The 72,089-nt window shown below is 38.1% G+C and overlaps 1 long non-coding RNA gene across 2 annotated transcripts; it reads right to left on the minus strand.

Moving 5' to 3' along the window:
• Window positions 1–3,342: 3,342 nt before the first annotated feature.
• On the minus strand, window positions 3,343–37,844 carry LOC129643445 (uncharacterized). Of its 2 annotated transcripts, none has more exons than XR_008710310.1 (4): window positions 37,830–37,844; window positions 35,983–36,234; window positions 15,454–15,538; window positions 3,343–4,186 (listed from the first exon to the last, which is right to left on the minus strand). It is a non-coding gene; the product is annotated as an uncharacterized LOC129643445 (long non-coding RNA). The 2 variants fall into 2 exon arrangements; XR_008710309.1 differs by lacking the exon at window positions 3,343–4,186 and adding an exon at window positions 14,018–14,856.
• Window positions 37,845–72,089: the final 34,245 nt, after the last annotated feature.

The following is a 72,089-nucleotide window of genomic DNA, read 5'->3' on the forward strand; positions in this document are numbered from 1 at the left end:
CCTACCCACATGTCACACAATCAACAGTTCAAAAGTTGAACGAATTGGACTACGAAGTTTTGCCTCATCTGCCATATTGACCTGACCTCTAGCCAACTGACTACCATTTCTTTCAAGCATCAAGACAAATTTTTGCAGGGAAAAATGCTTCCACAACCAGTTGGAGGCAGGAAATGCTTTCCAAGCTATCATGGAATCATGAAGCATGGGTTTTTATGCTACAGGAATAAACAAACTTATTTCTTATTGGCAAAAATGTGTTGATTGGAATTGTTCCTATTTTGATTAATAAAGACATGCCTGAGCTTGGCTATAATGATTTAAAATTCACAGTCTGAAACCACGACTACTTTTCAGAACCTAATATTTATACTTGAATCCTTGCCTTAAAGTAATTTTCTTCAAATTGAACACTTGGTTTCTTCTGTGAATCTTGTAATTATCACAATGATGGATCTAATAACTCACATCCATAAAGGTAAGTGAAATTTAAGCTTTTAGATAGCAATCTTCAAAGGAGGTTATAAATATACTCATGTTCTTGATGACAGTGAAAGAGGAAAGGGAAAAAGTTGGCTTAAAGCTCAACATTCAAAAAACTAAGATCATGGCATCCAGTCCCATCACTTCAGGGCAAATAAATGGGGAAAGAGTGGAAAAAGTGGCAGATTTAATTTTCTTGGGCTCCAAAATCACTGCAGATGGTAACTGCAGCCATGGAATTAAAAGATGCTTGCTCCTTGGAAGAAAAGCTATGACCAACTTAGACAGCATATTAAACGGCAGGGACATCTCTTTGCCAACAAAGGTCCATATAGTCAAAGCTATGGTGTTGCTAGAAGTCAGGTAATATGTGAGAGTTCGACCATAAAGAAGGCTGAGTGCTTAAGAATTGATGATTTTGAATTGCAGTGCTGGAGAAGACTCTTGAGAGTCCCTTGGACTGCAAGGAGATCTAACCAGTCAATTCTAAAGGAAATCAGTCCTGATTATTAGCTGGACATTCTGATGCTAAAGCTGAAACTCCAATACTTTGGCCACCGGATTCAAAGAGTTGACACATTAGAAAAGATCCTGATGCTGGGAAAGATTGAGGGCAGGAGAAATGGGCAACAGAGGTTGAGATGGTTGGATGACATCACTGACTCAATAAACGTGAGTTTAATCAAATTTTGGGAGATAGTGAAAGACAGAGAAGCCTGGCATGCTGCAGTTCATGGGGTCACAAATAGTCAGACATGACTTAGCCACTGAACAACAATAACAACGCTGAACATTGAACCTGTGCTGATTATTGGGCCTCATTTCTTGGAGCATACTATGGATAAATATTTATAATAACTTCTAGAATTTTCTTATGAGTGTTACAACCCTATTTCATAGTGTTTTTGCATTAAAAGATGAATTTATTAAATATTTGTACAAAGTCCACAATTTTGAGAATACTGCTTTGGCCTATCAAATTTTTTCATATATTAGAAGTCTCAGAAAACAATAGTATCCTGGGATATTTGATGTCTGGCAGTCTGCAAATGGAACATGATAAATTCTTAAATGTAATGCAGCATGCTGCTTTTCCTTGCTCTCCTTTGCCAGTTTGAATAAAGCAAACGGGGATAAAATTGGTAGAAAGGAAACAGAGTAAATAAGAGCTTTTGCTGAATATGTACACACTTTCAATATTCTTTCAAGAGCTAAGGTAATCTCTTATGAAGACTTTCCTGTTTTTTTCAGTCAAAAGCTATATGAAATCCTCAGCATTTTCTTGACATCTCTAAGCTCGTCCTTCTTGTATTGAATTATAATTTTAGGTGAATATATTATTATTACTTCCCCACTTTATTATGCACCATCCCATCCCCCCTCACTGCCCACATCAAAAACTACACTCTTCAAGGCAAAAATTGTATCATTCTTGTTTTTATCTCAGCTCCTACCCCAACCATAATGCCTGGCATGGGGTAAGTACCCTAGACATCTTTTATGAATAAAAAAAAGAATGAAGAGGGCTTTTCCTTCTTCCTTTTGAGTATCAGCATGTCAAGAGAACTTCAGATTTCACATACTTGATTCAACGTACCTACTAGGCAATCTATTTCTGGAAGATATACTGTGTATCTAGGATGTCCATGGGTTGAGATAGGCAATGGAAAAGTTACACAAAGCCAGATGAATGTCCTATTTTCCAGGATCTTGCCTTCTGATTAGCAACCATGATATTCTAAATGAAAGCTAGGTTTTTATCCGTCATTTAGGTACCTAATAGGATATGGTATGACCAAGCAAATAAATATTTATGCTATCCATTAGTGAGAGAGGCTCCTGCTATCCCTTTTAACCAAAAAATTGCAGTGATTTTCCATATGTGCTTCTTTTATTTTCTCTTGGTACAAAGTTCCAGTAAACATACAAAACCTCTTTGAAGGAAAAAAAAAAGAAATGAAATTTATGTAGAAATTTATTTAATCCTAAGTGATCGGAGACAAAAAACTCTTTCACCTAACTCAAACCACATAAAGGACTTTCAAAAACATTTGAGCATTCCTGGGCTCTGCTCCCTCCACATATCCTACTAGCCAGACAAGGAAGTGCCGCGTTCCCTGTGTGAAATCTCTTGTGTTGGACAATTAGTTCCACGTCTTGGCATCTCATTTCCTACGGTCCTGCCAGTGACCTTCTCTTAAAAACCATTAATTCTTGTGAGATTCTGGCCAGGTGAAGTTTGGTCTGGCTTCTGGACAAGGGTGATCCTGGGCAGTCCTGCAAAGCCTAGAGCATTATTACACATCGCCTTGGAGTTGGAACATTTTTGGCCCTCCAGCGACTGGCTCAGGAAGGTAAAAATGACTGGATGAAGCATCGCTGTGTAAGTCATAACTCTATAATCACAGTTGTGTGTGTGTATGTTTTAAAAAGTATTTGGCTTTGGGGTGGCAGGGCAGTGGTAAATCCTTTTGGAGAGTTTTTGTGACCCTTTCCAGGGTTATTTATACTTGATGAAATGGTGAGTTCAGCTAAATGAATGGGTCCCCATTAATATATCCAAACTCCAAATGAAATTATAATACCCATGTCTCTGCCCTCTTTCCCTGAACAGTTAGAGTTTTATATGGTTACCTTGAAATTCCTCTGGCCTTTCCCTTATAACCATCAATCAGACTAAGGCTGGCACTTTGTTCCAGGAAAAAGGAAAGGTCAGAGAATGAGGAGCATTTTGACTATCAGCTAAGAATCTCTATTTTTATTCACTTTACCTATTACCTTCCAATATGTCTACCTGTCTAACAAAGGAAAGAGACACATTTTGAAAGTTATACCTTGGTGATGTACTGGCCTGTGGGCTTTGTTGTTTATTGGTGGAGTGGGAATTTAAAGGAAGAGAAAGAGGGACCAAAATGGGAAGAAATGATGATAAATGAAATAAAGGAATAGGAAGCACTGAGTTTAAGAAGAATGTGTGCATAGTTTTTTTTTTTTAATGTATTTATTGCAGAGACTATTTCTTGATGACTCTGTATATATGGGAGAGGCACTATTTCACATGTGTGCTGTGCTGAGTCGCTCAGTCGTATTCAACTCTTTGTGACCTCGTTGACTGTAGCTGGCCAGGCTCCTTTGTCCACGGAGATTCTCCAGGCAAGAATACTAGAGTAGGTTGTCATGCCCTCCTCCAGGAAATCTTTCCAATGCAGGGATTGAACCCAGGTCTCCTGCATTGCAGGCGGATTCTTTACTGTCTGAGCCACCAGGGAAGCCCTTCACATTTGTAGATGCTCTATTTCATTTACTGAATGGATTAGTTACTCTTCATTGAGAATACTTCAGAGAGGCACTGAAGGACTGGGCCTGGTTCTTGTTCTTCCCTGAGATTTAGATCCTTTTTGTGGTAGATTTCCAAATCCATCCCCGTCAACTCTGGTCTTCCTGTGGGAGTGGGCTGGTCTCCTGATTCTTCTATGAACAGGGCTGGTCCCGAGTGGTGCTCTGGGGCTGCCCTGGAATGAAGTTCATGCCTGCGATGGGCTCCAAGATTCTAGGGCCCTAGTGGTCCCAGCATCATGATGCACTCCTCACCCTTTCTCTTTATTTCCAGTCTTAGTCCAGGCAGGGATTCTGGTGTAGCTCACTTATGTCTTGCTGAAGCTCTTGTCATGCTGAATTTCCAGTGGAGAAGCACTTGCTTACTCTGTGAGAAACGATTGCTATCACTACTACTGCTGCTTGCTAATACCATCTATTCCATGCCAACTTTTAGTAAATGTGAATAATCTTCACAACCAAGATCAATGTTCTCATCTCTTCTAACACATTGGAAAATGAGGCTCTATGGAAATAAGTAACTTGCCAACGGTATTAACTAGCTGATAAGAGGTAGAATCAAAATTGAACCCTGGCTTTTCCATGCTAAAACTTGATGTGTATATATATATATGTGTGTGTGTGTGTGTATATATATTTGGAGAAGGAATGGCACCCCACTCCAGTACTATTGCCTGGAAAATCCCATGGATGGAGGAGCGCGGTAGGCTGCAGTCCATGGGGTTGCTAAGAGTCAGACATGACTGAGTGGCTTCACTTTCACTCCTCACTTTAATGCATTGGAGAAGGAAATGGCAACGCACTCCAGTGTTCTTGCCTTGAGAATCCCCAGGGACAGGGGAGCCTGGTGGGCTGCTGTCTATGGGGTCACACAGAATCGGACACAAGTGAAGCGACTTAGCATATATATATTACTTTAAGTCATAAATTATTTGGTAAATGAATTATTAACCACTGAGTTTGCTTCACACATTATTGACCAGAGATGTATTAATGCCATAGGCATTAGCTTCTGCAACAATCCCCTGGTCAATAATGTGTTAATTATAAGCTCACAACTTAAAATTTTATCTTTTTATAACTTGAAATGTCTTAAATAAATATATATTTTATATATGAAAAAAGTGAGAGTGTAATCATTCAGTCATGTCCAACATTTTGCGACCACATGGAATGTAGCCCACCAGACTCCTCTGTCCATGGAATTCTCCAGGCAAGAATACTGGAGTGGGTTGCATTCCCTCCTCCAAGGGATCTTCCCAACCCAGGTCTCCTGCACTGCAGGCAGATGTTTTTTTACTGTCTGAGCCATCAGGGAAGACCACACATTTTACATATGGAACATAACAACTCAACTCATCAAGTTTTTTTTTTGAGTGCCAAGGATGTGCTGTGTTGTTTTAATATTGGGATTGGAGCAATGAGCCAAACAAATTTAGTTTCTGATCTCATGGTGATATTTTTGTCTCCTAGTGAGGGGAGACATGAAATAAACAATTTCTTTAAAAAGTCAATGCACAGGTGATGATAAAATCATTGAAAAAAATGAAGCAAACTAAGGGTGATAGACAATGAGAGGTATGGTTAGGGGGTTGTGCTACTTTCAAATAGGGCAGAAAGCACTGCCTTTTGATAAGATAACAGTTGAAAAAAAGACTAGAAGGATGTGATAGAGTGAGCCATGTGGCTGTCTGGTTAGAGGAGCATTCCAATAGAGGGACCCCCAGGTGCAGAGGTGTTAAGGTGGAATTGGCTTGATGTGTTTCAAAAGTTGCAGGGAAGCAAGTCTACCTAGAGCAGCGAGTGAGGGGCTCAGCAGCTGGGAGGAGAGAAGAGATGGAAAGAAGAGGTGATTGGAGATAAGTGGGAGAGATAGCAGAGAGCCAGATCATGCTGGACTTGGATGGTCACCATCATGACAGAGGATTTAGATTTCATGCAGAGATTAGAAGCCACTAGTAAAGTCTGAACAGAGGAAAAAGTGATCAGACATAGTTTTTAAAAAGCATAAATTGGGTACTCTGTGTCAAACCCAACTATGCATAGAACACAAGTGAGGCATGACAAAGTCTTAAGCAGAGTGGGAGGATTCAAAGGGCAGCATTGGCAGAATTTGTTGATGGACTGAAAGTGGGGAATGAGAGAAGTCAAGATTGACTCTAAGGTTTTTGCCTGACATAAGAGCAAGGATGGAGTAGTGTTTATTATTGAGATAAGGAAGACATAGTAAGCTTGAGATGTATATCAGCCACTTAATGGAGATCTTTCAGAGTCAGCTGGATACTAGAATCCAGAGCTCAGAGGAGAGATCAGGAAGGTAGATATAAATTTTGGAGACACTGATGTAAACCATGAGACTGATCTTTAGGTCACATTTGGGTGAAAATAGAGAGATAATGTTTAAAGACTGAGCCTGAAGCATTCAAGCCCTAATGACCAGCAAGATGGAGAAGACCCAGAAAAGGAGAGTAATTTCCAGCAAAAGAGCAGCCACTAAAGGAAAAAGAGGAAGAGTAAAAAATGGTAGTTCTGAAGCTCAGGGAGTATATTAGGACTTAGGCAACAAACCATTTGTCAACAGAGGTCATGAATTAGGTCAAAGATGGTAGGGACTGACAAGTTCCATTAGACTGAGCATCAGGGACATTACTAGATACAGTGTCCGGTAGTACTGCCATGGAATGAACAATCACTTTAAATAGAATTATATCCATTTCTGAAAATTACTCATTTGACAGTTATACCCTAAAATTTATATTCCATCTAGTTAAATACAAATAGTCAGAAGTCACTTCATGGCAAATAAATGGGGAAAAAGTGAAAACAGTGGCAGATTTTATTTTAGGGGGCTCCAGAATCACTGCAGACCATAATTGCAGCCATGAAATTAAAAAACATTTGCTCCTGGGAAGAAAAGTTATGAAAAACTTAGACAGCATATTAAAAAGCAGAGACATCACTTTGCCAACAAAGGTCTCTATAGTCAAAGCTATGGTTTTTCAGTAGTCATGTATGAATGTGAAAGTTGGACCATAAAGAAGGCTGAGCACCAAAGAATTGACACTTTTGAACTGTGGTGCTGGAGAAGACTTTTGATATTTCCATGGACTACAAGGAGATCCAACCAGTCAATTCTAAAGGAAATCAGTCCTGAATATTCATTGGAAGCACTGATACTGAAGCTGAACTCCAAAATTTTGGCCACCTGATGCAGAGATGACTCATTGGAAAAGACCCTGATACTGAGAAAGATAGAGGGCAAGAGGAGAAAGGGTGACATAGAATGAAATGGTTAGATAGCATCACCAAATCAATGGATATGAATTTGAGAAAACTCGAGGAGCTAGTAAAGGACAGGGAAATGTCACATGCTGTAATCCAGGGGGTCACAAAGAGTTGGACACAACTTAGCAACTGAACAACAATAGCAACAGGAGTACAAACAAAAATAGTTTTCCTATTTTACTTTCTAGAACTTGTCCTCATTCTAATGAAGTCTTTCTGGTGAAGTGGCTTTTGAAATATTGGACTCGGTCATGAGCCTTTAAAGAAGAAAGACTTCTTTTGTCTCCCAAGAATGAACATCTATCTCATATAGTTTGTGATACACATACCTGGAGACTCTTGATTTTCCAAATTGTAGTTATCACAATACTCATCTAAGAATCCTGGAAAATGTAATGACAACGCACACATAAAAAGAATTTGGCCCTTAAGTAGCTCCCAAACCTATGAATAATATTTTCTTCTTTCTTTTTTTCTCCATAAAATATGAGGTAATATTCCTTAATGATTATGTCTCTTAAAATTAGTTTTGAAACACAGAAATAGCAAAGATTAAGTGTGAATCTTTAAGAGAAAACAGTATGGATTCAGGAAACAGTATGGCTAGAAACACAGACAATTTCCCTTAAAAATAAAATGAAAGGTGTGTTTTGGGTCTTCATGTTACTTTTGAATAATCCCAGATTTCTTTCTTCTGATATATGAAAGGAGACAAAACAACAAAAGAGGAGAGGGGAGGGACAGAGAAAAAGACAATGTAGCAACAAACCAAGCAAACTTACAGGTATGGAAGAGTGCTAACATTTACAACTATTACACGAAGGTGGTGCAGTTGGTAAAGAATCCTCTTGCCAATGAAGGAGACACAAGGGACACAGGTTTGATCCTTGAGTTGGAAAGATCCCCTGGAGTAGGAAATGGCAACCCACTCCAGTATTCTTGCCTGGAAAATCCCATCGACAGAGGAGCCCGGCTGGCTACAGTCCATGGGGTGGCAAAGAGTCAGATGTGACTGAGCGCACAGGTTACATGCACATGTGCACACACACCCTGATCTCTACCCCTTTGTCAGACTTAAAACTCTTAGGAGACAAGATGAAATAGGTAAATCAAATTATTCCCAAGCTAGTTTCGTTTTTCTTTCTTATTTGAAAGAAGGAAATACATGATGAAATTGTTACTAAATTTTTAAATTCTCAAGGGTCCTTTTTGCCTATTTTCTATACAGGAACTTCAGAGTCAGCCATGAATAGCACCACCACAATGGACTTCACCAGCATTCAATGCTTGCCCTTGCTTAATAGGGACCACCATGGAGCTAAGCAAAATGCTTGTTATTTCTGTAAATTGAAAACAGGCATTTCAGAGCACCTAGTTCTGTAACGTTTCTTACAAAGCAACCAGGATGTTTTTGGTAGAAGCCCAGTCCAAATACTGGAGGAGCTCTGCTCATGTCTCATTCCAAGGGTTTTTCAATAGTTCTGAAATACAGCAACAGTACACCCAACCCCAGATTAGGGCATAGTAAGGATATTTATTTCCAGGGTCAATCTTGGAGAAAGTGGGAAATTTATTTTTGCTAACTTTTATTCTCTTCTAACTTTAGGTCAAATTTCTTACTTTTTTCTTCTTGCCTGTTTTCCCAGCACCATACCTCAGCTTAACTTAAACTTAAACACACACAAACACACATCCCTAGATCTTCTTCTACACTCTTCTTTCCTTCCATCATACATTTGTTTATTCACTCATCAGTCATTTGACAAATATTTCTTCATGGCTTACCATGGGCCCAGCAAGGTACAAGCCACTGGGTATAAAGTGGGAAACAAGACATGTGTCTAACAGGAGGAGCCAAGGATAAAAGGCAAGAATAAATAAGAAAACCATTCAGTTCAGTTCAGTCGCTCAGTCGTGTCCAACTCTTTGCAACCCCATGAATCGCAGCACACCAGGCCTCCCTGTCCATCACCAACTCCTGGAGTTCACCCAAAACTCATGTCCATCGAGTCAGTGATGCCATCCAGCCATCTCATCCTCTGTCGTCCCCTTCTTCTCCTGTCCCCAATCCCTCCCAGCATCAGGGTCTTTTCCAATGAGTCAACTCTTCGCATGAGGTGGCCAAAGTACTGGAGTTTCAGCTTTAGCATCAGTCCTTCCAATGAACACCCAGGACTGATATCCTTTAGGATGGACTGGTTGGACCTCCTTGCAGTCCAAGGGACTCTCAAGAGTCTTTGGGGAGTCCTAATTGATGTTAAATAATTAAGTAGCAGTATATTTTAGTAAGTGACTGGGTGGTTCCATTAAAATATACCTTCCTATACTAGAGTCTGGAGAAGGCAATGGCACCCCACTCCAGTACTCTTGCCTGGAAAATCCCGTGGGTGGAGGAGCCTGGTAGGCTACCGTCCATGGGGTCTCAAGAGTCGGACACGACTGAGCGGCTTCACTTTCACTTTTCACTTTCATGCATTGGAGGAGGAAATGGCAACCCACTCCAGTGTTCTTGCCTGGAGAATCCCAGGGATCGGGGAGCCTGGTGGGCTGCCGTCTATGGGGTCACACAGAGTCGGACACGACTGGAGTGACTTAGCAGCAGCATACTAGAGTCAGGACTTTGCTCTTTGATCTCCAAAGCAGCAAATAGTTTGAAAAATTAATCCATGTTTTTCCGTTTAAAGCTTCCTTTCTTTCTTCCCCCCTTAATGTAATTTCTAGAGAATCTAGAGATTTGAAATGCAGAGATAATGCCATCATCCATATATATGACTCATAGCAGACATTTCCAGTTCCAAAGCAATGGGGTGAGATATTTGGGAACAGACAATGGTTTATCACCTGGGTTGTACCAGAGCTTGGCTCTACTTGGCTCTTCTTTCTTTCTTTTATAGATGTCTCAATCTAAATCTGTCTCCCAGGCTCTTGATGTTTCTGGGTTTTTCCACTGTGTCACACAGGAAAGGAAAGGACTTCACACCACTCCCCAGTGAGTTGTTACTCTCATCTTTTTGGACCTGTCTCCACTCAGTCCTATCTCCCCTTTCTAGCCCTGTCATTCTACCCCACTGTGGATCAGATTGTCCTATTTTTACCCCTGTAAAGGTCATTTCATCCTGTACAAAGAGGTCTTTTTATTTTTTTTACTGAAGAGTGACAAGTTGTCTAACATTTCAAGGAATGAAGCCTAAATAAAGGCATTCTTTTTTGTGTCTTAAAAATTCCTTTTGGCTCCATGCAACTTTGGGTTGCCACCTTTCCAAAGAAAATGAAAGGCCTAGATCATTAGTTTACAAACTTTATGAGTCTCTGAAATTCCTATGGGCTGTTTTTCATGCCTTAGACTCCAAACCCTCATTGCAGGACTGGGGCAGTGCCGGCTGCTGGTGGAGCAGACACAAAACAAACATATCTCCAACGGTCATGTTATTTTTCTTTCAAAGAACCCTTAGGGGTATTGTTAGTCTGAAGAGAAAGACAGGAAGGAAGACTAGATCTGTGCCCTTCAAATGTACAGGGCCCCAAACCAGAGACAGTCCCAGGATGGTGGACAACAGAGGTGAGCTGACCAGCAAAATGACCTATAGATGAAGTGGATAGCAAGCACAGATGGTAATGCACAGAGTAAGTCTACATGCCACCTGCCCCAGACGGCGTCTCAGGGCACTGTGAAACCACTCCTCCAGACCCAGAGATCAGTTTTGCAAGTTCCTTTCCTGGTCCCCAGGAACACGGAACAGTGATGGAGTCTTCCTCTGGAGTATCTTTTCAACTGGACCAGGAGAAAGTCTGTGCACCCGTGGCAGGCTCTGAGAATACTGCCAGCCACTAAAACTGATAGAGCACTCACAGGAATTCTGCAGTTTAAGGAAGTGTTTGAAAAGCCCTATTCTAGATTAGTGTTCTATGTAGTTTCAAAAATTTTGAAACGTGGAAAGGTCCTTTGATATCTCTGCCAACTCCTTTGTTGCACAAATGTAGACAACCTAAATAGGTAGAGTGCCTGGCTTGAGCTTGGATAGCTACTTAAAAACAAGTATGCAATTAGGCCGGGAGCATGAGAAGAATATGAAGTCAAATACATTAATAGATAGGAGTTTGGTGGTTACATATCTCTGTGAACTAAATTTAAAATCTATGTACACATCTATCGCAAAGATGGGCTCGATAAGGAAAGAAATGGTATGGACCTAACAGAAGCAGAAGATATTAAGAAGAGGTGGCAAGAATACACAGAAGAACTGTACAAAAAAGATCTTCACCACCAAGATAATCATGATGGTGTGATCACTCACCTAGAGCCAGACATCCTGGAATGTGAAGTCAAGTAGGCCTTGGAAAGCATCTCTACGAACAAAGCTAGTGGAGGTGATGGAATTCCAGTTGAACTATATCAAATCCTGAAAGATGATGCTGTAAAAGTGCTGCACTCAATATGCCAGCAAATTTGGAAAACTCAGCAGTGGCCACAGGACTGGAAATGGTCAGTTTTCATTCCAATCCCAAAGAAAGGCAATGCCAAAGAATGCACAAACTACCGCACAATTGCACTCATCTCATACGCTAGTAAAGTAATGCTCAAAATTCTCCAAGCCAGGCTTCAGCAATATGTGAACTGTGAACTTCCAGATGTTCAAGCTGGTTTTAGGAAAGGCAGAAGAACCAGAGATCAAACTGCCAACATCTGCTGGATCATTGAAAAAGCAAGAGAGTTCCAGAAAAAAATCTATTTCTGCTTGACTGACAATGCAAAGCCTTTGACTGTGTGGATCACAACAAACTGTGGGAAATTCTGAAAGAGATGGGAATACCAGACCACCTGACCTGCCTCTTGAGAAACCTATATGCAGGTCAGGAAGCAACAGTTAGAACTGGACATGGAACAACAGGACTGGTTCCAAATAGGAAAAGGAGTATGTCAAGGCTGTATATTGTCACCCTGCTCATTTAACTTATATGCAGAGTACATCATGAGAAATGCTGGGCTGGAAGAAACACAAGCTGGAATCAAGATTGCAGGGAGAAATATCAATAACCTCAGATATGCAGATGACACCACCCTTATGGCAGAAAGTGAAGAGGAACTAAAGAGCCTCTTGATGAAAGTGAAAGAGGAGAGTGAAAAAGTTGGCTTAAAGCTCAACATTCAGAAAACGAAGATCATGGCATCTGGTCCCATCACTTCATGGGAAATAGATGGGGAAACAGTGGAAACAATGTCAGACTTTATTTTTGGGGGCTCCAAAATCACTGCAGATGGTGATGGCAGCCATGAAATTAAAAGACGCTTACTCCTTGGAAGGAAAGTTATGATCAACCTAGACAGCATATTCAAAAGCAGAGACATTACTTTGCCAACAAAGGTCCATCTAGTCAAGGCTATGGTTTTTCCTGTGGTCATGTATGGATGTGAGAGTTGGACTGTGAAGAAAGCTGAGCACTGAATAATTGATGCTTTTGAACTGTGGTGTTGGAGAAGACTCTTGAGAGTCCCTTGGACTGCAAGGAGATCCAACCAGTCCATTCTAAAGGAGATCAGTCCTGGGTGTTCATTGGAAGGACTGATGCTAAAGCTGAAACTCCAATACTTTGGCCACCTCATGCGAAGAGTTGACTCATTGGAAAAGACTCTGATGCTGGGAGGGATTGGGGGCAGGAGGAGAAGGAGACGACAGAGGATGAGATGGCTGGATGGCATCACTGACTCGATGGACATGAGTTTGAGTGAACTCCAGGAGTTGGTGACGGACAGGGAGGCCTGGTGTGCTGTGATTCATCAGGTTGCAAGGAGTCAGACATGACTGAGCGACTAAACTGAACTGAACTGATCCTATATATAGATAGATACACATGTAAGTATGTATAGTATAGATATAGATATAAAAAAGAAATCTAGAAAACCATACAGACTACTGTAAATTTTTTATGATGAACTAGTGGTTGGATGTCAGTCACTCATTCATCGAAGCACTTCATGCAATAATAACTTCTTGAGTATTGAAACAAATGTTATATGCTGCAACTTTTTGGGAGATAAAATCTTTCAAACTCTTAGTCTATATATTTTGGGATATACCTCAGGAGATTACATAATTCAAATTTAGGAGTTAAAACAAGTATAACATCACAACTGCTTAGATCAATAGTGTTAAAAATAGGACAACAGACCCAAAACAGAATTGCTTATTCTTAGCCCCATGTTACCAAACCAAGGCTTATTTACAGTTTTGGCTCTTCCAGAAATGAAATCTTAAGCCAGTCAAGCAGGAATTGCCTGGTTAACAGGAGTTACGTCACCTGACCAATAGATCCCTGCTGCTGCTGCTGCTAAGTCGTTTCAGTCGGGTCCGACTCTGCGCCACCCCAGAGACAGCAGCCCACCAGGCTCTCCCGTCCCTGAGATTCTCCAGGCAAGAATACTGGAGTGGGTTGCCATTTCCTCCTCCAATGCATGAAAGTGAAAAGTGAAAGTGAAGCCGCTCAGTCGTGTCCGACTCTTCGCGACCCCATGGACTGCAGCCTACCAGGCTCCTCCATCCATGGGATTTTCCAGGCAAAAGTACTGGAGTGGGGTGCCATCACCTTCTCTGAATAGATCCCTGCCACCCCCTAAATGGAAGTGACCTTGCAGTAAACAACCTGCTTTTTTTTTTTTTTTTTTGCCTAGTTTTAACTTCCTTGTTCCTATTCCTTTTGGGCTAAAAAAAAAGTCTTCCATTTTGCACAGCTCCTCAGAATTCCTTTCTATCTTCTAGACTGAATGCTGATCAATTAGAATTGATTTTTGCACACATTAAATCAGCATGTTTAATATGTCTTAGTTTATCTTTGAACAGTTTTGTCCAGTTTGCCTAAACATCCTACCACATACCTCATTAAAAATAACCAGATTTGCTTATATAGACACACTATATTTATTTTTCATAAATTTATCTACATATTAATGAACTAATAGGCTTAAATTTAAATTAGATTATTAGCAAGGTAAATTAAAAATTAAAAAGTGAAATATTTTACATTATTTTATTTACTAACAATATGAAAGTGTTTTGCTTTCACTTAATGGGTTTTTTTGTTAAAAGCAAATATTCTTTCTTATTTTAAAACCTTAATTGAATGTGTTATGCTTTCAGTTCAGTTCAGTTGCTCAGTGGTGTCCGACTCTTTGCAACCCCATGAATCTCAGCACGCCAGGCCTCCCTGTCCATCACCAACTCCTGGAGTTCACTCAGACTCACGTCCATCGAGTTAGTGATGCCATCCAGCCATCTCATCCTCTGTCATCCCCTTCTCCTCCTGCCCCCAATCCCTCCCAGCATCAGAGTCTTTTCCAATGAGTCAACTCTTCGCATGAGGTGGTCAAAGTACTGGAGTTTCAGCTTTAGCATCATTCCTTGCAAAGAAATCCCAAGGCTGATCTCCTTCAGAATGGACTGGTTGGATCTCCTTGCAGTCCAAGGGACTCTCAAGAGTCTTCTCCAACACCACAGTTCAAAAGCATCAATTCTTCGGCGCTCAGCCTTTAGTGATTCAAAAATCTGATTTTAGGTTTAGCTTATTCTACATTTGGGGCCAATAGCTGCTTTAGTTTTAAAAAGATTGCTAAAAATAACGCATAGGTCCAAAGGGAAAAAACATTTCATTGGTTGTATTTAAACCTTAAGACTCATTTTTCAGTTTCATCCAACTAAATGGTCTCTGACAAATTTCAGTTAGTGAAGTCTTACATTCTCTAATGTCAATCCATTGTTCCTAAAAATAACAAGCACTTAGTTTATTTTTACATTTTTAGAACATTATTTGAAAATATACTAGAATCTTTCATTTGGAAAATGTTTTGACTGAAGTATTCTAATTTCAAGATCATTATTTGAGTAGATAACACTTTTGATAGGTATCAATTTTGCCAACAAGTAACATAATAATAGGAATATTCTCCCCCAACCCAATTTTCTTTATATAACAGGTTTTTTGTTTTTGTTTTTGTTTTTTAAGTTATTTCTCACTTGTTGGTAAAATGTCACCTTTATCTTGAAGGGTCAGATTAATGGTACTTATTTTTAAGAAAATATTCACTAGGTAGCATATTACCAACAATAACTTGTTATCTTATCAAAGGTCAACTTTGAAATACAGGTTGCTTGCTAAAAGTGTTTAGCTTATCTTTGAATTCAACAATGTTTTTGCAGGTTGAGTGGGGACACTAGTGTGAAAACTCTGAATTAAATAGCCTTGTTAAGTATCAGCAAAATTGAATTTCCTTTTCTTTCCTCAGCCAATGAATTAGGCTGCACATTCCCTTAGGTGCATAAAGCCACTAAGGCTTCTACTAATGGGCTAATTACTTACTGATGCTGTCTCTTGGACTCAAATCCATTCTTCTATACTCTGCTAATTCTCCAGATTACTTTGCTACCTGGCTTCCCCTTAGGTCCTGCCAAAGAGACAAAACAGAGTCAAACTGGAATGTAGGAAGAGGATAGAACTTTGTTCTTTTTTTCTATTAACATTATCCTAGCAATAGCAATTCACCCAGGCAGCAGCAGTTGAGCCCAGGAGAGGTAATTCACTTGCTTCTAGTTCTTTTAGCACTCCCAGAGCCAGCCTCTGTATGCCCCTCTAAGGTCCCTGTAGGAGTCAGCTAAGATTCCTTTCCTAAAGATCTGAGCACAAAATCTTCAGGGGAGTCCTCTGAGTTTCTAGGATCTGGTAGTCCTAATACTCCCGTTCTCTAGTATTTGCTTCCTTAAGTTATTTCTGGGTTAAAAAAAAAATTCTTTTCTTCTTTCACTCTTTTCATCTGAGTAACCAATTCTCTCAGAGAAGGCAATGGCACTCCCACTTCAGTACTTTTGCCTGGAAAATCCCATGGACAGAGGAGCCTGGTAGGCTGCGGTCCACGGGGTCGCTAAGAGTCAGATACAACTGAGCGACTTCACTTTCACTTTCCACTTTCATGCATTAGAGGAGGAAATGGCAACCCACTCCAGTGTTCTTGCTTGGAGAATCCCAGGGACAGTGGAGCCTGGTGGGCTGCCGTCTATGGGGTCGCACAGAGTCGGACACGACTGAAGTGACTTAGCAGCAGCAGCAACAAATTCTCTATATTAAATTCCCATTCTTGAAATAACTTTTTCTTGTTTTTTGATTATACCTTAAGTGACACAATTGATTTAGACCAGAAGAAACCTTAGAAGTCTCCATTTCATTAAAAACAGGGACAAAATGACTAGATATATTAAAAGTCTAAATGCAAAAAGCAAAACTTCGCAGTTTTTAAGAAAATGTAGGGTTATACCATTATGATCTCAGTTAGAAAAGAATTTTTAAAGACAACATAAAATTTACAAGCCATAAATTAAAAAAGTGATATATTTGACTACATTCAAGTATAAAATGCCTGTGTCACAAAGGATACCACAAATAAAAGCCAACTATTAGTTTGGGAAAAGATAATTATAGTATATATAACTGCTAAAGCACTGACGTCCAGACTATTAAAAAAATTCTAAACACCAACAAAAAACAAACAATCCAATGAAAAAATACATAAATGACTTAAACTATTAATTTTAAAGAAAGAAAGAAAGTGAAGTCGCTCAGTCGTGTCCGACTCTTTGCAACCCCGTGGACTGTAGCCCACCAGGCTCCTCCATCCATGGGATTCTCCAGGCAAGAATACTGGAGTGGGTTGCCATTTCCTTCTCCAGGGGATCTTCCCAACCCAGGGATCAAACCCAGGTCTCCCGCATTGCAGGCAGACACTTGAAACTCTGAGCCACCAGGGAAGGTGGCTTCTCTTTAATTTTAAAGAGAAGACTAAATGGCTAACAAATACACTGAAAGCTTCTCAACCTCATTTGTAAACATAGAAATGCAAATAAAAGCAACAGATACCACTGTGTCATAAAGGTAAAAATTGAAAATCTGAAAATGGCAAAACTCGAAAGTTCAAAATGGCAATCATGTTGGAAAGATATGCTCCTATATACTGCTGCAGAGGCATGAACTGTTTCATGTTCTTTGGAGAACAATTTGGAAATATAATGTAATATAGGTGAAGATGTACATAGTCTATGGACAGGACCCAACAATTCCACTTATACAGTAGCTCACCAAGGGATCTGAGCTAGGATGTTTGTTGCCACATTTTTAGTAATAGCAAAAATAGTATTTGTAAATATGCATACCTTGGAACCATTCAGGGATTTAAAATATTAAAGGAAATCTGTATTTCCCAACATTGAAAGAAAAAGATGCTTTTTCCTGAAAGCAATAAAAATATAATCAATATGGCTTATTAAAGAGAAATGCATTTGCTTATGTAAAAAGATTCATATTTAAAAAAAAAAAAACAGCCTGAAGACTGGTTAATACAGTTTCTGTTTTACCCCTGTTTCTGCTCTGCCATTATCCTTATATGGACATATCACCAAGCCAGCTTCCTCAAAGTAGCAAGATGGTTGCGCAGGTCACACTCAGGAGTGGTAGCATCCAGCACAAGATGAAGCCATTCACTTCTGTGCTTTAAGAACAAGCAATCTTTCCTAGACATTTCCCAGCCATATTTTGCTTACTTCATTTACTAGAATTATGTCACATTGCCCTGCATAGTCCATTCACTGGGAAGGATAAGATTACCATGATGGCTTATACTAATTGGTATCTATTCTTGACATGGTGAAAGGTTCTCTTTTCCTAAGGAATGGAAGCCTCAACAAAACTGGGGCTTTGTTTGTCAAGGAATAGGGAAGGAATAGTTAATAGGCAGGCAATCACCAATTTTTAAAAATGTAAGATATAGAAGGAGATGCATAGTTTTATGTCTTTGTGAATCTTTTTAATGTTCTAAATCATACTAGATATTGCATAAAGATATAAACGCCTATAGTGAACAGTCAAAAACAAAGGCAGATACTCTATATGATGGTTATTGGGCTGTCCCATAGCACAACTGGAGTTCTGTGGTTCAGTTTGGGCCCCTTAGCAGTGTGCCAGATTCTGTGACCTCGAGGTTTTCTGTAGGAAGAGAGGGAGGGGAGTGATACAGGAGGGGAGCATCATCCTCAGCTGCACATTTTCTTTCTATTATTAAAGAAACAAATTTGGCAATATGCTAACGTTTGTTAAATCTCGGAGGTAAAATAAAATCCATCATTTAAATATCAAATAGTTTTGTTCCCAAAGCCCAGGGTTCTCTATGTTGTGTTCAAATTCCTGTGTGTTGATTATCTGTCTTTTTGGGCAAAAAAGGAGAACAGTATTTCAAAGTTCAAAATTGGTACATTTTAACCCGAAACAAATATATTTACTTTGGCAAAACTGTGCAAGATTTATGAATGATGATTAAAATGATCAAAATGTTAGCATTTCATTGTTATAGTTCCAAAAGGCCATTCTCCAACATGAATTCCCAGACAAATGTGAATGTGGCTTTTGGCTTTTTTTTGGCTAGTTTGTTTTGGGTTACTCATTCATGTAAATCGCTGGGGAACAGGTAAGCTTCTGTTTCCTTCCTAAACTAACCCTTGCTTCTGTCCACACCCTGAAGGGTTGTACGTGGGCAGAACCCCTGCCTAAGCCCTGTGAAATATATTCCAGCTGATCATAAACATAGAACCTGGTTTTCCTTCCCTTTTTTCTCTGGTCATTTGTATTTGCATACATTTTGACTTCTCATGAAATTGTCAGGGAGGTCACCTTGCCATTCCTTAGTTCCCCATTCTGCCCTCACTCCTACAGTATAATGGGGTTCTATGCCAATTAGGAAGAACAGGGGTTCACATAGCCTCTTGCCCATGAACATTTTTCTGGGGATTGGTAGGAACAGAACAAGAACAGAAGAAGAAGAAACAGACTTTATATTTTGGCCATTAAAGCCTCACAATGTTTGCAAAGTGGCACATGCTTTAATGAGGGCCTTCTGTCTGATTATTTTTTGTCATTGATATTCAGAAAGTCCAATCAAAAATATTTCCAAACAGCTGCAACTAGACTGGTAATCTTCATTTTGCATTCCAGAGCAATGGCGCCCAAGTGCCCCTTAACCATTGGAAACACAGGCTGGAGAGACACAGATCCTGGAAGCTACAGCCTCCTTTGGGCTTCTCATTTCACTACTGGCTCATCAATGCATTGGCCAGAAGTAGACCCTGCATTGGATCCTGTGCTGGAAGTCCAGACTTGGTGTGATTTGAAGTGGGGTGGGGGAGCAGTTCCCACCCACTCTCACTGTATCCATTTTTATTTCCCAAAGAATAAGGAAGGGCTATTTCAACACACTTGATCTCAAACTATCAGCAGACAAACCTCATTATAAAAAGTGCTGGCACCATCTCTGATGTCTAAATATCAGATTAAACGAAAAGTCAGTTCTGACTCCTAACATGGCTCTTCCTCAACTGGTCTTACTATAAAATGAAGGGGTATCTTTTGTTATTTGTGCCCCATGCACTTACAATACTATTAAAACCATTTTTTCTGCTTGCTCATGAAGACTTATCCATCTTTTTCTGAAACTATTTATGAAGGTTATGTTATGAATTTGCATCATTAACCTTTAGACAGGACTACAGTTTAGTGGTTTTAAAGAGCAATTTAGTGGCGGGTGTAGCTTGAATGGTGCAGAGAGTAGTATTAAAGGTCGTTTTGGAGACAAGTATAATAGCGCGATTTTTCACTTAATTCAAAAGTATCTGAGCAGAGGAATTCTACTGTTGACTCACCTTAAATGAACCTCTTAGCCACAGTCTCAGTTTTCACTGTAGTCAGCGTAACATTTTTATGCCTACCTGTCACACCAGCACTTTAGAGAGTACCTATAGCAACACTTCCCTGATCACTTTGAATCTGCTCCATTACCAACTAGAATTTTCTTCACATTTCACAAAAAGAGACTATATGGATTTTAAATGTAATTTTCACTTATAGAAACACCCAGAGTGAGCATTCTTTAGCTTTTGTAGTTGAACCTTCCTCCTAGAAGCTCACAGCACTTAATATATAAAATTTCATTTGTGTCAATTCCAACTGCTGTAAAATACGTTGGGGTCAGGTTTTAATTATTTCCTTATGTTCCATGCAGATGATATGCTATTATTTTATAGTAAGTGAAGATTTTGAAGATACTGTCTCAAAGCAGGAGAAAGGAAATAACTGTTTCTTTTCCTGAAAACATGTATCCCCGTCAAGCTTTGGCAGGCCTGCATCTGACCTTTTGTTCCTTCTATTATCTAAATACTTATTCGGCTTTAAGAAACCAGCCATGCATGTCTGGAATTATTACTAAATGTAACCTTCAGATTGCAATACCAGTTTATAACTAAGGAAAGAGTAAGCTTGGCCATGTTGAGGTTTAGAAAAATGTCATCTTAGTGAAGCATGGACCACTATCTGCTTCATCCTCAGCTGGGTGCTTCTGCCTAGAACATCATGGCAGTCTTCAACCTCACACTGACGTCTTGGCTGACTGTACCCTTTATCAACAAATATCCCAGGTCATACCCATACAAGTAATAGCAGAACAGAGAGGAAGTTCTCCCTATAGTCTTGTTCTTTTTGGATCTAATGCAGTGGTTTCCAACCTGAAGGCCCTAGATTTCTAGAAGTCCTTTAGTTGAAAAAATAAAAGCTCAGAGTTATTTATAATAAAATTTGAAGTCTCACATGAATTGCTTTCAAACTGTGGTGCTGGAGAAGACTCCTGAGAATTTCTTTGGACAGCAAGGGATCAAACCAGTAAATCCTAAAGGAAATCAACCCTGAATATTCATCGGAAGGACTGAAGCTGAATCGCCAATACTTTGGCCACCTGATTCGAAGAGCTGACTCGTTGGAAAAGACCTTGATGCTGGGCAAGACTGAGGGCAGGAGGAGAAGGGGGCGGCAGAGGATGAGATGGTTGGATGGCATCACTGACTCACTGGACATGAGTTTGAACAAACTCTGGGAGATAGTGAAGGACAGGGAAGCCTGGTGTGCTGCAGTCCCTGGAGTTGCAAAGAGTTGGACACAACTAAGTAACTGAACAACAACAACGACACATGAGTTGTATATTTTCACACCATTGTTGTGGCTTGCAAGAATCTCAGCATAGTATAGTAACACTCTGATATTTCACTAAGAGCTCCAGTTGGCTATTCTGGGGTCTTTTAAGGAAACAAATGAATTATTATTTAATACATGTGGTGAGTTTGGTGGAACACAAATCTTTTTCAACTGGAATCTGTGGGTGAAATTATGGTGATGGGAACACTGGTCACTCCTATCTTTAGTTTGAGGTCATAGTCATTCAGTAGAAGAGCCCTTCACTTCACAGAATTGATAAGCTCTTCACCTTGTTTAGCTCAATCCCCCAAATCTGGAGATCTAAGTGCTTCTGTGTGCTAAGTACTAAGAGCACAATTAAAGTTCATTAAAAGAAACCAAAGCAGGCTATCTACTTCTTAGAATCATACTTACTCAACAGATACATAGAGACCACCATGCCCAGGCTCTGTGCTGGGCCTTTGGAATATAAGAATTCTACCCAAGACCGTTCTTGATCACATAGACATTGCAGTATTAGGGACGACAGATATGTATCAAATGATCACATAAAGAGAATTAAAATTATAGTCATGGTAAATATTATCAAGGAGAAGCACATGAAAACCCTGACTCAGGGATTTGACCTAGCTAGGGGTGTTGTGAAAAGCTTCCCCAAGGAAGATAACTTGAACTGAAACTAGTAATTGAGTAGTTAACTAGTCAAGATGGGAGGAAGAATCATGCCAGCCAAAGAAATCGTTTATGTAAATATTCTGTCTGGAAGAGACAAAGTAAGTAAGTAGTAGGGATAAAAGGAAACCAGTTTGGTGGTGAGACTGTTGAAAACATGGGAGAGTTATTGGGAAGTAAGGCTGAAAGTTCAGTTCAGTCGCTCAGTCATGTCCGACTCTTTGCAGCCCCACGGACTGCAGCACGCCAGGCCTCCCTGTCCATCACCAACTCCCGGAGTTTACTCAAACTCATGTCTATCGAGTTGGTGATGTTACCCAATGATCTCATCCTCTGGCATCCCCTTCTATTCCTGCCTTCAATCTTTCCCAACATCAGGGTCTTTTCAAAGGTGTTAGTTCTTCGCATCAGGTGGCCAAAGTACTAGAGTTTCAGCTTCATCATCAATCCTTCCAATAAATATTTAGGACTGATTTCCTTTAGGATTAACTGTTTGGATCTCCTTGCAGTCCAAGGGACTCTCAAAAGTATTCTCAAACACCACAGCTCAAAGGCATAATTCTTTGGCACTTAGCTTTCTTTATACTCCAACTTTCACATCCATACATGACTACCGGAAAAACCATAGCTTTGACTAGACAGACCTTTGTTGGTAAAGTAATGTCTCTGCTTTTTAATATGCTGTCTAGGTTGGTCATAGCTTTTCTTCCAAGGAGCAAGTATCTTTTAATTTCATGATGCAGTCACCATCTGCAGTCATTTTGGAGCCCAAAATAATAAAGCCTGCCACTGTTTCCATTGCTTCCCCATCTATTTGCCATGAAGTGATGGGACCAGATGCCATGGTCTTAGTTTTCTGAATGTTGAGTTTTAAGTCAAATTTTTCACTCTCATCTTTCACTTTCATCAAAAGACTCTTAGTTCTTCTTAGCTTTCTGCCATAAGGATGCTGTCATCTGCATATCTGAGGTTATTGATATTTCTCCTGGCAACCTTGATTCCAGTTTGTGCTTCATCCAGTCCATCATTTCTCATGATGTACTCTACATATAGGTTAAATAAGCAGGGTGACAATATACAGCCTTGACATACTCCTTGCCCGATTTGGAACCAGTCTGTTGTTCCATGTCCAGTTCTAACTGTTGCTTCCTGACCTGCATACAGATTTCTCAGGAGGCAGATTAGACAGATTGGTATTCCCATCTCTTGAAGAATTTTCCGCAGTTTGTTGTGATCCACACAGTCAAAAGCTTTGATGAAGTCAATAAAGCAGAAGTAGATGTTTTTCTGGAACTCTCTTGCTCTTTCAATGATGCAACAGATGTTGGCAATTTGATCTCTGGTTCCTCTGCTTTTATCTAAATTCAGTTTGAACATCTGGAGGCTCACAGTTCACATACTGTTGAAGCCTGGCTTGGAGAATTTTGAGCATTACTTTGCTAGCATGTGAGATGAGTGCAACTGTGTCATAGTTAGAGCATTCTTTGGCATTGCCTTTCTTTGGGACTGGAATGAAAACTGACCTTTTCCAGTCCTGTGGCCACTGCTGAGTCTTCCAAATTTGCTGGCATATTGAGTGCAGCACTTTCACAGCATCATCTTTCAGGATTTGAAATAGCTCAACTGGGATTCCATCACCTCCACTAGCTTTTCATAGTGATACTTCCTAAGGTCCACTTGACTTTGCATTCCAGGATGTCTGGCTCTACGTGAGTGATCACACCTTCGAGGTTATCTGGGTCATGAAGTTTTGTGTTTTTTTTTTTGTTTGTATAGTTCTTCTGTGTATTCTTGCCACCTGTTAATATCATCTGCTTCTGTTAGGTCCATACCATTTTTGTGCTTCATTGTGCCCATCTTTGCATGAAATATTACCTTGGTATCTCTATTTTTTTTGAAGAGATCTCTAATCTTTCCCATTCTATTGCTTCCCTCTATTTCTTTGCACTGATCACTGAGGAAGGCTTTCTTATCTCTCCTTGCTATTCTTAAGAACTCTGCATTCAAATGGTAATCTTTCCTTTTCTCCTTTGCCTTTTGCCTTTCTTCTTTTCTCTGCTATTTGTAAGGCCTTCTCAAATGTTGTAAAATTCCACCATGAAGGACTTCTTAGCAATTTTGTTTTTCTTTAGCATGAGAATTGGAGAAGGCAATGGCAACCCACTCCAGTGGATGGAGGAGCCTGGTAGGCTGCAGTCCATGGGGTCTTGAAGAGTTGGACACGACTGAGCGACTTCACTTTCACTTTTCACCTTCATGCATTGGAGAAGGAAATGGCATCCCACTCCAGTGTTCTTGCCTGGAGAATCTCAGGGACAGGGGAGCCTGGTGGGCTGCCATCTATAGGGTCTCACAGAGTCGGACACGACTGAAGTGACTTAGCAGCAGCAGCATGAGAATATGTAGAAACAGGGTGAGTAGTATGTGTTACATGATTGAAATTGTGTGTTGTTTCCTTTTTTTTTTAAGAATCACTTTGGCTACGAGATGGAGAAAAGACTGCAGGTAGAGAAGAGAGATCAACTAGGAATCTATTGTTATAGTTCAGAGATCACAGTGGCTGGGACTCTTAGAAAGTTGGTCAAATAAATGGAAGAAATCAAGAGATTTAGGAATTTCCCTCAAACTCTTTAGTAGCCCCAGATGTCCTTGTCTTTATATGTCTCCATGTTTCCCAGGAGACTTTTCTTGGTTTCCCAATTTCCACCAGAGGATCCCCTCAGCCTCGTAGTTGGGTCCTACCTCCCCTAGGTATATCAGCCTTCCTCTGTGGTTTGCTATTCATCATTCCTGATATGGGCCGCTTGCTTTATTGTTAGGTTAACCCTGGGCTACTGCTTTCTAGACACAGACCACAAACTGTCACCCTGGGCATAATGAGCACAGCTCTAATGTCAAAGATAGTATCTGCTTCCTTGCCAGGTGGGCCCCTAGACAGGACAGCCCTTATAAAATATAAAGGCACCACTATGGCCACATGGCCACCAAGGTTATTTAATAATTTACTGTTTAATATCAAGGCTCTTTGATTTAGAGTTTGGAGACCAGGAAGATCAAAGCCAGCTTCAGCAGAACAGTTGCCTAAGTTCTTACCTCTGACTTCTAGCAGGACCATTTTGTGATGCTGGCTGAAGTTGTGCAATAGGGTGCAACTTTCATCTCCCACTTGTTTTAAATATAATGTTCAATGAGTGCTTAGTATTTGTCTATGGCATGGATAAATCAATCAATCAAAGATAAGTTTCTGGTCTGATTTGCTCATTCAGAGTTAAAAAGAAAATAAAATTATAAAGAATAATTATAAAATCTAACTCAAATTTTAACAACAGAGGGAAAGGGAAGATATCTGGTTGAAAATAGAACGAAGACAGGACCAGAAAGAAATTGAAAAAATAAACAGGTTTTGGTGAGAAGGTAGCATGGGAAAAATGAATTGATTCTTATTCTGGCAGGAGAGAGAAGAAGCTGGAGGACACAGCTATAATCTGATGGACACAGTGTGACTCTGCACGTCCCAGCTGGTTTTCCTCCATCTCCTCAGGCTGCTGTGACTGCCCCAAGTTTCTTGAAGACTGGGCTTCCGGATTGAAAATCAGTCTAGACATTTTATTCTCAGACTTTCCAGAGGAAGCGCGGTTGGTCACACTACCAGCATGGCAAATTGAGAACCTATTAATACACGGTTTTCACCTCATGACAGACATTTAGGCAACATCCAAGACAATTCAAAGAAATAAGGAACTATATCCACTTTGTAAGAAAGTAAATGCTTCCTTGAAATCTACTATGTAGGTTGCTTAAATGAAAAAAGAAAGAAAGAATGCGGGATTGTCCCGGCAAGAGTACTAGAGTGGGTTGTCATTTCCTCCTCCAGGGAATCTTCTCAACTCAGGGATTGAACTCCTGCATCTCCTGCACTGCAGGCCAATTCTTTACCACTGAAGAAGCCCTGCAAATGCTAATATAAAAAACAGGGAATATCAGAATTTTCACCTTTGCTTTTTGTCATTTCTGAACATATTGAAATATTTTTATATTTAAGCCAAAAAAATTTTGAATTCTAAAGAAAGACATGGTGATGTGGTGAAAAGAACAGAGGACTCAGAATGAAGATAAACAGGATGGAGTTTTAATTCTACCTATGTGACCTGGAGAAGGAAATGGCAACCCACTCCAGTGTTCTTGCCTGGAGAATCCCAGGGACGGGAGAGGCTGGTGGGCTGCCGTCTATGGGGTCGCACAGAGTCGGACACGACTGTAGCGACTTAGCAGCAGCATGTGACCTGGGACTAGCTACTTAATCTCTCTGGGTGCCTATTTCTTCAACATAAAAGTCACAATGTTGTTTGAATGACCTAGAAGAACACTCTACCTAGGATATTCACTGATTCCATTTAGGACTGAATGCACAGTTACCGATTTTATATACTAGATCTGGTAGTGAATATTTAGGATTTTTTAAATGGAGAAGCAAGATATTATTAATTAAACAAGGAAGCCAGACAGAGGTGATTCTAATGCCATGGTGGCCTATGTAAGCAAACCATACCTAAGCATTTAAATGCTTAATGGTTACAAAAATCAAAACTTAAGGACAGCCAATCACAAACAGCCAACTAGGCTTTAAGCTATAACCAATCAGTCATCTTCTGTACTTGTGTATATAGTAAGTCTTTCTCCAGCTCCTACCGCTTCTGATTTGGTGTTTCCTGATTGGAACTGACTTCTGCTCAAATGAACCCTTGAAATTTTTAATATACTTCAGTTTGTCTTTTCAGTTCAGTTTAGTCACTCAGTCGTGTCCGACTCTTTGCAACCCCATGAATTGCAGCACGCCAGGCCTCCCTGTCCCTCACCAACTCCTGGAATTCACTCAGACTCATGACCATGGACTCAGTGATGCCATCCAGCCATCTCATCCTCTGTTGTCCCCTTCTTCTCCTGCCCCCAATCCCTTCCAGCATCAGTCTTTCCCAATGAGTCAACTCTTCACATGAAGTGGCCAAAGTACTGGAGTTTCAGCTTTAGCATCAGTCCTTTCAAAGACATCCCAAGGTAGATCTCCTTCAGAATGGACTGGTTGGATCTCCTTGCAGTCCAAGGGACTCTCAAGAGTCTTCTCCAACTCCACAGTTCAAAAGCATCAATTCTTCAGCACTCAGCTTTCTTCACAGTCCAACTCTCACATCCATACATGACCACTGGAAAAACCATAGCCTTGACTAGATAGACCTTTGTTGGCAAAGTAATGTCTCTGCTTTTGAATATGCTATCTAGGTTGGTCATAACTTTCCTTCCAAGGAGTAAGCGTCTTTTAATTTCATGGCTGCAATCACCATCTGCAGTGATTTTGGAGCCCAAAAAATAAAGTCTGACAGTGTTTTCACTGTTTCCCCATCTATTTCCCATGAAGTGATGGGACCAGATGCCACGATCTTAGTTTTAATGTTTGAGTTTTAAGCCAACTTTTTCACTCTCCTCTTTCACCTTCATCAAGAGGCTTTTTAGTTCCTCTTCGCTTTCTGCCATAAGGGTGTTGTCATCTGCATATCTGAGGTTATTGATATTTCTCCCAGCAATCTTGATTCCAGCTTGTGCTTCTTCCAGCCCAGCATTTCTCATGATGTACTCTGCATAGAAGTTAAATAGGCAGGGTGACAATATACAGCCTTGACATACTCTTTTTCCTATTTGGAACCAGTCTGTTGTTCCATGTCCAGTTCTAACTGTTGCTTCCTGACCTGCATACAAATTTCTCAAGAAGCACATCAGGTGGTCTGGTATTCCCATCTCTTTCAGAATTTTCCACGGTTTACTGTGATCCACACAGTCAAAGGCTTTGGCATAGTCAATAAAGCAGAAATAGTTTGTCTTTTAACAATATTCAAAGCCCAGTGTGGATTTTTGTATAGTATTATAATCAGACATATAAATTATACTTCAAAGAAATTTTATATTTTTAGCTAGATAAACAATAGAAGTTAAACTTTTGATATTCATTTCTTGGGGGAAATTAGTAAAAAAAATAATTATTGACTTTCTTGCTTGAATAATGAAAGATTCAAGATAGTGAAAACATATACATTTTTTGCCAGACTTATCTATAAAAACAAATGGAGGCCCTTTGTGAAAGTCAAAGAACATGTACTTTTCTAGTTCAATTAAAGACCCTAAGTAAGATATTGGGGAGATAGAACTCCTTTTCTTAATATATCCGGCAATAGTGGGCACTTAGTTGATGGTAGTGAGCAAAACAGTTCCCTGCTGTCCCTGTGGCCACAGAGTTTAGAGTGCAGTTATTTCTGTTCTCTGCACATCCACCACCTTACTTTTGGGTAGAACCCAAAACACAGAATGTAAACCACAGAGATATTCAGAAAGTTTCTGCATGCTTCTAAGTAAGCTCATGAAACAGCATGATAAAAATTCAAGTCCAGCTGTACAATGCAGGGACTCCATTGTGCTGTCATCTCACAGGGGGAGTTTAGTGGAGATACAGGAGTCCCCAGAGGGGCCCCCATTAAAACACATGGCTCTTTTACAAGTAAACAGTCTGAATCATCTATATCATTTTAATGAAACTGTGAGGACCAATAATGCATAGCCTATCGCAATGCCATTTCTATGCAAAGAGAACTGGCCAGGAGGGCATTCCAAAGGAAGTACATTGCAGATGGTGCCATAATCCATGTCACTAGTATTTTATCTTACCTGAATTATTTTGTTACATAATTAAATAATTTTTGCTTGATCTTCTTTCTCTACCATATAGTTAGCAGACTGAGCAAATAAAATTAAAGGATGCCCAGATAAATTTGAATTTTAGTAAACAACAAATATATTTTTAGGATAAGTATGTCCCATGCAATATCTGGGTCATACTTACATTAAAATTCAAATTGAACTGGGCATCCTGTATTTTGTTTAGCAATGATACTACGACAAGCTGCCTCTCAACCATGGCTTGCATGAGAAACTTTCTACATATACATTTTTTTTAATGTAGAAAAACATTGACTCTTATTTGAAGGTTGCAGTAATCCCCTCTCTGAATATCCTTTGGCATGACAAATACCAAGTCTGTCAGAAAATATTTCATTAAATCCTTTCTTGAGGTAAGGGAATGGCCTAGGTGGCTCCTGGGAATCCCATTCAAGCTTATATTTTTGAGTCTCTAAATCACATGATGATCAAATAATAAGCTCACTGAAGCTTCATGAAGGCAGGGACCTTGTGAATCTCCCCAGTGCCTAGCATTCCATCTAGCAGAGGTGCTGGCCAGAGTAGGCATTCAGTGAATATACATTAAATAAGAAAATTTCCTTGAAATTCGTTATTCCAGAAATAAAATAAAGGAAAAATTAGAGCAGATGTCTGTTTTCAACTACAGACCCAGTAGCATAAGGCCCCACAATAATATTGCCATATCATTACAGTCATGCCTGAAGCTGCATTCTAAGGTAATATATGAGGATTAATACATGTAGATTTCTAAAAGACCTAAGACTCTCCGGAGGGGCTGAGCCAAACCAGAGGGTTTTTTTTGTTGTTGCTTGTTTGTTTGTTTTTGTTTTCTCCAGGTACTATGTAGGGGCTCCCAAAAGGAAATATTTTGACTCCTAAACTTAAATCCTTTATGGTCTCTCTGGGCCACCTGGGTATTTTCTTAATCCACAATGTGAAGCTCCTTAAAGCACTTAGAGATTTAAATTGGGGTTTTGCAAGGTAGAATTTGTTTATGTATAAGGAAAGCCACTGTGACCTCAAAAAATACAAATGGAGCAATCAAGAAAGAGAATAAAACTAATTTATGTTTAATTTGGCCTTCACTCAGCTATTGGGGAAATTTTGAAATTTTCCAGATTTGGCTTTTTAAAAGGATCCCCACAGGGAAAGACTCAGTGTTTCAATAATACTTCTGTTTTCCTCCTAACAGAAATTAAAAAAACAGGAGAGAAAATACAGAAATTCTCTTTCACATGGTAGTGCTTCTGAGGCAGAAGGCAGATGGGCCCCTCCAGGGTAAGCAATTTGAGTTCATTCCCTGTGGACAGAAATTCCAGGACAATGGAGAGAAGAGGCCGGGCTCTGCCCAGATAGAAGATAAGAGACCACATATTTCTCATTCTCAAGTCAGGGAGACCTTCCTGACTAGAAAGCTCCTTGGAGGTCAAAAGAGGGGTGGTGTCAAGTCTACCCATAGTGCTTTTTACTGGAATCCATCTTGACTGTAAATGATTCAAAAGTTGTGTGTCTATCCACATGTGCTGTACTTTTTTTCCTCCTAAGCCCTGGGATTTCTTTGGAAGGAATGATGCTAAAGCTGAAACTCCAGTACTTTGGCCACCTCATGCGAAGACTTGACTCATTGGAAAAGACTCTGATGCTGGGAGGGATTGAGGGCAGGAGGAGAAGGGGATGACAGAGGATGAGATGGCTGGATGGCATCACTGACTTGATGGACGTGAGTCTGAGTGAACTCCGGGAGTTGGTGATGGACAGGGAGGCCTGGCGTGCTGCGATTCATGGGGTCGCAAAGAATTGGACACGACTGAGCAACTGAACTGAACTGAACAAATATTTTACTTGTTTCACTACTTTCAATGGTTATGGTGGTTTAGTCGCTAAGTCGTGTCCAACTCTTGTGACCCCATGGGCTGTAGCCTGCCAGGCTCCTCCATCCATGGGATTTCCCAGGCAAGAATACTGGAGTGGGTTGCCATATCCTTCTCCAGGGGATCTTCCTGACCCAGGGATAGAACTCTGGTCTCTTGCATTGCAGGCAGATTCTTTACCGACTGAGCTATCAGGGAAGCCAGTTCAATCTTTATGGGAATTCTTTTCTGAAAACCCAAAGGGCCAGGGCCTTGTCACTGACCTTTGGTCTAGTGGCTAGGATTCAGCTCTCACTGCTGCGTCCCAACCTCATTCTCTGGCTGGGAACCGAAACCCGCTTCAATCCACTGCATACCAAGGCTACCCAAGATCAATTCATGTTTCAAAAGGAAGACTATTTTTAAATTGTTACTCAAGAAAGAGTTCCTCTTATAGTTTGAAATCAGGTTGCAGACTTTTACCAGAAATTATTATCCATTCCTCTTTCTTGCTCTAATGTTTCTCTCGGTATATTTGAATAACAAGCAGGATTTTTAAAAATTATATACCTGTGCATACATAGCTATATTTTAATGCAGTTTCAAATTATCAAGGGCAAAGAGGAAATCTTAAAAGTGACCATGGAGAAAAGATATTAGGCCGACTTTGTTTTTATCACTAGAAACAGGAGATCAGTAAAATTTGGAGCAATATCTTCAAAATGCAGAGGGATAATAACTCACTTCAGAACTAAGTGATCAACCTGACTATTTTTTTTCAGTAGGGAGAACACAACAAAGACATATTGAAATAAACAAAGACTTTCAAGTTTACCACAGACAAATCCTTAATTTAAAAAAAATGCTTAAGCAAAAGAGACACAGATGTATAGAACAGTCTTTTGGACTCTGTGGGAGAGGGAGAGAGTGGGATGATTTGGGAGAATGGCACTGAAACATGTATAATATCATATATGAAACGAATCGCCAGTCCAGGTTCAATGCATGATACTGGATGCTTGGGGCTGGTGCACTGGGATGACCCAGAGGGATGGTACGGGGAGGGAGGTGGGAGGGGGGGTTCAGGATGGGGAACACGTGTACACCCGTGGCAGATTCATGTTGATGTATGGCAAAACCAATACAATACTGTAAAGTAATTAACCTCCAATTAAATAAATTTATATTTAAAAAATAAATAAAATAAAATATTCTTGCCTTTAAAAAAAAATGCTCAAAAAGATTCTTCATCAAGGAGAAAAGTAAACTTACAGGAAAGGAAAGATGTAGTAAAGCCAAATGTTAACATGGATTCTACTAAATATATTGATAAATATAATTGCTTCAAAATATCTAATTATCTTTTGCTTCACTTTTAAGATAAAACAATGCTTTGCAAAAATAAAAATATAATGGGATTTTCATTGATACTCAAGGAGGTTAAGGGTCTGTTATGAAGGAAGGTAAAATAGTCACATTTATTAGGAGAAGTGATATTTAAATATATATGCAGAAAGAATTAGGGTAACAACATAAAAAAGAAACTGTATGGTGTCCAAACCAGAAGAAGAAAAAATTGCAAGTATAGTTAAAAAACAAAAAAACACAGTCAAATGCTAACCAACAGGAAACTGTTATAGAAATAATATCATAGACAATAGAATTAAAGGCAAAAAGCATGGATGGAGAAAATACACAATAGAAGCAATAACTGTAACAAATCATAACATGCACAAGTTTCTGAATGCCTAATAATATAGTCTTAATATATATAAAGCAAAAACTGGCCATACTAGTAGTGTCAGACCCACGTGAACAGTGGAGACAGACTGCATTTAAATCTCAGCTCTACCGACTGCTAGCTTTGCGAACTTCTTAACTTCTTTGTCCCTCGATTTCTTCTTTTGTAAAAATGATGCCCTCACCTTATACAGTTGGTTTAAGAATAAAATAAATTATTATATTTAGAGGACACATACAGTACCAAGCGCATATTAAAATCTATACGTAACTTTTTACTGATGGAGAGAATTTTAAGAATTGATTCCTCTAATAAAGTGAAAAACTGATATTCAGACAAAACATAATAATGCTAGAGGACTTCGATGAGGATTGTTTTTCTAAAAGAGAATGTATATTGAACACTACCTCCAAAAAGTAAAAAATATACACTTTTGAAATTACTGGAACATTATAAAATTAACCACATACTAGATCACATGTATGGAGTAGAAAATGGCAACCCACTCCAGTATTCTTGCCTGGGAAATTCCATGGACAGAGGATCCTGGCAGGCTACAGTTCATGGGGTCACAGAGTTGGACACAACTGAGCACAAATGCCTAGATCACATGTAATGTCAACTATTTTCAATAATTTATAAAACCGTATCTTCTTACCACAAAGGATTAAATATTTTTTGAAAATAAAATAAACTTATTTTCAGAAAGTTGATACGTTCTCAGATGTAAAGTATGAAAAAAGATCACAATAGAAATTAGAGAATATTTATAACTAAGTAAAAATAAAAGTGGTACATATCAAAACCTGCCAGAAGCTGGTACAGCAGTAATTCCAGGGAAATTTATACACATATATGGCATCTGGTCCCATCACTTCATGGGAAATAGATGGGGAAACAGTGGAAACAGTGTCAGGCTTTATTTTTTGGGCTCCAAAATCACTGCAGATGGTGATTGCAGCCATGAAATTAAAAGACACTTACTCCTTGGAAGGAAAGTTATGACCAACCTAGATAGCATATTGAAAAGCAGAGACATTACTTTGCCAACAAAGGTCCGTCTAGTCAAGGCTATGGTTTTTCCAGCGGTCATGTATGGATGTGAGAGTTGGACTGTGAAGAAGGCTGAGCGCCGAAGAATTGATGCTTTTGAACTGTGGTGTTGGAGAAGACTCTTGAGAGTCTCTTGGACTGCAAGATTTGACCAGTCCATTCTGAAAGAGATCAGCCCTGGGATTTCTTTGGAAGGACTGATGCTAAAGCTGAAACTCCAGTACTATGGCCACCTCATGCGAAGAGTTGACTCATTGGAAAAGACTCTGATGCTGGGAGGGATTGAGGGCAAGAGGAGAAGGGGACGACAGAGGACGAGATGGCTGGATGGCATCACTGACTCAATGGACGTGAGTCTGAGTGAACTCTGGGAGTTGGTGATGGACAGGGAGGCCTGGCGTGCTGCGATTCATGGGGTCACAAAGAGTTGGACACGACTGAGCAACTGAACTGAACTGAAATGTATTTACTTAATAAATAAAATCAACAAAACAAAAGCTATTTCTTTTAAAGAAAGAAAGTACACTGACTCCATTAGTAAAAGAGAGAACATCAAAAAGAATAATAGAAAAATGGAATGAAAATAGTAAATATTGAAATTACTATATTTTTATGGAGCTTTTTATAATATCATATAAACATTATAAATAAATTTATGCCAATAACTTGTAGACTTAAATGAAACTGACAACTTTCCAGACAAATATAAGTTAGTAAAATTGCCTGAGGAAGAAATGATTAACATTAAATAAATTTAGTGAATTATACAATCTTATCTTGCCAAAAAACACCAAAGCTTCTTGGAACTAACAATTTAAACTACAGAAAAATGTTTCAGAGAATAGTTAATGAGGGGAAACTACTCAGCCAGTTTTATGAAGCGAATGTATCTTTACATCCAAAGCAGACATGAACAATGAAAGAAACAAAGTCCTATAGATAGATGCAAAAAATGCAATCAATTTCAAGAGTCATCGATGACAACTTTCAGCTAATTAGGAATAGAAGGAGAATCTTTGAACTTTTATCTATAGTTAACAGCACACTGAAATGTGAAATTTCAGATGTGTTCCAATTAAACTCAGGAACAACTCAAGGATGCCTATGAAACTGCTTCTAACACTGGAAATACAACACAAACAATAAGGTAAGTAAAGAAAATAAGGTATAAGGAGTACAAAAACTAGCAAAATTATCTTTGTTGAGACAATACTGTTTATAAAATTAAAGAAAATTTACAAACAATTGGCAAGTTTGCTAGACACGAACTCAATATATAAGAATCAATAGAGTCCTTACATATGAATGATCATTAATGAGTAAAACAACAGCAGCTAGGTAGTTATTAATAACTAAAGAGAGTAAAGCACCTTTTAATAAATCTAGCAAAAGCTGTATAGCAAACTTTTGACAGAGAAAAATGTAAATATGAACAATCCTTTAAAGCACTAATAGAAAATTAGGCTATGATAACAGATAAAAGACTAATATCTAAAAGATATCAGTGTTCTCAAATTCACTTTATATTTTCATGCAATTGTGACTATAATCCCAGAAAGAATATATTTGCCTGTTTAATGGAACTTGCCAAAGCTTACCCTTTATTCATTCAAATAAATGAATAAAGTCCAAGATTAAGTAAGAAATTTAGAAGAAAATTAACTTTTAAAAGGAGAATATCAAGATATTTTGTTGCTGGGATAATTAAAATAGTGTAGAACAGGAACTGAAATAAATAAACAGACAAAGGGTCAGAAAAGAGAGCCCAGAAACTCATAAATATATTGATGTATGAGAGAGAAGAGATATTAAAATCAGTAAGAAAAGAGTGAATTTTTCATACATAGCTTTAGGACAACTGGGTATCTAAGTAAAATACAATTTCAAATATTTTAAAGCCCTAAATATTAAAAGTAAGACTTTAAAACTTTTAAAAGAAAATATAGAATATGTTTATTATCCTGAGGTTGGCAAGATGTATATGCCTAAAAGGCAAAACTCATTAAGTAAAACTATGATATATCTGCCAACATTACAATGAAAACTTTCTATTTAATAAAATACCACAAAGTTAAAGGAAGCCACAGAATGGGATTTTATATTTGCATGGGGTTTCACCAATGAAGATCTCATATTCAGAACATATAAATGTTTACAAATAAATAAGAAAAATATAACAACCCAATATGAATTGGGCTTCCCTGGTGTTTCAGAGGTTAAAGTGTCTGCCTGCAATGCGGGAGACCTGGGTTCAATCCCTGGGTCGCGAAGATCCTCTGGAGATGGAAATAGCAACCCACTCCAGCATTCCTGCCTGGAGAATCACACGGAGAGAGGAGCCTGGTAGGCTACAGTCCACAGGATCGCAAAGAGTCGTACATGACTGAGCTACTTCACTTTCACTTTCAATATGAATAAAGGCCAATATGTGTGAGGTATTCAAGAAAAGGAGTGTTCAAATGGCCAACAACGTAGAAATTAAAAGGTTCAACCCCACAAATGATTAGGAAAATGAAAGTTAAAACCAAATGCAAATTAAAACCATTCACCTTTCAAATTCAGCAAACCAATTTTAAAGTCTCGTGATACTCTAGACTTATAAAAGGTCACATAGATTCTCATACATTTATAGTGAACACAGAAATTGGTGTAGCTATTTTGGAAGGAAATTTACCATTCATAAAGTTTAATATGCCATATTAGTTTTGTATTGCCGTGTAACAAACAACTATCGACTTCATGGCTTAAAACAATGAAAATTTGTTAGCTTACAGTTCTGGAGGTCAGAAGTTTGTCCTGCGTTTCACTGGGCTAAAGTCAAGATGTCTCTTCTGGACTGCATTCCTAGCTGGAGGCTCTAGGAGAGAACCCGTTTTTGTTGCCTTTATCCAGTGGCTCCGGACTTATACTACTCGGCACATGCCCCTCTTCACCATCTTCAAAACCAGCAACAGCTGGTAGAATTTTTTTCAGGTGGTAGCTTATGACTCTCAGTTCTGCCTCCTCTTCTGATTTCAAGGATTCCTGTAATTAGATTGGGCCCTCCTGGGTAAGCCAATTAAGTAAGCCTTGCCTTCTAAAGATACTTAATTACATTTGTGAAGACCCTTTTGCCATACAAAGTCTAACATATAAACAGGTTTCAAGGACATCTTTGGAGGAACTACATATACATGTGCTCCTTGAACTAGCAATTTTACATCAGAGGCCTTAAAAAATTATTGCAAATGAACTCAAAGAGATATTCAGAAATACATTCATTGGGACATTGTGTATATTATGAAAGTTTTTTTTAATTGTTTATTAATAGGAAAATAAATATCAGTGCATTTCCACAATGGAATTCTTCATAGGGTTAAGATAAATTGTAAAAACATAATATCAAACAAAATAAAGATGCAGAATTACATTTGTTTGAGTATGTGTATGTATGGATGTGCATGGATAAGGAGAGATGATTGACATAGATGATAGAGATTATAGCAATGAATTGGCATAATAAATTCAATGGTTTATTTGAATTCATTGAATTCAATAAATTCAAATGGTTATCTTTGGGAAGTTAGGGGAAGGGGAAGATACACAATATGTTTACATATGTTAGAGCTAGGTGGGTAGATGTGTTTTACTTAAAATACTCTCCAGTTTTTTTATGCCTTCAGTGTTTCACAATAGAAATTTGAAGACACTTGTGTAAGGACACTAAAAGGAATACAGGAATCCCATGGAAGATGCAAAAGCTAAGAAGAGGAACACACTGAGCTAAGCCTAGATTAGTTGGTATTACAAATAAACACTAAACTGAACATCAAGAGCCTGGAGTTTCATCTTAGCTCTGTGACTATTTACCTATGTAACTTTGAGCACATTACCAAACACTACCAGATATTAGCCTCCCCATATCACAAGTGAGGACACAAGCAGAACACTCTAGGTTTGCTGTAAACATAAGATAGTCTATCTCATGGCTTTTAAGTACAGTCAGAGATTGTTGACACTAAAATATGTCTGGTTTGACAAAGTACATCTTCTTGAAATTGAAATTCTTGAAGTTCATGTCTACAGAACTTGTATGAATACATGTACATGCTCCTACACACACCAACACTGCATAATCCCTGCTTTTGGCTTAAAATCACTACTATCTGCCAATCTTTTGAGGCTAAAAGATGGCTCCATAGCTGTTCAGGGAAACAGTTATTAAACCCAGTCTGGGATAAAATGTTGAGATGGAATTGAATTTGGAGCCCTCTTCTTTGTGACCTTCATAGAATCAAGCTCAGTTTTTCATTTGTATAATCTCTTTGGGGAACATGTTCAGTGGTAAGCTGTTAAACAGTACATCTCTAGAACATTATTCCCCAAAAGAGACCTATTAATGCCATAGAATTATGGTAACTTGCCTGTCCTAATTTAGGAACAGACAGTGTTAGACTATGGGGTAAATATTTCCTGGCAAAAACTATATAGTCATTCAAATCCCAGGGTTGCTGAGTGATCTCCTTGCCCATGCCAGAAGGGCCCCCACACTGCAGAAAGAATTCCCTTCACAGATGCTCTGCCACCTCACAAATGCTTCCTTTGTCCTATGTACAAAATCAATGCTGAGGATTTTATACCTTGATTCATGCCTTTGGACACTATTTGGCATATCCTTCCAAGCGATGTCTTCTTCAATAAGAACAAGCCACTTACTTCTGATGACATGAATTCTTGAGTAGGACTCTGACTGGGACATACATTGCCTGAGGCAGGAGGCTGGGCTCACTGGCTGTCTTCTGAGCAGCCTAGATTTCATGTCCTAGTTACTCAACTTTGAGCACAGCCAAAATTTATCTCAAGCCAAGTTCTTCTGGACAAAAAACACTGAAAATTCTTGCCTGCTTCAAGCCAGTAGAAGACTCCAGCCGGATATTGGACCTGTCAAGTAATTTTAATCACTAAAAGAAGAATAGGTTAGACTCTTGCTCTCATTCTCCATAGTGCTGAGGCCACATATAGGCCACCTCTAAATGAAATTTGTGTGTTTTAGTTTAAATTCTCTGTTGTTTTTATTGATTCTGTACATATGATATTTCAGAATACAGTTTTTAATCATATATGTATTCCTGAAGACCCATGAAGTGACTGCTGCGTTTAAAATAAAATTTTTAATTAAAATTTTAATAAAAAGTTTTATTAAAAACATTAAAAAATGTTTAAAATCAGAATTTTTTATTTTAGGAGAGAGTATTTTAGATGTTGTACAACCCTCTCCACTTTCCTGTCACTGCATTGTAACTGTCTCCTCGTCATTTCCCCATGCTGCTGCTGCTAAGTCACTTCAGTCGTGTCCGACTCTGTGCAACCCCATAGACAGCAGCCCACCAGGCTCCTCAGTCCCTGGGATTCTCCAGGCAAGAACACTGGAGTGGGTTGCCATTTCCTTCTCCGATGCATGAAAGTGAAAAGTGAAAGTGAAGTTGCTCAGTCCTATCCGACTCTTTGCAACCCCACGGGACTGCAGCCTAGCAGGCTCCTCCGTCCATGGGATTTTCCAGGCAAGAGTACTGGAGTGGGTTGCCACTGCCTTCTCCGCATTTCCCATATACTTTAAGAATTTGACCTCAGGTTCATGGCTTTCTTTTCCAACATTGAAGGTTCTTGTGGACGACTTACCAAATCCCAGATATCTCTAAACAATAGCTTTCTCCATATGTTACATTCTAGAACATGCCACTTCACAAATTGCTCACTTACAACCTCTAATCTTTTTACTTTACAAATATGTGGACATTATTCTACTCTTAAGGCTTGTCAATTCACTGACCTTCCATTTTTACTTCCTTATCACCTTTTATCTCCCTCTTCAGGTCGGATTGAATGCTCTAGAATTTCAGTGATGATCCTGATAAAACCATCAAATTTTTTTTGCCTTTCTTTTCACAGAAAATTCTAATCCTATATAAACTCAATTATCTGCTTTGGAAGATTCAGTTCAGTTCAGTCGCTCAGTCATGTCTGACTCTTTGCTACCCCATGGACTGCAGCAGGCCAGGCCTCCATCACCAACTCCCATGCCCATTGAGTCAGTGATGCCATCCAACCATCTCATCCTCTGTCTTCCCCTACTTCTCCCACCTTCAATCTTTCCCAGCATCAGGATCTTTTCAAGGGAGTCAGTTCTTTGCATCAGGTGGCCAAAGTATTGGAGTTTCAGCTTCAACATCAGTCCTTCCAATGAATATTAAGGACTGATTTTCTTTAGGATGAACTGGTTGGATCTCCTTGCAGTCCAAGGGACTCTCAAGAGTCTTCTCCAACACCACAGCTCAAAAGCATCAATTCTTCGGCACTCAGCTTTCTTTATAGTCCAACTCTCACATCCATACTACTACTGGAAAAACCATAGCTTTGCCGAGATGGATCTTTTTTGGGAAAGTAATGTCTCTGCTTTTTAATATGCTGTCTAGGTTGGTCATAACTTTCCTTCCAAAGATAGGTCTCACTATAAATTTGGAATCATAAACCTTATTTTTTCTCTGCTCAACTTGCCTTCTGACTTTCTTCAAAAATTACTTCAAACTTTATTTTCTATTCTCAAACTTCTACTTCAACCTCTCATATTGACTATTGATTTTTAGCTGATTATGTTACCATTTACTTCTCGGAGAAAGAGAGAAATCCACCTGAAAAGAATCAACTAACTTCGTGATCATCCAACCTACAAATCCACCTGAATGTCCTTGCATCTTTTCCTTCCAAGTGTACTTCTGAAGCATTTCTTCCATCTGAACTCTGAGATCCTATGCCTTACTGATTGCCCTAGAGCATTTACTTCCTCTGCTTTTCCATGAATTACCAATCTTCACACTTTACATAAGCTCTTTCCAAAGTCTTCCAACCATTCCAACCATTTTTTAGTAAGTTTAAAAAATCTGTTTCTTAATTTGAGTTTCCTGTTCTGTGAATATTATATTTATATATTGTACCAGCTTTCTATGGAATCATCTTTTCTTTATCCATTTGTAGTTTTTTTTGTAGATTCTATATATAGTCAGCTAAACACTGCAATAAGTGTTATTTGCTTGTAGCTTTCCTTTTAGATTTATTTATGAGGTCTTTTGTCTAATAGGAGTTTTAATTTTACTGAACTCAGATTTAGCAGGATTTTCTTTTATGGTTTATGCATTTTGCATCTTTTTTTTTAAATTTAATTTTATTTTTAAACTTTACATAATTGTATTAGTTTTGCCAAACATCAAAATGAATCCACCATAGGTATACATGTGTTCCCCATCCTGAACCCTCCTCCCCCCTCCATCCCCATACCATCCCTCTGGGTCGTCCCAGTGCACCAGCCCCAAGCATCCAGTAAAGATATATTTCAATATTCTAGAAATTTTAAAATGTTACTTTTTACATTGCATCTTTAATTTACATAGATTTTTTCAAAGAGAATAGTATAAACTAAGAACCTTTCTTTTTTTTCTTATAGATAATTATCCAAGCAACATTTATTCTCCTACCCAACTTCTACCTAATAATTTGAAAAAGAAACTTAGTCATTGACAAGATCTAAATATTTGTGTCTACTTTGGCACTCTATTTTTTGTCCATTGATTGATTTTTCCATTCAGGCATCAATATCACACTGCTTTTATTATTAAATTGCTATATCTCTTTAACATATATTGATATCTGATGGGGAGTGTTCCACCACTATATTCTTCTCTAAACTCTTTTGACTTTGTTGGCTCACTGCATTTTTATTTGAATTTTAGTTTTCAATTTGTCAAGTTACAGGAAATTTGATTTGATTTCTTTAATAAGAATTGCTTTATATTTATAGATTAATTTGGGGTGAACTGCACTTTTTTGGTATTATTGGTTCCCAGCCATAAACACGGTACATAGTTTTCATTTATTTTAGTCTTTTTATGTATTTTAAGAATAAATATTATACATTTATCACCAAAGTGAGTAAAAATATAAATTATTCAAATCAAAACATAGAGGGAAAAAAGAGAGAAAAATGGAACAGAACATTTAAAATCTTTGGGAATAAAAATCAAGCAGTTTAACATCCATTAACATATCCTAGAAGGAAGAGAGAAAGTAAATGGTATATAAGAAATATTATACAAGATTATTACTATGATTTTCCAAATTGACAAAAAAATAGTAACTTATGTATCCTAGAATCTCAACAAACACAGGATAAAGTAAACCATACTTAAGGAAATCATAGTTAAAATTCTGAACAGCAAGGATTAAGTGAAATTCATAAAAGCAGTCAGAAAAAAACTCTGACATTTCACTTACACACAAAGAAACAAGATTGATGGCTTAACTTGTTGTTGAAAAATATGTGCTCTGAAAGTGTAAAAAGAAAAAAAATCCTGCAAATAAGAACTCTATCTTCAATGAAAATATCTTTCATAAATGAAGGCAAATTAAAGAAACTTTTAGAGAGACAAAAGTTAAAAGCTGAAAAAAATTTCTCCAACAGATTTACACTATAGAATAAAATATTTAGGCTAAAAAAGTGATACCATAAGGGAGTTCAAATTTACAAGAAACATCAAAAAGCAATGAAGAAGAAATTAGTGGGAGTAAATATGAAATAACATTTTTATATATACATATATAAAATTTATACTTATTTGCATTCTCAACTCTCAGATGGGCTTTTAAAAACTATGATTTTGTAGCTTAATCAGTTTGCTTCATTATTAGTTGAGAATGTTTTGGTTTTAAATATATATGAAAGAATTTCCTTTACTTAAAAAGAACAAATTTATTTTCAACTGGAATGTGCATTATATAAAGAAAAATTTATTTAGAGGGAACGTTTCATTATACAATATAAACAATATATTACTGTTTCTTTTTATTTATCTATTTTAAACCTTAGAAAATATTAATATTAGATTTAGCTTTCCTTCAACAGTTAGTCTTTGCTGACTCTAATTTGAAGTGACCATAGGTTCTAAAATACTTAAAATCTTTATAATTCTCTCCCAATCCCAATAACTCAAAGTTTTAATTTTTTCATTGCTAATTTTGATGGTTATGTCAACTTCCTTGTTTTGTTAATATTAATGGGTTTTACTGGCAGTTTTATTTGGTCAAGTCTTATTCTTGCACAACCAATTTTATAATCAGATCAGATCAGTTGCTCAGTCGTGTCCAACTCTTTGCGACCCCATGAATCGCAGCACGCCAGGCCTCCCTGTCCATCACCAACTCCCGGAATTCACTCAGACTCACGTCCATAGAGTCAGTGATGCCATCCAGCCATCTCATCCTCTGTCGTCCCCTTCTCCTCCTGCCCCCCAGTCCCTCCCAGCATCAGCGTCTTTTCCAGTGAGTCAACTCTTTGCATGAGGTGGCCAAAGTACTGGAGTTTCAGCTTTAGCATCATTCCTTCCAAAGAAATCCAGGGCTGATCTCCTTCAGAATGGACTGGTTGGATCTCCTTGCAGTCCAAGGGACTCTCAAGAGTCTTCTCCAACACCACAGTTCAAAAGCAACAATTCTTCGGTGCTCAGCTTTCTTCACAGTCCAACTCTCACATCCATACATGACCACAGGAAAAACCATAGCCTTGACTAGATGAACCTTTGTTGCAAAGTAATGTCTCTGCTTTTGAATATGCTATCTAGGTTGGTCATAACTTTCCTTCCAAGGAGTAAGCGTCTTTTAATTTCATGGCTGCAGTCATCATCTGCAGTGATTTTGGAGCCCAGAAAAATAAAGTCTGGCACTGTTTCCACTGTTTCCGCATCTATTTCCCATGAAGTGATGGGACCGGATGCCATGATCTTCATTTTCTGAATATAGAGCTTTAAGCCAACTTTTTCACTCTCCACTTTCATCAAGAGGCTTTTGAGTTCCTCTTCACTTTCTGCCGTAAGGGTGGTGTCATCTGCATATCTGAGGTTATTGATATTTCTCCCGGCAATCTTGATTCCAGCTTGTGCTTCTTCCAGCCCAGCGTTTCTCATGATGTACTCTGCATAGAAGTTAAATAAGCAGGGTGACAATATACAGCGTTGACGTACTCCTTTTCCTATTTGGAACCAGTCTGTTGTTCCATGTCCAGTTCTAACTGTTGCTTCCTGACCTGCATACAAATTTCTCAAGAGGCAGGTAAGGTGGTCTGGTATTCCCATCTCTTTCAGAATTTTCCACAGTTTATTGTGAAATAAACTTATATATATATATATATATATATATATATATATAAAAGTTTATATATAAAAGTTTATATATATGTTTATATATATATATCCTTCATTTTATAATAAAGGAGTATAATTAATTTGGTTCTCCAAATGCATGGAAAAAAATATGGACCCCCTACAATGACATAAAAGGACAAAGGAATTCTAGGATCTCAAAAAAAAATGTTTTAAACAGTTATAAGATGATTTCTACTTCTTGCTTTGCTTTTTGATATTATTGCATTGTTTTTAACCATGCAAACATTTTCCTCTCTTCTTCCTTAATACAAACTTCTCTTGTATGATTGATTCATGGTACTGACACAAGGAATTCTAAGTGTATTGAATCCAATAGGATGTGTAATATGTGGGGTTTAATAAAGACATGCACTGCTATTGCAGTGGAATCACAGACTCTGCATTTGAATTCACAACAATCTTTACCAGGAAGAATTCTTCAACAACTAGCAGGTTTCCATCAATATGTTTGGTAGAACTTCATCAAATCTTAATAAATCAAAATAATTCTTAGTATTGATTTTCTTTCTTTTCCCAAATCAGAAGACAAGAACTCAGCATCTAGATCACCTGAAAGAATGTTGGTTTCTTCAAGGGCTTCTGTTAATCAGTTACTTATATTCAGCACCTGACACTGGGAGTATATTTAGGGCTCTAGCCATTGGCTCAGAAGGTAAAGAATCTGCCTGCAATGTGGGAGGCCTAGGTTCGATCCCTGGTTCAGGAAGATCCCCTGGAGAAGGAAATGGCAACCCATTCTGGTATTCTTGCCTGTAGAATCCCATGAACAGAGAAGCCTGGTGGGCTACAGTCCATGGGGTTGCAGAGAGCTGACATGGCTGAGATTAACCCTTTCACACTTTCACTTTCTAGCCATTGTCATTTTCTTCCTCAAACCCTGTCTGGCCTATAAACTCAATTTATCAATATAGCATCTTTTTTTCTAAGTACATCAGTGCTGTCCATTCTAGGGGAAAGAAGAGACCAGAACTAGGACTAAACCTAATTCCAACCCCAGTTTTGATCTCTGTCCCAATCTTGGCCTCGGCTTTGGATGGAATTTTAATGATCCCATTTTCACTGGACAAATGGCCCTTTAAAACCCTATCAGAGATGCATTTAGCTTTAACCACCTACTCCTCTAGAGCAAATGGACCTTGGAAAGCTGTCAGTCCTTTATATGTCAGAGTCAATTTGAGCTGTTTCCTTTCCACCCAACACCTAATTGAGATGAGTCACATGAATAAACAAAGTAAATTCCTCTGTCGGAGAGAAAAAGAAGATATGACTAATAATTTCAGATCATACCTAAATTATGAGGCTAAATAAAGGTCTACAGTCTTGAGAAGCTTGTAAGAAGAGATGCAGCCAGTGGGAAATAGTGCAGGAGAATGCTGAACTGTTGCCAAAGATGAATTTAATCAATCCCTATTGAATAATTTTTCAACCTATCATTTAGAATAAAGAAAGCAAATTCTTTCCTGCACCTAAAGTTGGTTCTTTGTAAAAACAGACTGTGAGGAAAATACTCTTTCAGAAGAGGCCTAGCAGAGGGCATCTGATATTAAGTGAAAAAGAGAATTTGGGGTCAGAAGAGAGTCTTAAATTTTTCAGATAAAATGTGAACTTGTACATCATTTTTAGGAAAAAAAATTGAATATAATATTGGCATACAGGATATAATATCAAAATAATAAATCCATCAGACATATTTCGAATACCTATTATGTGCCTGGATAACTCCATTAGATCTAAGTAGAGATAACTGCTTGGAGAAGGCAACGGCACCCCACTCCAGTACTCTTACCTGGAAAATCCCATGGACGGAGGAGCCTGGTGGGCTGCAGTCCATGGGGTCTCTGAGGGTCGGACACGACTGAGCAACTTCATTTTCACTTTTCATTTTCATGCATTGGAGAAGGAAATGGCAATCCACTCCAGTGTTCTTGCCTGGAGAATCCCAGGGATGGGGGAGCCTGGTGGGCTGCCGTCTCTGGGGTCGCACAGAGTTGGACACAACTGAAGTGACTTAGCAGCAGAGATAACTGCTAAAAGAACATAGTGGTTTTTGGTGTTTGTATTTGAATGTCATATGAAAAATAGATTCCGTTGAATGGCTTTGTACATAAAATAGCCCAAGGTGACTTGGGATGCATGTCTTTTGAAAAATCATACTTTATACTATTTGAAATTTAAGCACACTTGACATATGTACATAAGTACTGTGTCATATGTCATATGTGTCATATGTCAAGTACTTGTAAGTGTAGGGATCTTTCTTGAATTTATACCCATAGTCTGAGTTGATGAGAAAAAAAAAGCTTCTACCCCAGTTTGTTTTATCTTTTCCTAATAATTACTTTCCAAGTATGTCAGGTAAGTTTTCTTGCACCAGTCAATTTCACATCTGCTTGATATAACATACATATCAATATTTTAACAGTTATAATACATATTGCAATCCATGATAAATAGAATTTAAAAATGGAAAGCATTCTTAATTCAATTTTATTTCTGTTCCTATTATCTCCAGGTCAAGGACATCTTAGTTTATTTTTTTTTTCACTTAACTTATTTTTTAGGAATGTTTGCACTAAAAATGTCTTCCCCACCCCACCCTCCCTCAAGACTTTTGGTTTGGCTTCTACATGAAAAGATGAAAATAGCTTGAAAGTTGCCCTCCTGTCCTAACAATGAGAAAAAAGTGAACAAATTTAAAATCAATGATTTTCTTGGACTCATTGGAGATCTTTGCCACAAAGAAAACCTCTACCCTAAAATCTGGAAAGACAAATGAATACAGAAAATCACAACTAAGACCTACGTACTGGAGCAGAAACCACTGATACCATAAATTTCAGTGAATTTCATAAACATATATGAACAAAAACTTCATAAACATATGTGAACACATATATGATAATTTTGATAAACTGCTAGAGGCTGAGTGACGGCTGCAGTCTTGGGTAAGGGTGGAGGCACAATCTGTGTGTGGGGGTTGGGGGAGGCTTTACCTCCAGAAAGGCCACCAGGTTCTCTTGATGAAGAGCCAAGAAAAATATTCTCATAGCTTTGGCAAAAATAGGTGAAGAATGATCATTATGAAATATATCCAAAGGGTTTCAGTGACAAAGGTCTATGTTCAGGGGGAAAGATTTTATCAGAATTTTACTCGATCTGAAGTTATAGCCCTGCTCCCACTCCAGCCCTCTCTAGCCTTGCTGTTTCACTTAGGGAGAGAGAAAGCAAAAAAAAATCATAAAGGTTGGAGTCACCACAATGAAGGATAAAGACATGCTGAAAATCTAAGATCTAATCATAAGATTAAAGAATATTGAGCTTCTCTGGTGGCTCAGTGGTGAAGCGTCCACCTGCCAATGTAGGATACATTAATTCGACCTGTGATCAGGGAAGATCCCACCTGCAGCAGAGCAACAAAGCCCACATGCCACGATTATTGAGCTTGCACACTATAGTCTGGGAGCTACAACTATTGAAGCCCACGTGCCATAGAGCCTGAATCCACAGCAAACGAAGCCTGTGTGCTGCAATGGGAGAGCAGCGACCCACTCACTGAAACTATAGAAAAGACTGCACAACAAAGACTGCACAGCCAAATATAAATAAATACAATTTTTTTCAAAAAAAAAAGAATACTTCAACTGCCACACACTATTATCCTACAAATAGAGCTCAGTGTATAACTGAGCAACTGAAATGAACTGATATACCTGGGAAACACAGATAAGAGAACTGCAAGACAAAGACTCTCTGAGGAAGAGTACTTAAACAAGCTCAAAGTCAACAGGGAGAGGATAAAAAAAGACAGAGGTATCTGAAGACTCTAGTGCATACACTTACAGCAAATATTGCACAGTGTTCAACAGCTCAGTTCAGTTGCTCAGTCATGTCCAACTCTTTGCAACACTGTGGACTGCAGCACACCAGGCTTCCCTGTCCATCACCAACTCCTGGAGCTTGTTCAAACTCATGTCCTTCAAGACAGTGATGCCATCCAAGCATCTAGTCCTCTGTAATCCCCTTATCCTCCTGCCTTCAATCTTTCCCAACATCAGGGTCTTTTCCAATGAGTTGGCTCTTCATATCAGGTAGCCAAAGTATTGGAGTTTCAGCTTAAACATCAGTCCTTCCAATGAATATTCAGGACTGATTTCCTTTATGATTGACTGATTGGATCTCCATGCAGTCCAAGGGACTCTCAAGAGTCTTTTCCAGCACCACAGTTCAAAAGCATCAATGCTTCAGCGCTCAGTTTTCTTTATAGTCCAATTCTCACATCCATACATGACTACTAGAAAAACCATAGCTTTAACTAGACAGACCTTTGTGGGCAAGGGAATATGTCTGCTTTTTAATATGTTGTCTAGGCTTGTCATAGCTTTTCTTCCAAGGAGCAAGCGTCTTTTAATTTCATAGCCATGGTCACCATCTGCAGTGATTTTGGAGCCCAAGAAAATAGTCTCTCACTGTTTCCATTGTTTCCCCATAAATTTGCCATGTAGTGATGGGACCAGACGCCATGATCTTAGTTTTCTGAATGTTGAGTTTTAAGCCAGCTTTTTCACTCTCATCTTTCACTTTCATCAAGAGGCTCTTTAGCTCCTCTTTGCTTTCTGCCATAACCTTATCTGCATATCTGAGGTTTTTGATATTTCTCCTGGCAATCTTGGTCAGCTTGTGTTTCATCCAGCTGGGCATTTCACATGATGTACTCTGCATGTAAGTTAAATAAGCAGGGTGACAATATACAACCTTGATGTACTACTTTCCCAATTTGGAACCAGTCTGTTGTTCCATGTCTGGTTCTAACTGTTGCTTCCTGACCTGCATACAGATTTCTCAAGAGGCAAGTAAGGTGCTTTGGTATTCCCATCTCTTGAAGAATTTTCCACAGTTTGTTGTGATCTGCACAATCAAAGGCTTTGGTGTAGTCAATAAAGCAGAAGTAGATATTTTTCTGGAACTCTTCTGCTTTTTTGATAATCCAGTTAATGTTGGCAATTTGATCTCTGGTTCCTCTGCCTTTTCTAAATCCAGCTTGAACATCTGGAAGTTCTCGGTTCATGTACTATTGAAGACTTGCTTGGAGATATTTGAACATTACTTTGCTAACAATTGTGTATTAGTTTGAACATTCTTTGGCATTGCCTTTCTTTGGGATTGGAATGAAAACTGACCTTTCTCAATCCTGTGGCCACTGCTCAGTTTTCCAAATTTGCTGGCATATTGAATGTAGCACTTTCACAGCATCATCTTTTAGCATTTGAAATAGCTCAACTGGAATTCCATCACTTCTACTAGCTTTGTTCGTAGTGGTGCATCCTAAGGCCCACTTGACTGCATTCCAGGATGTCTGGCTCTAGGTAAGTGATCACAACATCGTGGTTATCTGGGTCATGAAGATCTGTTTTTTATAGTTCTGTGTATTCTTGCCACCTCTTCTTAATATCTTCTGCTTCTGTTAGGTCCATATTGTTTCTGTCCTTGTTATGCCCATCTTTTCATGAAATATTTTCTTGGTATCTCTAATTTTTGCACAGTGTCCAACCCCTCACCTCATCAACATAAAAGTTCACACTAAAGTTGTTTTTTGCCTCAATTCCCATAATGTTCAGTTCCCCTTGTCCCCCTAAAATATTACAAGGTATGCTAAGAGGGAAGAAAGACCACAGTCTCCAGAGACAAAGCAAGCATCATATTTACTAATGGAAAAAGTGGACACAGGACAATAACAAGTAAGTAACGTAAGCAGAGAGATGGAAAATCTAAGAAAGTCTCAAAGAAGCCAAAAACACTGTAACAGAACTGAAGAGTACCTTTGGGCTCATCAATAGACTGAGCAGAGTCTAGGAAATAATCAGTGAACTGAGATACAAGTCAATAGAAACTTCCCAAAAGTAAATGTAAAGGGGAAAGATAATGACAAAAATAGAACAGAATATCCAAGAAAAAAATAACTATCTTTTCGTATCATATTTAAACTGCAGAAAACAAAAGACAAAGGAAATCTTGAGAGAAGTTAGAGTAAATTTTACCTATAGAGGAAAAATAGTACGGAGATAAGAATTACAGTGAGCTCTTCAGAAATCATGTTAGCAGACAGAAAATAGAATGAAATGTAAGTGCTAAAGAAAAAACCACCAACCTCGAATCCTATGTCCAGCAAAATTGTCTTTCCCAAGTAAAAGAGAAATAAGACTTTCTCAGACAAACAAAAACTATAGGAATTCACCATCATGATATCTACTCTGTAAGCAATGTTAAAAACAATTTTTCAGGGAGAAGAAAAATTATAGTAGGTCAGAAACTCACATCTGTATATAGAAAGGAAGAGCATTCGGTTCAGTTCAGTCACTCAGTCATGTCTGACTCTTTGCGACCCCATGAATCGCAGCACACCAGGCCTCCCTGTCCATCACCATCTCCTGGAGTTCACTCAAACTCATGTCCATTGAGTCAGTGATGCCATCCAGCCATCTCATCCTCTGTCATCCCCTTCTCCTCCTGCCCCCAATCCCTCCCAGCATCAGAGTCTTTTCCAATGAGTCAACTCTTCACATGAGGTGGCCAAAGTACTGGAGTTTCAGCTTTAGCATCATTCCTTCCAAAGAAATCCCAGGGCTGATCTCCTTTAGAATGGACTGGTTGGATCTCCTTGCAGTCCAAGGGACTCTCAAGAGTCTTCTCCAACACCACAGTTCAAAAGCATCAATTCTTTGGTGCTCAGCCTTCTTCACAGTCCAACTCTCGCATCCATACATGACTACTGGAAAAACCATAGCCTTGGCTAGACAGACCTTTGTTGGCAAAGTAATGTCTCTGCTTTTCAATATGCTATGAAACAAAGTAAAACAAAATCTTCTACTTTTCTTATTCTTAATGATCTAAAAGATAGCTGTTTAAAGTAACAATAGTCACAATGTATCGGGTAATTATAGAATTCAGGCAGGTAAAATGAATGACAGCAATGTCAAAAAGGATGAGAGGGAAGAATAGGACATACTTTGTTTATAAGGCTCCTGCACTACAAGTGGAGCAATACAGTGTTATTTGTAGGTGGACTTAATTAAAAATATATGTTATAAACACTAAACCCACCGCTAATAACTTCTTTAAACTAAGTATAATTGATATGCTACTACAGTTCTCCAAAGCTGGCATCGTTCAGGTATCTGGGTCAAAGATATTTCTCAATAAGGTAATCATCTAAGAGTGCCACAGGTAGCCCCTTTTATAGTTCAAAACCCTTTTTAAAAAATTTCAGTTGGCAATATATTTTCTCCAATAGGTTACAAAGAATCTCATAATCACTAAAAATATATTTTAAATGGGAGATTTTTTAAATATATTTCTACCTACAGCACTTTCATCTATGTTACATCAATGAAAATGTTTTCTTATGCTCTTTGTTAATACAAAATTGTTCTAAAACATTAGTAATAAACATTTCAGAAGATTTAGGTTATTTATATCTTGTGAAAAAAAAGTTTAAGTATCGGTCGCTCAATAATGTCCATCTTTTTGTGACACCATAGCCTGTAGCCTGCTAGGCTCCTCTGTCCATGGAATTCTCCAGGCAAGGATACTGGAGTGGGTTTCCATTCCCTTTGTCAGGGAATATTCCCAACTCAGGGATCAAACTGGGTTCTCCTGCATTGAAGGAAAATTCTTTACCATCTAAGCCACCAGGGAAGCCCAAATTAATTAAATTCAGTAAAAATTATTCAGTGACATTAAAAAATCCTACAGTGGGATATCACAAGAAGACAAAAGGTCAGTGAACTATTCATACAGAATAATCCCTGCTAAAATAGAATGGTTTTTAATAAAACCAGAACTTTGTTTTTTTTCAGTTATTGCTTCCATGGGTTTTCAGTGACATTCAATTAGTCAATTAATACATCTTTTTGAATTTTTAACTTTGTGACCACTTTTAAGTGCTCAAGATTCAGTGAAATTTTGTATTACTATTCCTCCTTGCAGTGCATGACAGACCTCATTAAATTATATTGGTATAGTTTCAGAGTGATCTTGGATGTGCCTTTAGAATCTTTCAAACAGCTTGAGACATTCCTTCCATTTGATTAGAATTGCCATACAAGATGAGATTCATTTGCCATTTCTGGTTTAAATTAAAGATATGTGGTAATTATATTGTCACACATAAGAATGTTGGGTAGGGTCTGGGTAAATGCTGGAACATGTTCCCGTTCATTTCAAGGCATTTGAAAAACTATCTGGAAAAACAAAGAGACAATATAAACTGAAAATAAAAGGCTTAGGGATGAGTTGTAGAGGGAAAGGGAATTAAGGCCAGCAAGAATACTATAAAGGACAAACTCTACTGAAACTCATTGTTCTAAGAGAGAACATGGTAATTTATTGATCTTTCAAAAATATTAAAAAAAGACTAGAAAATGGTGTGTCATGGTATCAATAAAACCATATTTCCCCCACTGAAAATAAAACACACATTTTAATATTGTATTATTTATGTTATTAGAAATTATTATATTATTACATTCTGTTATAATAAATTATTATATTATTTATGTTGTTTTAGATTTCAAAAGAAATTTGGTTTCTAACATTTATAAAAGTAGACTTCAATAAATTGTCATTATTTATGCTTATGTGAATTTAGTCATATGTAGAATATAATACTTTATTAGATAATTTAAGTCTTTCATATTGGCAGTATACTGCAAAGTTAAATCTTCACCCCAAATTTGGATTCTTCTATTTTTTTTAGCATTTTATTTTATTTTTTTAATTTTATTTTATTTTTAAACCTTACAAAATTGTATTAGTTTTGCCAAATATCAAAATGAATCCGCCACAGGTACACATGTTTAGTTGATCTATCCATAGGTGTCAGTAGGGTATTAAAGTCTCCCACGATTATTGTGTTATTGTTAATTTCTCCTTTCATACTTGTTAGCATTTGTCTTACATACTGCGGTGCTCCCGTGTTGGGTGCATATATATTTATAATTGTTATATCTTCTTCTTGGATTGATCCTTCGATCATTATGTAGTGACCTTCTTTGTCTCTTTTCACAGCCTTTGTTTTAAAGTCTATTTTATCTGATATGAGTATTCCCACTGCTGGGAATACACACTGAGGAAACCAGAAGGGAAAGAGACACGTGTACCCCAATGTTCATCGCAGCACTGTTTATAATAGCCAGGACATGGAAGCAACCTAGATGTCCATCAGCAGATGAATGGATAAGAGAGCTGTGGTACATATACACAATGGAGTATTACTCAGCCATTAAAAAGAATACATTTGAATCAGTTCTAATGAGGTGGATGAAACTGGAGCCTATTATACAGAGTGAAGTAAGCCAGAAAGAAAAACACCAATACAGTATACTAACGCATATATATGGAATTTAGAAAGATGGTAACAATAACCCTGTGTACGAGACAGCAAAAAAGACACTGATGTATAGAACAGTCTTATGGACTCTGTGGGAGAGGGAGAGGGTGGGAAGATTTGGGAGAATGGCATTGAAACATGTAAAATATCATGTATGAAATGAGTTGCCAGTCCAGGTTCGATGCACGATACTGGATGCTTGGGGCTGGTGCACTGGGACGACCCAGAGGGATGGAATGGGGAGGGAGAGGGAGGAGGGTTCAGGATGGGGAACACATGTATACCTGTGGTGGATTCATTTTGATATTTGGCAAAACTAATACAATTATGTAAAGTTTAAAAATAAAATAAAATTTTAAAAAATGAATTAAAAAAAAAAGAAAATATCAATGAAATAAGAACTGTTTCTTCGTAAAGATAAATTTGATAAACCTTTAGCCAGCAGCAATAAGAAAGAAAGGGAGAGGACCCAAATTTAAAAATAAATCAAATTGGAGAAATAACAACTGATACCACAGATACAAAAAAAAAAAAAAACAATTAAACTACAAAAAGCTATAACCCAAAAATTGGACAACCTAGAATAAATGGACAACTTTCTAGAAACATACAACCTGCCAAGACTGAATCAAGAATAAACAGATAATTTGAACAGATTGATCACTAGTAGTGAAATTGAATCTGTTTAAACCTCCAAGCAAACAAAGTCGAGGACTGGACAGTGTCACAGGGAAATTTTACAAAATATAAAAACAGTTAGTAATTATCCTTTTCAAACTCTTCCAAAAATTGAAGAGGATGGAATACTTTCAAACTCATTCTATGAGGCTACCATTACTTTGTCACCAAAACAAAGATATTACAACAAATGAAAATCACAAGTCAGTATCTTTGATGAATATAAATGCAAACATCTTCAATAAAATATCAGCACGCTGAATCCAACAGTATATGCAAAAAATAAAACACCAAGGTCAACTTGAATTTATTCCAGGGAAAGAAGGATATTTCAAGAGGGATGGTGTATATATATATATGTATATATATATATATATATGTAGCTGGTTCATGTTGTTGTACTGCAGAAGGCAATACAGTATTGTAAAACAATTATCCTCCAATTAAAAAAATTTTTTTAAGTAAAAAAAAGCAATCCATGTGATAAATCACATTAACAAAAGGAGGGACAAACATCACATGATCATCTCAATAGATGCAGATAAAGCATTTGCCAAAATTCAACATGATTTTATGATTAAAAACTCTCCAGAAAGTGATATAGAAGGGACATAGCTGAAGACAATAAATGCTATATATGACAAACTCACAGGTAACATACTCAATGGTGAGAAGCTGAAAGCATTTCCTCTAAGATCAGGAACAAGACAAGGATGCCCACTCTCACTACTTTTATTCAACACAGTATTAGGAGTCCCCACCATGGCAATCAGACAAGAGAAAGAAATAAAAGGGATACAAGTCAGAAAGTAAGAGGTAAATCTGTCACTGTTTGCAGATGACATGATTCCATACATAGAAAGTCCTAAAGACACCACCAAAATACTAGAACGCATCAATGAATTTGGTAAAGTTGTAGGATATAAAATTAATATACAAAAATATATACATTTCTGTATTACATTTTTATACACTGACAATGAACTATTAGAAAGAGAAATTGAGGAAACAAAATCATTTACTTCAACATCAAAAAGTACCTAGGACTAAACCTACCTAAGGTAGTAAACACTTGTACCTGGAAAACTATAAGAAACTAATAAAAGAAACTGAAGATTACATGAACAGATGGAAAGGTACACTGTGTTCATGTGTTGGTAGAATTAATATTGTTAAAATGATCATACTCCCCAAGGCAATCTACATATTCAATGCAATTGCTGTTCAGTCGCTCAGTTGCGTCCGACTCTTTGCAACCCCATGGACTGTAGTACGCCAGACTTCCCTGTCCTTCACCATTTCCTGGAACTTTCTTAAGCTCACGTCCATTGAGTTGATGATGCCGTCCAGCCATCTCATCCTCTGTCATCCCCTTCTCCTTCCACCTTCAATCTTATCCAGTATCAAGGTCTTTTCCAGGCTCTTTGCATCAGTTGGCCAAAGTATTGGAGCTTCCACTTCAGCATCAGTCCTTCCAATGAATATGCAGGGTTGATTTCCTTTAGGATTTACTGGTTTTATCTCCTTGTTGTCCTAGGGACTCTCTAGAGTCTTCTCCAACACCACAGTTCAAAAGCATCAATTCTTCAGCCCTCAGCCTTTTTATCATCCAACTCTCACATTCATACATGACTAGTGGAAAAACCACAGCTTTGACTAGATGGACCTTTGTTGGCAAAGTAACGTTTCTGCCTTTTCATATACTGTCTAGGTTTGTCATAGCTTTCCTTTCAAGGAGGAAACGTCTTTTCATTTCATGGCTGCAGTCACCATCTGCAGTGATTTTGGAGCCCAAGAAAATAAAGTCTGTCACCGTTTCCACTGTTTCCCCATCTATTTGCCATGAAGTGATGAAGAAAGCTGAGCACCGAAGAATTGATGCTTTTGAATTGTGGTGTTGGAGAAGACTCTTGAGAGTCCCTTGGACTGCAAGGAGATCCAACCAGTCCATCCTAAAGGAGATCAGTCCTGAGTGTTCTTTGGAAGGAATGATGCTAAAGCTGAAACTCCAGTACTTTGGCCACCTCATGCAAAGAGTTGACTCATTGGAAAAGACTCTGATGCTGGGAGGGATTGGGGGCAGGAGGAAAAGGGGATGACAGAGGATGAGATGGCTGGATGGAATCACCAACTTGATGCACATGAGTTTGGGTGAACTCCGGGAGTTGGTGATGGACAGGGAAGCCTGGCATGCTGCAATTCATGGGGTCGCAAAGAGTCGGACATGACTGAGCGACTGAACTGAACTGAACTGATCAAACTGGATGCCATGATCATCATTTTTTGAATGCTGAGTTTTAAGTCACCTTTTTCACTCCTCTTTCACTGTCATCAAGAGGCTCTTCAGTTCCTCTTCACTTTCTGCAGTTTCTGCATATCTGAGATTATTGATATTGATATTTCTCCTGGCAATCTTGATTCCAGCTTGTGATTCATCCAGCCTGGCATTTTGCATGATGTTCTCTGAATGTAATTTAAATAAGCAGGGTGACAGTATACAGACCTGATGTGCTCCTTTCCCAATCCTTATCAAAATATCAAGGGTATTTTTCATGCAACTAGAACAGATAATCCTAAATTTATATTGAACAACAAAAGACCCTGAATTGCCAAAGCAAGCTTGAGAAAAAAAGAACAAAGCTGATCAAAAATCCTCCTAGACTTCAGACTATACTATAAAACCATAGTAATAAAAACAGCATGATGCTGGTGCCAAAGCAAAAAACAAAGAAACAAACAAAAAATACATAGTTAATGGAACAGAATAGAGAGCCCACAAATAAACCCAGACACCTATGGTCAATTAATCTACAACAAAGCAGGTGAATATGACTGAGAAAGACAGTCTCCTCATTAAATAATGCTGGAAAAAATGGACAGTTACATATAAAAGAATGAGATTACCATATTTTAATGCTATATACAAAAATAAACTAAAAATGTATTAAACACCTTAATATATAACCCAAACCCATAAAACTCCTAAAAGAAAACTAAGATGAAACACTCTTTGACATAAATCATAGCAATATATTTTTGAAGCTGTCTTCTAAAGCAAAGCAAAAAGAAAAAGTAAAGAAATGATGCCTAATTAAACTTAAAATCTTTTGAACAGCAAAGAAAATCACCCACAAAATGAAAAGACAACCTATTGAATAGGTGAAAATATTTGGAAATGATTTGACCAATAAGGCTTAATATTCAAAATATATATTTTGATATATATAAATATATATATATGGTATAAATATTTCATACTACTCAATAGCAAAGAAACAAGCAACCGGACTGAAAAATAGCAGACGATCTAAATAGAATCTTTTCCAAAGAATCCATCTGATGGTCTATAGGCACATAAAAAGATACTCAAGGTTTAATCATTCTAGAAATGCAAATGAAAGCCTCAGTGAGGTATCACTTCACAACTGTCAAATGGCTATTATCAAAAAGGACACAGAAACAAGCGTTTGTAAAGATACAGAGAAAAGGAAATCCTCATATACTGTTGGTAGAAATACAAATTGGTGGAAAATAGTATGGAGATCTTTAAAAAAAGAAACTAAAAATAGAACCACTTTATGACCCAGCAATTTCACTCCTGGCTTTATATCCAGAGCAAACAAAAGCACTAATTCAAAAAGATGCATGCAGCCCAATGTTCACAGCATCATCAATTTATAATAGCCAAGATATGGAAGCAATCTAATTGTCCATAAATAAATGAATGGATAAAGAAGAGGCGGTATACACACACAATTGAGTACTACTCTGCAGTCCATGGGGTCGCTGGGAGTCAGACACAACTGAGCGACTTCACTTTCACTTTTCACTTTCACGCATTGGAGAAAGAAATAGCAACCCACTCCAGAGTTCTTGCCTGGAGAGTCCCAGGGACGGGGGAGCCTGGTGGGCTGCCGTCTATGGGGTCGCACAGAGTCGGACACGACTGAAGTGACTTAGCATAGCATAGCATAGCAACCCTAGAAAAGAATAAAATATTGCCATTTACAGTGACATGGATGGACTTGAAGGTACTATGCTTAGTAAAGTAAGTCAGAGAAAGACAAATACTGTATAATAACACATATTTAAAATCTAAAAGGTAGATTAGTAAATATAACAACAAAACAAAAAAACAGACACAGATGTAGAAAACAAACAAATGGTTACTAGTGGGGAGAAGGTAGTGGGGAGGGATTAAGAGATACAAACTACTATGTATAAATATATATGTTAAGGATATATTGTGTGGCACAGAGAATATAGCTAATATTTTATAGTAATTATAAATGGAGAATAACCTTTAAAAATTGTGAATCTCTATGTTGCACAGCTGAAAATACTTAGTATTGTACATTAATAGAAAAAATTATTAAGTATATATGGCTTTTTTCCCCAGGAATAATCTACGTAATATTGGTTTTGACTTAGAAAAGTTCAGGTTTGCTATGTACACAATTGTTAGTTATTCAAATTAATAAGAATTTACAAATTTCATTCCTTTAAATTAACAAGTTACCAATTGCATTTTAAAATAATTTAATTTATAAAATCATTTGCTTTCAGTAATGTACATATTTCAGAAATAAATCTAGTGCTATGAAGTGTTTTTATTCTGTAAATTACTGATTTCTAAGCAAGAACACTTAGATTCTATGTTCTATACTTTAAGACCACATATGTTCTCTATAATTATCTAGTTAATACTGTTATTGGGAATGTATTTTAAATATAATTTTGAGGTGCTACTTCATGCACAGTTAAAAGCACATATACACCTTGTATGTCTACTATTTAAATTTTAACCAAATTTTTATATCATCTGAAATCCATTAGTAGACCCAGACCTTGCATTAATAATAGTTTCATAAAACTTACTAACATTTATGATAATCTTTCTAGTTTACAAAATTATTTTATTTGTTCCTCACAAACATAGGTAAATAGATCTGATATTAATATTCTTATTTTATACGTTAAAAAATCTGAGATTCCATATGTCACACCTTTTCTCTGTACCACTCTACCGCACCTTACATGATCACTTTCACCCTCTCCTTACATAAGCTCTTGATAGTGTGGTCATCGTTCACTACACTATGTTTCCCCAAACTCTCTCCAGAAACACTGATGAATTTAATCATATACAAAAAGATACTTGCTTAATGATATGACTGTTAACACAATGAAGTGACAGGTGATTGAGACCAATGAGAGACCAATACCTAGGCTCTACAAGAAATACTTGGGAATCAATGACGAAAATCGAAAAATGAAAAAGAATATGAACAGCATTTTTGAAAGAAAAGTACAGAAAGCTAGCCACCCTATAAAGAAATACTCCAATTCATTAGTAGTAGAATTGTAAGTCCTCTAAAATTACCACATAGGTCTCCAAGTGAAGATATATCTGGATAGTCCTTGCAAAGTTATTGGGGGTGGTAGAAAGCTGGAGGCACTTTATATGGCCTTCAATGGGAGAGTGGAAGCACACCATTGAGAACTATGCAGTAATTAAAATAATGGTTTAGATGTATATGGCAATAGAATGGAATCTTACATAAAATCCAAATAACAGCATTTACATAAATTAAGAATAATGCCTACAAAGCAATATTTCATAGATATTGAAATATTAATTTTCATAATAATCCCTACAAAGCAATATTTCAAAGCAATATTTTGCTAGATCAACAACAACAACAACAAAAACATTAAACAGTTTGGATAAGTGCTTATAGGAAAGAGAAAGGCAGAAAACTATGAGGATAAAGAGAAATGATGGGGAAAAAATGAATGAAGGAAACACTCTCTTCCCTCCCCATCACTACTATCTGTCTACCTCTCTCCATCATCAGTAATCTAAATCTCCTTCACTCCAGGAACATTACAATCTTTTACTTTCCTCCTCTCCATTTTTGTCACCTTGGACACAGTGCCTTTTAAAAACCCAAATTTCTTAATTCTACTCCCTTTTAAGAATTCTTCAAAGCTTCCTTTAGCTTTCTGTTGTTGTTCAGTCACTCAGTCATGCCTAACTCTTTGCAATCCCATGGACTGCAGCACAGCAGCCTTCCATGTCCTTCACTATCTCTCAGAGTTTACCCAAATTCATGTCCAATGAGTCAGTGATGCCAACCAACCATCTCATCCTCTGTCGTCCCCTTCTCCTCCTGCCCTCAACCTTTCCCAGCATCAGTGTCTTTTCGAATGAGTCGACTATTCACATCAGGTGGCCAGAGTATTGGAGATTTATTTTCAGTCCTTCCAATGAGTATTCAGGGTTGATTTCCTTTAGCTTTCTGGATAAAGAGCAAATCCTTAGCACAATCCTATCCCTCCTTGTGTTGAGCATTCTATTCCATGTAGATGCTCTAAATGTCTATGTCAATGCATCTGTCTAGAATGTTCTTTGGTTCTCTCTTTAACTAACTAATTTGTATTCATCTTTCAGATCCATCTCTCAACATCTGGCTAGATCACTTCTCTTCGCTATGGTCTCAAATTTCAGTTGAGTCAATCAGTCATATCTGACTCTGCAACCCCATGAACTGCAGCACGCCAGGCCTCCATGTCCATCACCAACTCCTGGAGTTTACTCACACCCATGTCCATTGCATTGGTAATGCCATCTGATCCTCCGTTGTCCCTTTCTCCTCCTGCCTTCAATCTTTCCCAGCATCAGGGTCTTTTCCAATGAGTTAGTTCTTCACATCAGGTGGCCAAAGTATGGAGTTTCAGCTTCAACATCAGTCCTATGAATGAACACCCAGGACTGATCTCCTTTAGGATGGACTGGTTGGATCTCCTCACAGTCCAAGGGACTCTCAAGAGTCTTCTCCAACACCACAGTTCAAAAGCATCAATTCTTCAGTGCTCAGCTTTCTTTATAGTCCAACTCTCACATCCATACATGACTACTGGAAAAATCACAGCTTTGACTAGATGGACCTTTGTTGGTAAAGTAATGTCTCTGTTTTTTAATATGCTGTCTAGGTTGGTCATAGCTTTTCTCTAAGGAGCAAGCGTCTTTTAATTTCATGGCTGCAGTCACCATCTGCAGTAATTTTGGAGCCCCCCAAAATAAAGTTTCTCACTGTTTCCATTGCTTCCCCCATCTATTTGCCATGAAGTGATGGGACCAGATGCCATGATCTTAGTTTTCTGAATGTTGAGTTTTAAGCCAACTTTTTCACTCTCCTCTTTCACTTTCAAGAGGCTCTTTAGTTCTTTAGTTTCCTGCCATAAGGGTGGTGTCATCTGCATATCTGAGGTTATTGATATTTCTCCTGGCAATCTTGATTCCAGCTTGTGTTTCATCCAGCTCATCATTTCTCATGATGGGCTGCATATAAGTTAAATAATCAGGGTGACAATATACAGCCTTGACGTACTCATTTCCAGATTTAGAACCAGTCTGTTGTTCCATGTCCGGTTGTAGCTGTTGTTTCTTGACCTGCATACAGATTTCTCAAGAGGCAGGTCAGGTGGTCTGGTATTCCCATCTCTTTCAGAATTTTCCACAGTTTGTTGTGATTCACACAGTCAAAGGCTTTACTGTAGTCAATGAAGCAGAAGTAGATGTCTTTCTGGAACTCTTTTGCTTTTTCAATGATCCAATAGATGTTGGCAATTTGATCTCTGGTTCCTCTGCCTTTTCTAAATCCAGCTTGAACATCTGGAAGGTCACAGTTCACATACTGTTGAAGCCTGGCTTGGAAAATTTTGAGCATTACTTTGTTATTGCATGAGATGAGTGCAACTGTGTGGTAGTTTGAGCATTCTTTGGCATTGCCTTTTTTGGGGGGATTGGAATGAAAACTGACCTTTTCCAGTCCTGTGGCCACTGCTGAGTTTTCCAAATTTGCTGGCATATTGAGTGAAGCACTTTCACAGCATCACCTTTTAGGATTTGAAATAGCTTAACTGGCATTCCATTACCTCCACTAGCTTTGTTCATAGTGATGCTTCTTAAGGCCCACTTGACTTCACATTCCAGGATGTCTGGCTCTAGGTGAGTGATCACACCATCATGATTATTTGGGTTGTGAAGATCTTTTTTCTATAGTTCTTCTTTGTATTCTTGCCATCTCTTCTAAATATCTTCTGCTTCTGTCAGGGCCATACCATTTCTGCCCTTTATTGAGCCCATCTTTGCTTAAAGCATAGTGTAATTATTATTTATATCACTTATTACACATGTAATTAGCTCTTGTAATTATTTAAATAATTTCTATTTCTATCAACACTTTTAAACTCCTTAAAGTTAGGGCCCCTACTGGTTTTGCTCACTAATGTATTCAAAGGACTTGAGAGGGTGCCAGGCCCTCATAATCAGCCCAATAAATTATCTGTTAAACAAATGGTTAAATGTAAAAATTCCTGGTTTAAGTATTAGATATTTGTTTTCATAATTTTAAAATGAGAGATATATAGAAGGAAGTTAGAATAATAGTAATAATAAACAGTCTATGAGTCAAAGAAATGATGTTCAAAAGAGAAAAGCATGAACTCAAGAAACACAGACAACACTTTACTTCTAGATTTAACTATTAAATGATTACTTTATTATAAATGTGTGAAAAAGATGAGCACCACATGCCTGTTTTTTGTTTCTCCATTCAGGATCTGTGTATAATTCTATAGCTGATGAATAAAAGTCTTTTTAAATGGCATTCCAAATGACCCTCTGTAAACAATAATTTTTTTTTTCTGAGACAAAGCCAGGAGCTTTTACACCACAGATGTCCATGTACCCAAAGATTCATTGTGCAGAAACTAATCCCCAAATATTCCCTTTTAAAATTTGCTAACTTATTCCCTCATGTAAACAAAAGCAAAGACAGTCCTACATGAAAGAGAATAAGTGTTGCTACATTTTGCAAGTATACCATACCTGTTTTTTAATTCTGTGGCATTCCAACTCACCTAAAGAAAACCTTAGAAAGAAAACTATAAATGTTATACCCCATGTATACACACTTAATAATGACTAGAACACATAGACGTTGTAAAGTCAGGAGGAAAATCAATGTTTCTCATTGAAAGTAGTCTAGTCATAGAGAGGAAGCCTCAAAAACAGAATCTTTGTTATTCAGAAGTCAGTGCCAGTCAGCCTAGTTGTACTTTTAAAGGAAGATAAAATCTGATCAGAGTTTATGTGTCAGGTGCTTTACAAATATTATGTCACTTAATCTTCCCCTTCCAGTCCTGTGAGGTAGTGTATATAAATATCAACATTTACAGCAGAAGAAACTGAGACGCAGTTAAACAGTTAAGCAGAGCAGACAGATAACAGTGGGGGCAGAGCTTGAATCCAGGTATAACTCCAAAGTCTTCATGTTTTCCCTTCAGGCCTGCTTTAAAGCATTCTTCCTCTGCATCTGTTATTGAGTCTCTAGAGTTCTTCTCAAAATGTTTCTTCTCCCACCAATTTGACTCTGTCATCTTTGAACACTTTCACTGTGGTTACCATGACAGATATTACAACCTTGTGGACCCACTGCTCATCTAACTAGAAGGTCACTTGAGGCTGATTTCTGTTTCACCTCTTGTCCTCTTTCGCTTTTCCTCTTGTTGGTCACAGAATGTCTTGGACAGACATTTACCACAAGCACTACAATTTTAACGTGTGAAGAGTTGAAAGAATAGTATAGTAAACAATACTCTGTCACTTCCAAATTTAAGAATCCTTTTCAGGTCAACTTGACTTTAACATTTTCTAAATGAAATTAGGCCAACAAAATGTTCCTCTTATCCAGAGTTTACCTCATTAAGGACCACAATAAAGGGAAAATTCTCCAAGCTATTCCAAAATAGATCTCTTCTACTTGATTATTTCTCTATTAAATAAAACTGAAAAGATTTCCCTTTCAAAGATCAAGCCCCTCATATTCATGGACTTTCTTTATCCAAGTAGTCTGTCTCTCAACCATCCCCATCACTCACAAATTATTTTATCCACACTTCACCTTTTAAATAAGGTGTTGGTTTCTAGCTATGTGAGGGGAAACCATGACTTCCTTCAAACAATATGAATTCAATGAAAGCTATGGTACGCTGAAATGTATATGATCAGATAAGCACATGACAAAGATGACTGTGGTTGATTAAAGCTGCATATTGCAAATACACTGATTATTTAGCGTTAGTCACACAGACATGGCCGACTCTTTGACAACCCATGGACTGTAGTCTGCCAGGCTCCTCTGTCCATGGAATTCTTCAGGCGAGAATACTTGGGTGGGTAGCCATTCCCTTCTCCAGGGGATCTTCCTGACCCAGGGATCGAACCCAGGTCTCCTGCCTTGCAGAAAGATTTTTTATTATCTAAGCCACCAGGGAGGTCCCCCAAATAAGCCAGTAAATCCTGCAAATTTAGGTATGAACAAAGCTTTTCTCAACCACTCATTTGCTCTTTTCTTCTCACTGGTAAACCGTATAGATCTACTCTCAGAAGCTGACCTCCTTCTGAATATGTGATGATTCTATGATGGAAAATCTGCATCCCTGAGTGGTAGCTTGTATTTCATTCCCTAAATCTAAACTCAGAAATAGCATCCTTTCTTTTCCTAGTTTAGAGATGGTTCATGATAGCTCTAAGTTTAGACACAAAGGAATATCTAAATCTAGCTTTTCCTGCTTGAGCTACAAGTAAGTATCTATCTTTTGCTCCTTCTTCCAGATGTTCCTAATCCCCTGTCCCCCTCCACATACACACAAACACACGCACACATACACACATCCAAATCTTTTGATGTATGACATGTTGGAATGCTGGAGTGAGAAGTGTACTTTCTGGTCAGACAAGAAAATAGCACTAAACATGGAACTAGGGACAAAATTCTAATTTTAAAGAAAGAAGTTCAGTAGATTCCAAGGATTTCATTTTACACTGTGGGACCTCTATTGTGCCAGGAGGAAAAAAAAAAGCAGAAGATATACACAAAATGACTTTTATTATATTTTTGCCCTAATGAAAAATCTTGATAAAAGAAAATGTAAATTTAGAACAAAAGTGATATTTGGGCTTACTTTCTAATGCAACACATCTGTTCTACTTACTTTTACTTTTATCCAGCTTTATTAAAATATGATTGACAATGTATAAATTTAAGATATACAATGTGATGATTTGACATGTGTATATTGTGAAATGATGATCAAAATAAGGTTAGTTAAGGCTATGGTTTTTCCTGTGGTCATGTATGGATGTGAGAGTTGGACTGTGAAGAAGGCTAAGCGCCGAAGAATTGATGCTTTTGAACTGTGGTGTTGGAGAAGACTCTTGAGAGTCCCTTGGACTGCAAGGAGATCCAACCAGTCCATTCTGAAGGAGATCAGCCCTGGGATTTCTTTGGAAGGAATGATGCTAAAGCTGAAACTCCAGTACTTTGGCCACCTCATGCGAAGAGTTGACTCGCTGGAAAAGACTCTGATGCTGGGAGGGACTGGGGGCAAGAGGAGAAGGGGACGACAGAGGATGAGATGGCTGGATGGCATCACTGACTCGATAGACGTGAGTCTGAGTGAACTCCAGGAGTTGGTGATGGACAGGGAGGCCTGGCGTGCTGCGATTCATGGGATTGCAAAGAGTCCGACTCGACTGAGCAACTGATCTGATCTGATCTGATCTGAACACATTCAACTCTTCATGTGGTTGTCATTGTGTCTATATGTTTGGCGAGAACACTTAAGATCTGCTCTCTCAGCAATTTTCAAGTATACAATATAATATTGTTAATATTGTTAATTATACAATATTGTTAATTATACAGTCACCCTGCTGTACATTAGCCCTCCTGAACTTACTCCTCTTATAAATGAAACAGTATGCCCTTTGACCAAGATCTCCCCATTTCTCTCACCCCCTGGCAATCACATATAAGTGAGATCATACAGCATTTGTCTTTTTCTCTCTGACATTTTACTTAGCATAATGCTCTCAAGGTCCATTCATGTGATCACAAATGGCAGGATTTCCTTCTAAGTGAGAAAACTGTGGCCCAAAGAGATAATGTTACCTGTGCAAACTCTTACAGCTTTCTGGTAGCAGAACAAGAAATGGAACCCAAGTCTCAGTGTTATTATTTTTGTATTGTATTTGAGCCAGGATCAAAGAACACCAAAGAAAGAAAGTTTAACAGTGTATCAACATTCTTATTTCTTTAACTATAATGTTACTGGATTATAACATTTTGGGCTATATCCCTTGAGTTCATAATTCCTCTGTTTTGTACTTTAGAAATGTGTGTGTGGTGATACAGTGCTATTAATTCTTTTATTGATACACCATAGAGATGACTGTCAGGATTGTTTATTTTACAGACATGTAAATTCCTTTCTTTAAATGCTCTTGGCAACAGCAGGGAACACTTTCTTCTTTTCCCCATTATAGCTGTGAAATTCCATTCAGTAAGACTGTCCCAGGCAGTTTCAAAAAGTACCATTACCTTTATTTAGCAATAAAAATGGTGATTTCTAGTGAGAAATTAAAGCAAACAGTTAGCAGGCAAGACTCACTGATACTATGATCCTGGTGCCAGAGACGGCAGAGAGAAGCAAATGAACTTGACCCCCAATTGTGTTTCAGCTGATTTCTAGAGTCAAATAGCATAAAGGGACTATGATTCTCATGCAGGTTCAGTATTATCCTATGGACAGTGGCGCAATGAAGAGAGGATGAGCCTGAAAATCTGGGGCTTAACAAATGTGTTCATAGAAAACCTGATGAGCTTTGGCTGGTTCAAAGCAGTGTCTGGTCTGAAACAAGTGTTTATTGCCTAGTGACCAGAGTTTCCTTTATTGAAGTTGTATGACTCACTTGAATGTTTTGCCATACCAAATTACTTAGCTAATTTCAATAAGGAACCCAGCTATGTTATTTCTTCCCCAGACTTCTCTAAATAAGTTTCTTTTCTTTCTCATATCCCAAATACAACTATTAAAAGGGAAATATCTTAATAATTTTGAGAAACTCAAGAGAACCTCTTCGAAGTATAAGATATGAGTAGAATATTGTACATGACTCACAGTTGAAAAATGTTTTAGCCAATGTTCAGGGCCTCTGAACACGGTTCCAGGGGTATCATGTATAATACAAATGGAGCATCCAGACTATTAACATCTGGTTCAAAGAAGAAATAATTCTGAGATGGGATAGTATCAAAGGTCAAGAAAGCATGGACTCTGTGAAAAGCCTTGACTCAGATGACAGAGACATGAAGAACAGAATGTTAATGAGAAAAAAAAAATGAGAGAGATGAAAATTGATCTAGTTTGGGGAACTTGCCAGATATTGTTCAATCAATCAGGGAAGACATATATCACACTCTTGCCTAAGATCACAAAAATAACCATTGAGGTACGGCACTGAGGAGGACCTCAGTTTCCTGTTCTTAGAGTCTCTGACTGACCTCTTGTGGGCTCTTTATGTCCATCTTACTCAGTCACATCCAAATCTGCTCTTCACCCTGGACTCAGAGTTTTTTTGTTTTTTTAATGTAAACTAGATCACATTACCCACCATGACTGAAACTTCACAGGATCATTCCTACCTGATTTCCTTGTCTTCAAGGGAACATGATCTGATCTCTATTTGTCTCTCCATTTCCTGCTGATTTCTTGTATCTTGTTTCCTCCCTCCATGCCCTATTCCTTATGCTTAGTCCTTTGGCTATCTTCTCCTTCCTAGAAATACACACTTTAGAACTAGTGCTCTTGCTGTTCCTCTGTGTGGAATAATGTATCAGAGATATTTTATGCCTGGACCCTTCTTGGCATTCAGATCTCAGCTCATATATTACTTCTTTAGTGAGGCCTTTGATAAGCATCTAATTTAACTTGGTACACCACTCCTGACCCATAACTTTGTATTGTATTATGATATTTTATCTATATAACCTAGCATTTATTTTTTAGCAGCTAAGCCATGTATGAAGCATCACTACAAACAAAGCTAGTGGAACAAAGCTAGTGGAGGTGATGGAATTCCACTTGAGCGATTTCAAATCCTAAAAGATGATGCTGTGAAAGTGCTGTACTCAATATGCCAGCAAATCTGGAAAACTCAGCAGTGGCCACAGGACTGGAAAAGATCAGTTTTCTTTCCAATCCCAAAGAAAGGCAATGCCAAAGAATCTTCAAACTACTGCACAATGGCACTCATCTCACATGCTAGGAAAGTAATGCTCAAAATTTTCCAAGCCAGGCTTCAACAGTACATGAACTGTGAATTTCTAGATGTTTAAGCTGGATTTAGAAAAGGCAGAGGAACCAGAGATAAAATTGCCAACATCCACTAGATAATCTAAAAAGGAAGAGAGTTCCAGAAAAACATCTACTTTTGCTTTATTGACTATGCCAAAACCTTTGACTGTGTGGATCACAACAAACTGTGGAAAATTCTGAAAGAGATGGGAATACCAGCCCACCTGACCTGCCTCCTGAGAAATCTGTATGCAGATCAGAAAGTGAGTTAGAACTGGGCATGGAAGAACAGACTGGTTCCAAATTGGGAAAGGAGTACATCAAGGCTGTACATTGTCACCCTGCTTATTTAACTTATATGCAGAGTTAATCATGAGAAATGCTGGGCTGGATGAAGCACAGCTGGAATCAAAATTGCCAGGAGAAATATCAATAACCTCAGATACGCAGGTGACACAACTCTTATGGCAGAAATTGAAGAAGAACTAAAGAGCCTCTTGATGAAAGTGAAAGAAGAGAGTGAAAAAGTTTGCTTAAAACTCAACATTCAGAAAACTAAGATCATGGCATCTGGTCCCATCACTTCATGACAAATAGATGGGAAAACAATGGAAACTTTATTTTGGGGAGCTCCAAAATGACTGCAGATGGTGACTGCAGCCATGAAATTAAAAGATGCTTGCTCCTTGGAAGAAAAGCTATGACTAACTAGACTAAGCTAGACAGCACATTAAAAAGCAGAGACATTACTTTACCAACAAAGGTCCATCTAGTCAAAGCTGTGGTTTTTCCAGTGGTCATGTACGGATGTAACAGTTGGACTATAAAGAAAGCTGAGCTCTGAAGAATTGATGCTTTTGAATTGTGGTGTTGGAGAAGACTCTTGAGAGTCCCTTGGAGTGCAAGGAGATCCAACCAGTCCATCCTAAAGGAAATCAGACCTGAATATTCATTGGAAGGACTGATGGTGAAGCTGAAACTCCAATACTTTGGCCACCTGATGCAAAGAACTGACCCATTGGAAAAGACCCTGATGCTGGGAAAGATTGAAGGCAGGAGGAGAAGGGGACGACAGAGGATGAGATGGTAGGATGGCATCACCAATGCGATAGATATGAGTTTGAGTAGACTCCAGGAGTTTGTGATGGACAGGGAAGGCTGGTATGCTGCAGTCCATGGGGTTGCAAAGAGTCAGAAATGACTGAGCAAGGGAACTCAACTGAAGCCATGTCAGCTCTTTTGTAACACCATGAACTGTAGCCCACCAGTCTGTAGCCCATCTGTCCATTGGATTTCTCAGGCAAGAATACTGGAGTGCATTGTCATTTCCTTCTCCAGTAGATCTTCCCAATCCAGGGACTGAACCTACATCTCCTGCATTGGCAGGCGGATTCTTTTCCACTGAACCACAAGAGAACCCAGCCTGGAATTAGCTGAGATTATTTTGATATATGTTTTTGTTTGTTTACCATGTCTCCTGCCTCCTTTTTCTGTCCTCTTCTCTGCCATATTCCCTCCATCAAGACCTTTGCCTGGTGCATAATAGGCACCTACTATATATTTAATGAGGAAATCAGTCTTACCTAACTAACTTAACATTGCTTTGACAATAATTTCAGCTCTCAGTCAGTCCAGGAGTAAGCAAGAGGAACTACTGCTTGAACTTAATCTCCTGCAAAAAAGACAAACTGAGCCAATGGGAGAGATAAGAACTTTGGAGAATGTGAACAATGTTCTTGGAATTGATAATAAAGCTGTGGAAAGGAATGCCGGGAGACAGCCAGACATCTACCCAGGACTTCAGGAAGGCACATCTCAAAAAGTATAAGACAAATTAGGTATGACTGCATGGCCAGAGATTCTAAAAGAAAAGATTGCTTCAGAGAGATGGAAGAATAAAAATGACAGTCTGATAATACAGACTGTCATAAATATATTTTTTAAACAAAAAATGGAACCTTAGGTACTGTCTGGGATTAGATCATATTTTAAAAAGACATGTACAAAAGATGGAATAAACAGTGTAAAACCAAAAGGAAAACAAAAGTGCCATAAACCCATTAAAACTGTGAGTCAAAGTCCCAAATTGGCTGTGGAGTACAAAAAAATAGAATATAGAGTTTAAATGTCCTCTAAAAAATTACAATTTGCTCTTCTCAAATTGAGAACATGAAGAGTCAAATCCATTTGGGTGAGACAGAGTAACATTAGTAAAAGTCTAAACTCAATGTCTTGCTCTCAGATTTTGTATCAAGAGAAATTACTTTCAAGTTGAAAAAAGAAGAAACATGAAGAAGTAAAATGAGGCACAAGATAGACGAAGAAAAATACATTACTGGGGTGATCTATGTAGCTGCTGCTGCTGCTGCTAAGTTGCTTCAGTCGTGTCCGACTCTGTGCGACCCCACAGATGGCAGCCCACTAGGCTCCTCCGTCCCTGGGATTCTCCAGGCAAGAACACTGGAGTGGGGTGCAATTGCCTTCTCTGGATCTATGTAGCTGGGAGTGTTAAAACAACTTGCAACCATGCAATGTTTAAGGAATCAGGTTGACTGATATAGAGGGGGAAAAAAAAACCTCATCATAAAGCTCACAAAGGGTAAAACAAATTTCTACAACTGCATACCCACTAATTTGGATTGTTCATGGTAAAATTCTAAAGCATGTTATTGGGGTCGCAAAGGAGTGTATCTTAAGTATTTTCCATGAACCAGGAGCATAGCAGGATGTTAAAACCAACCAACCAACCAAAACAACTACCAACGAGGTCTCCTCACACAAATAAGCTTGGGAAATGTTGAGTTAATTCAAGTTAAACAGGACTTCTAATATTGCACTTTACAATGTACAATATGCACTGGGACTTCCCCCCAAAAAAGGACGTATAGTATGTGTTATCCCAAATTTAACTGATCATGGAAGATTTTTCCTTTTTTTTCTTTTAGCATCACATAGATGCTAGAATCTTGTTGAATATAATTTGCGGGAAACAGTGTTCCTGTGGCATGCTGCAATATTTTTATATTTAGGGTCTTTGTGTTCAATCAACACTTTTACTAATAATTTAAATGAAGACAAGAGTGTCTGCTTATCATATCTACAGCCAACACAAAGCTTGGAGATACAGTTAATATGATGGATGATGGAATCAAGTTTTAAAAATATTATGACAGGTTGAAATATTGGGCTGAGCCCAACAAGATATTATTAGGCTCCAAGATCATCTCACAGGATAAGAGACACCTGGCTTAGCAGCAATTTCTATGAACAAAATCTAGAGGGTTTACTTGACTGTAAATTTAGTATGAGCCCATAGTATGTTGCTCTTGCAAAGAAAAACAACATAGTGAAACTGTTACACTAGGATGTTTTCACAGATGAAAAAACATCTAGTCAGGGGCACTGCTAACTGTATTGTCTTCAGTGCCGGTCATACAACATTTGGAACATTTGGAAGTGAAGTTAGGTATTGGATGTACTCAACTGAGGATCACAGAAAAGGGAAGATGTCTGGGTGCTGGGTTACAATAGCAACACAAAACTAGAAGTGTTTGGTGTAAATATATGAATACTTGAATTAAACTCCATACAAGGAGAGGTTTTCTGATCCTTCTCATTTCAAGGAGAAACAAATTAAAATGCTAATTTATAAGATGGTGAGCTTGTTATTCTTGGATATCTTCAAGTCAGGTTGGGTGATTGTCTTTCCAGGACACTGTAGATGGAATTCCTATACAAACTCCCACTTTCTGAGTCTAAATGGTTTCTAGAAGTCCGTGATACTAGGCATTTAAATACTGTTTTTCTGGTCACTAGAATCTTATAAGATTTTCATATACAGCACTGAAAATGCTAGACCAGGAAATTACCTTAGAAACAATCTATGTAAGACTCTGCTTTTTGGAACCAAGAAACTAAGGCTCAGAATATTTCCATTCCTTAATTTTCCAGATGTTTCCTGGGTTCAAAGCCCTGAAATATGTAACTGTAGAGAACACCAAGAGGAACAAGAAGAACTTGATTATCATAAGTTTATAATCTCAGTAGCCAAAGCACAACACAGAGATACAAAACATACGTAATTGGGGCAATTCATTCTGATTGGCAGATCAGGAAATACGAAAATTGGGAAGGTATTCGAGCAGAGAAAAATCAGCAAACTCCACAGGAGAAAAGCATTTGGGGAAGTGACTTTCGTGGAGTTGGAAGTGGTCTCATGTAGGGCCAATGCAGGGTAAAGGACTGTGGAGTCCTTGAAAAGGGACTCATGTCCATTTGAATCAGAAGTACTGAGACCTGGATCCCAGACACCTTGAGTATGATCTCAAAGATAGACATAGATTCCAGGTGGACATATCTCT

Source organism: Bubalus kerabau, chromosome 2, assembly GCF_029407905.1.
Source record: "Bubalus kerabau isolate K-KA32 ecotype Philippines breed swamp buffalo chromosome 2, PCC_UOA_SB_1v2, whole genome shotgun sequence".
Lineage (NCBI taxonomy): Eukaryota > Metazoa > Chordata > Mammalia > Artiodactyla > Bovidae > Bubalus > Bubalus kerabau.